Source organism: Pelmatolapia mariae, linkage group LG3_W, assembly GCF_036321145.2.
Source record: "Pelmatolapia mariae isolate MD_Pm_ZW linkage group LG3_W, Pm_UMD_F_2, whole genome shotgun sequence".
Lineage (NCBI taxonomy): Eukaryota > Metazoa > Chordata > Actinopteri > Cichliformes > Cichlidae > Pelmatolapia > Pelmatolapia mariae.
In genome coordinates this window covers 11,616,510-11,688,598 of record NC_086229.1, presented here as the reverse complement: position 1 = coordinate 11,688,598, position 72,089 = coordinate 11,616,510, and the positions used below count along the sequence as shown (strand labels likewise).

Genomic DNA, 72,089 nt, shown 5'->3' with positions numbered 1-72,089 from the left:
ATCTTTCCCTCTCTGTCTGTCAATCAATCAATCAATCAATACTTCTCAGAATTATAATCCAACACATCAATTATGATGATGATAATCATGATGATGATGAGGAGGAATAGAGTCACATCCAAGTCCAACATGGATGATTTCCCCTTGGTACTGCTGCTGAAATTTCCAGCAGTGAACTTCTGGAATCCTTTGAACTGCTTATCTCGCAGGGCGCCGGAGACTGACCCAGAATGCCTGTAGACATCCCGATTTATGCTTTCAACTCACCCCACCTCTCTCTCTTATATCTAGTCAAGCAATCAAGTGTTTCCATAAGATTTACTGACCTTCAGCCCCACCTCATTATCCTCTGCATCTCTGGCCTTTAAGCCACTTTAACTAAGGCAAAGATTATTTCATTGAATGTCTTCTTTCAGGTCACAATTCATTAGCACGTTAACTTTAACATAACGCCTTTTAATCAAAATACTTTTCTCTTTAAAACTTAATGTATTCAATACAATCCCGCTTTTCACAAAATCATGCACTTTAACTGTTGCACTTTCAGAGATTAGTGTGTTCTACTCTGATTGCTGCCATTCCCCAACTCTCTGTGAATGAGACTCATGGACATTAATCAATGGTCTCCAAAAGTTGAGTCTGTTCATCTGGACGTAATGTTTTCAGTGGGAGAAACGTTTCATCACTCATCTAAGTGACTTCTTCAGTCTCAGCAGACTGCAGGTTTCCCCAATCTTATAAACGTACATTTGAATAATGACTGAAACCAGCACCACCGAACCCATTAGTAGGCAGTTCTGACCACCATGTCCAGAACACCTTGGATTTTGTTGAGAAGGTGAGAGATGTCATTATGGTATCAGATGAAACCATGGTCTTGTGCGATGCTACATCTCTCTTCACTTGCATCCCAGTCACTGAAGCGTTGGAGGTAGTTAGTAAGAGATTACAGGATGACCCCAACCTCAGCAAAAGACCACTGTCAGCATCAAGTGTGTCTGCTATTGGAACTGTGTCTTCACATACACATACGAGGGTCAGTTCCACAGACAGAAACATGGGTGTGTCTTGGGCTCCCCAGTTTTACCCATCATGGCCAATTTGTATATGGAAAAAGTGGAAAAGAGGGCTTTGCTATCCTACCCTGGAACACCACCAAGTCATTGGTTCAGATATGTGGATGATACCTTGGTGAAAATCAAATCTCAGGACGTACCACAATTCACGGATCACATGTGAATAATGATCCAATGAATAAAACCAATGTGAAGAATCATCTACTTCAGAAGAACAATGTGATCTGAACATTCTACATTGATGGGGAGGAGATAGAAAGGGTAGAAAGCTTTAAGTTCCTCTGAGCCCACATCTCAGCCAACCGTAACTGGTCCACAAACATTTCCCACCAGGAAGGGAAAGGACAACAATGGCTGTACTTTCTCAGAGAAATGCGTTAGGCCGAATTACCCCAGAGAATGCTAGTAAACTTCTACCACTCCACCATCGAGAACCCTCTGACCTACTGCTGCACACTCTGGTTCAACTGCTGCACCACGGAGGACAAGAGGAAACTGCAGCGGGTGGTGAGGGCAGCAGAGCGGACAATTGGCACCTCACTACCCCCCCTCAGAGACATTTATACAGGAAGACTTCAGCAGAAAGACAGTACCATCATCAAAGATCCCTTGCTCCCTGGACACTCACCTACCTTGGCACTTGTGCAGGTGAAGCCAAAGGGAAGATATGCTTCACTATATTTTCTAGTATTTGGGCTTGGAAGGAGGATGGTATGGAAACATATTTGGCGATGCTTCATGTCCTGCTTTGCGTTTGTGTAGGAGAACCTGTTCAAGAACCTGTCCATTATGCTAGCAGTGTACAAGCATTCTTTCTTTTTTCCTTTTTTTTTTCTTTTCATACTGCGCCCCCCTGTAATGGCTCTGCGGGCCATGACAAGTTATCTGCAGTAATGTTTTTTACTGTTGTTGTTTTTTTGTTTTTTTTGCTTTTTGCTTTATTCTATTCATGCCTTATGCAAAGAACAAAGCTTAAATGTAAGATTTTCTGCTGAGCAATCAAAGAATTGTAAACAAACATGGAATAGGTCGTTAATAGCATGCTGACACAGCGCTCCAGCCCACAGTGCTTACCACACTTCAAGAATGTTTCTGGTTTGAGTCCCAGCTGGGTCTGTCTGTGTGAAGTTTGCATGTTCTCCCTGTTCCTGTTTGGGTTCTCGCCCAGTTCTCCATCTTGTTGCATGTTAGGTTAACTGGGGATTCAAATGGCTACAGTGGTGAGGTAGATAAAGTGTATAGAGTGCAGCACTATATGAACGTACAAATACATAAGAACAAATCACCGGTGTTCTAGTACCACTTGAAATGATACTACTAGTTTCTCCATACAGAGGTCTTGAAGCTGAATCACCAACAAAGACTTTTGTATGAAGCACTGAATACATTTAAGTTTAACAATTTTTCCCTGCGTCATTTCTCATTATCACACATAATGTTACGGCCGAGAGGGCCAGGCTGTGGGTGTGGACTCAAATGCAGAGACAGAGGGAGACAAAATGGGCGTGAACACAGTGCTTTATTTACAGTGCCTAGTTAACTTACAAAGCTGGAAACTATGAATGCTATGAACAGAGAATGCTATGAACTGTGGAAGCTATGAACTGAGAACTATGAGGTCAAACTATGAACATGAAACTCTGACAGAGTGCTATGACTAGGTGCAAGATTTCATAGACGGATCCTGGGAATGGAAAAAGGGGCAGCGGCTCAGATGGAGGTACGCAGTCACTATAATGAGAGGAGACAAGCAGTCAGTGGCAGTCTAGTGAATCATAGCCGAAGGATTAGACTGTGGTGGTTAGGGCTTACGTGTTGCAGGTTAAAGTGTCATGCGAGGAGGGAGTGTCCAAGGGGTTCCGGGTGAGGAGTGTCCTGAGAGGGTCCAGAATATACTTGGAGCAAGGGACTTGGCAGGGAGGCAGGCAGGTGGAGTCTTATGATGAAAAGGAACCAGCGTCCAGGCGGAGAGGTGAGTAGTTTAGCTTGGGAAGCGTGACTGGCAGGTGGGTTCTATGACAAACGGTGAGGAGAAATGCAATTGTTAAGGGCTCCAACAAGGGCTTGGCGGCCTAGCACTAACGTGAGTTAGCAGTAGATCTGGCAGAGCTCTGTTGTGAGTTGAATTTGTTTTTCAATAAATTGGACACTACAGTGTCTGCTCACACCCCCATAACCTCACCTGTAGTCAGCCTGGAATCCAGAGCCACACCACTGTGCCAGCGTCTCTCTTCACATAGCACTGTTGCCTCCTGTGAGAGTCCTGACACCCCTCCCCCACCCCTCCCCTTCACTCAATACCAGGTTCAGATGCAAATGAGGAGACTCCACTCAGGCAAGTCTGCTAGACCAGACGGAGTGAGTCCCCACATCCTCAAGGTCTGATATATTGAGACACAGCTGGACTGGCCATCGGAGTTATATATTGAGGTGAAAAGGAAGCGATTTGTCCCGTACTTCATTCAGAATGAAAAAATAGACACAAAGCTGGAGTTATTCTGTCTTTGGTGCGCAGTTGCAACTACTTCTCTCATTCACTCCCCCTTCCTCTCCTGTTATTACTTCAAACATGAAACTGATCAATGATCAGCTGCTCAGCTTTTCTGCCACAAGTCCCGTCTTTCTTGTTTGTTTATGGCCCACTTTGCGCTAGAAAGAGGAGACCAGCGGATAAACAACAGCAGTACATTTAAGCGTGATCAGCTGCTGTTAGAATGTATTTAATATTACTTTCTAGTATCAGCTGAGTTTTCCTGGAGCCACAGCTGTAAAAGATGCTGGTCATAATATCCGTTTGGATATGTGGTGAGAGGGAAACATGAAGATGAAACCAGGAGATGTCCTTACTAAATCATCAGAGCTGAGCAGGTGATGGAGAAACAGTTTTACCTTTTAGGTGGCATGAATGAGTTGAAGGGAAGTTATGAACTGTTTCTGAGAGACAAATAACCCCAGGATCCTTTTCTACATAGCTGACAGCTGGTAACTGTGTAGGGGCGGGTCTAGCAAAGTTTTGTCGGGGGCCAGATTGGGCATTAACAGGGAAAGGGGGGCACAAAAAATATTTTTCTTTGTTATGTCATTTAAACACTTTCAATAAATAACTGTCTGAATCTCACAACAAAAGTGGTGATCTGATTAAATGTACAGGGAGTGCAGAATTATTATTGTATAATATAAGTTGTATTTTTGAGGAATAATTTTATTATTGAACAACAACAATGTTCTCAATGAACCCAAAAAACTCATTAATATCAAAGCTGAATGTTTCTGGAAGTAGTTTTTAGTTTGTTTTTAGTTGTAGCTATTTTAGGGGGATATCTGTGTGTGCAGGTGACTATTACTGTGCATAATTATTAGGCAACTTACCAAAAAACAAATATATACCCATTCCAATTATTTATTTTCACCAGTGAAATCAATATAACATCTCCACATTCACAAATATACATTTCTGATATTCAAAAACAAAACAAAAACAAATCAGCGACCAATATAGCCACCTTTCTTTGCAAGGACACTCAAAAGCCTGCCATCCATGGATTCTGTCAGTGTTTTGATCTGTTCACCATCAACATTGCGTGCAGCAGCAACCACAGCCTCCCAGACACTGTTCAGAGAGGTGTACTGTTTTCCCTCCTTGTAAATCTCACATTTGATGATGGACCACAGGTTCTCAATGGGGTTCAGATCAGGTGAACAAGGAGGCCACGTCATTAGTTTTTCTTCTTTTATACCCTTTCTTGCCAGCCACGCTGTGGAGTACTGTAGAATTAAAGAAATTATTTTACTGCTATTGTTCATATTACCATGGCATTAATCACATAATCTCCAAGTAGGGATAGTGCATTTAGATGTTTAAACATATTGGCACCCAATTAAGCATTTATTGCAGGTCCAGTAAGAACCAATTTAAGCTGTTGAGGTGAATCTATAATTTTAAAAGGCTTTTGAATGTTTTTATATTCTTACACTGAAGACTTCAGTGGGTGAGAGACTGAGTTGCAGGCTGACAGGAAACGCCAGGCTTTGCAAAAGTGAAACCGAAAGCAGAGTCTGAGTGCAAGTATTTTGAGCAGGTTATTTTATTATACATTTATATCTTTGATTAAGCTTTGATTAAGTTTTAAGCAGTTGTATTAGATTAAAATATTTGTTTTATATATTTTACATATAAGTCAAGATCAGTACACACAGGATGGCCTTAGCCTGGTTGCCTAAGCTGAGGTCAATTAAAGTGCAGTGTGAGGATCACACATGCACAGACATACACTCACATACAGACACATATAGTTAGAGAGGTCAAATAAGGTGCAGAGTGAGGGCAACACAGCACACACACACACGGTAGTAGACTCATTTAGTAGGGGAAAGTTTAAGCATGTTTTGCCAGGGCTGCAGCTTTCAGGTTGTACGTGACTGTTTGAGAAGCAGCTGCAGGATGTTGCAGAGACAAGCGACAGCGAAAGCGAGGATGAGGGGAGCTCTGAAAGGAATCGCAATACCCCTGCTTACATGACATATTTCTCAAGTTATGTTATTATCCTTTATTACTTAGATTCTTTAGAGTCAAGTTTTAAGTTTTAAGAGTTAAGTAGTCTAGTTCATATTTGAGTAGCATCATTTGAGTGTGACATTTAGTCTAGAACTTACACATACCACAAGTGTGCCGAGGCTGTCAGTTGAAACAGGAAGACGCTAGATATGTCATCGAGATAAGAGCGAGTTTGTGGGACGACACCTGGATGGAGACGAGACGTGATGTTCTTTTAAACTGTGTCAAAAGTTAACTGAACAGTTGTGGTTTTGGATTGACGTAGGAGATCTTGAGTCTGCCTGGCAACAGAAGGGGGCTGTACTATTTTACCCCTATAAAGTCTTTGTTCTGACTACTGTAAGTTAGTTCAATGCTGAATCTGCACAGTGTTGGACTCCATGCATGTAACCAATAAATCTCCGTTTTGATCATACCTCGTGGACCAGAGTTGTTATTTGCTTGAGAACCCTCCGTACTCCTTTCTCCAATTTTTGAACCTTAACATTTGGGGGCTTCGTCCGGTGGTTGGAGAAGGGAGAGAAGACCAGTTGGAGGGGCTGGACAGGGTCCGAGGTGGTCAAGCGGACAGACGCTAATCAGTGGTGAAAGTGAGGAGGCATTCGCCGGCGTATCTAAAGGTACGACACTGCCTGTTGAAATATATTTCCGAAAGGTGTCGCATTGGGCATGTCAAAATTAAAGCCTACTCACTGAAATTACTGGTGAATGTCTGTTTCGATTTTGGTTTTGATTGTAAGTTCATGGACATGTTGGTTGAAATAAGGATAAGTTACAAATAAAGGTACCGGGTTAAAGGCCCAAAGGAAAAGGAAAAAGAGTTTAAGTGAGTTAGAGGCTCACGTAGAAAGTAGGGAATTTGGTCATTGTGTGGGTTAGAGTCCCGCTGGTCAATTTGGTTCTTTCAACCCTTAAGAAGTTTTCTCGGAGGTAACGCTCCCTGCTAGATAAAGAAATTTATCCTTCACCTACCCTGAAGTGTAGGGATAGTACGGCCGACAGCCGGGGAGAACTTGGGAACCTCCAAAATTGCTAAGGGTTGGCCTCAATCTTAATCCTGTTTTGGGGGTAGATTGTTGTTTCAAATTACTCTAAATCACTTTAGGAGGAGGAGTCTGGGACCCTTAAGAAGCGCATTTTTCTCCTTGGTAACGCTGACCCTTGACCTACCCTGAAGAGTAGGGATAGTACGGTCGACAGCCGGTGAGAACTTGGGAACCTCAAAAACTGCTAGGGGATAAAGTCCCCTATTTGTGCTTGTTTGGCTACTGGTAAATTGATGTAGGACTAGAAATCTGGACGGGACAGTTAGAGTCTGTTCTGGTGAAGTGGACGCAAAAAAGTCTGGGACTTTATCGGTTGGACCGTTACTTTAAATTTGTCGAAATTCGGTAGGTGTTTTAAAAGGCCTAAAATCTGTGCAGTTGTAATTAAAAGACGTCTGTGTAATATAAAATAAGAAATCTTTGTGTGAAGGGAGTCTCTGTGTCAGCAGTGCACTGCCTGTTGACTTCTATTTTTAGATGGTGTGTTCAGGTAAATGAAGCTGGTTTTGCTCATTAGAATTGTATAAATAGAGGGTGAATTTATTACTGTGGATATATAGGAGTTGACTGACTTATGACATATATATATATATATATATATATATATCGCGTAGTGGTTAGACTACACGCCTTTGGAGCAGAAGATCGCAAGTTCGATTCCTGCCTGGGGCGTCTGTATCCAGTAAGGGTCCTAAGGCTAGACCCCCTATGCTAAAGTGAGCCTACCGCAGACATGAGCGAGACAGATAAATATGAAGGCATGCCGGCTCGGACGTCGCCCGGATCAACAAGGTCCGCGTCAGGTGTTGAGGAACCAGGGCACCCTGACGACAAGTGGGCTACTGGAACAAGAAGACATCGGTGGGCAAGAGATGAAAACAGGGCGTTGTTGGAATGCTACTACGCAAGTAACCCTGGCGGAAGGGGTTACATGAATAGGATGAGGGACCTATGGATTCTTCGATACCCAACATCCACAATGACGGCGAAACAACTAGTAGCTCAGTGTTCCAACATTCAAAAGAAGGGACTGCTCTCACAGCTAGAGATTGACGAGGTACAACATAAATGCTACGGCAAGGAGGAGTCAGGACGCCAGGTCAGGGGGGAGATATCATCACCATCACCACCCGAGATTGGGTACATAGCCCCAAGTGCGATAGGAGAAGGATCGTTGAGTGCGAGAGGAACTGACCTGAAAGATAGGATCATGGCCAAGCTTGAAACCTGGACCCCCCCTAGCCGGTTACCAAGATTACGTGAAGTACCCTCAGAAGGTCTGCTAGATGATGTTAATGCAGCACTACGGATGATACCTACAACCACGATTACCGACACTAACAAGCTGATCTACACTACGGCAGCAGTCATCAGTGAGATGCTTGGCTACAAGTTGAACAGCCACAAGGGGCAGTACCCTCCATGGAGAAGGAGGCTAGAGGGCAAGATCAAAGTAGCACGAAGGGAGGTTAGCCAACTAACGGAGTTGCAGAAAGGCGCGACAAAGAAGGTGCATAAGAAATACAGCAAGCTGTCCATACCTGAGGCCTTGGAAACTGCCAAGCAAAGACTCACAGCCTTGGCCAGCCGCTTGAGGAGGTACACCAGAGAGATAGAAGGCAGGAGAATAAACCAGCTGTTCTCCACAGAACCAGCAAAGGTGTACTCTCAGTGGCAAGTGAACAATAACAGAACAGCAACACCAAGGCTGGAGACGGAGCAATACTGGAAGAGCATATGGGAGAAGGACGCAACCCATAACGGCAATGCTCAGTGGCTAGTGGATCTGAGGGCAGACCATAGCGACCTCCCTGAACAGGGTCCAGTAACCATCACAGTGGCAGACATCCAAGAAAGGGTCTCCAGTATGAAGAGTTGGACAGCACCAGGGCCCGACATGGTTCACACCTACTGGCTGAAGAAGCTGACTGCACTCCACGAGCGTCTGGCAGCACAAATGAACCAGCTGCTAGTTAACGAGAGACACCCGGAATGGCTAACCGAAGGTCGGACGGTCCTGATCCCCAAGGACCCCAAGAAGGGGCCGGTCCCATCCAACTACCGACCAATAACCTGCCTCAGTACTACATGGAAGCTCCTGTCAGGCATCATATCGGCTAAGATGAACAGGCACATGGGTCAATACATGAGCGGGGCACAGAAAGGGATTGGCAAGAATACCAGAGGCGCAAAACACCAGCTACTGGTAGACAGAACAGTCAGCCGAGACTGCAAGACCAGACTGACCAACCTGTGCACAGCCTGGATTGATTACAAGAAGGCCTATGACTCAATGCCCCACAGCTGGATACTGGAATGCCTAGAATTGTACAAGATCAACAGGACCCTAAGAGCATTCATCAGGAACTCAATGGGAATGTGGCACACAACACTAGAGGCCAACTCCAAGCCCATAGCACAAGTCACCATCAAGTGCGGGATCTACCAAGGAGATGCTCTGTCCCCACTGCTGTTCTGCATAGGCCTGAACCCCCTCAGTGAGATCATTAACAAGACTGGCTACGGATACCGACTACGGAACGGAGCGGTTGTCAGCCACCTCCTGTACATGGATGACATCAAGCTGTATGCCAAGAGTGAACGAGACATCGATTCACTGATACACACTACCAGGATATACAGCAATGACATTGGAATGTCATTCGGGCTGGAGAAGTGTAGTCGGATGGTAACAAAGAGAGGGAAGGTAGTCAGAACTGAGGGGATTGAACTACCAGAAGGCAACATTGCAGATATAGAGGACAGTTACAAGTACCTGGGGATCCCACAGGCAAATGGGAACGATGAAGAGGCCGCTAGGAAAGCTGCAACCACCAAGTACCTGCAGAGGGTCAGGCAAGTCCTGAGGAGTCAGCTGAATGGTAAGAACAAGATCCGGGCCATCAACACCTACGCCCTGCCCGTGATCAGGTACCCTGCTGGGGTAATAGGCTGGCCAAAGGAGGAGATAGAAGCCACTGACATCAAGACAAGAAAGCTCCTTACCATGCATGGAGGGTTTCACCCCAAGTCTAGCACCCTGAGGTTGTACGCTAAGCGGAAGGAAGGGGGCCGGGGACTGGTGAGTGTCAGCACCACAGTCCAGGATGAGACAAGAAACATCCACGAATACATCACGAAGATGGCCCCAACTGACAGTGTGCTCAGTGAATACCTCAGGCAGCAGAAACCCAAGAAAGAGGAGGAAGGCGAGGAACCATCATGGAAGGACAGGCCCCTGCACGGTATGTACCACCGGCAGATAGAGGAGGTGGCTGATATACAGAAATCCTACCAGTGGCTGGACAAAGCTGGACTGAAAGACAGCACAGAGGCACTAATCATGGCAGCACAAGAACAAGCTCTGAGTACAAGATCCATAGAGGCTGGGGTCTATCACACCAGGCAAGATCCCAGGTGCAGGCTGTGTAAAGATGCCCCAGAGACAATCCAGCACATAACAGCAGGGTGCAAGATGCTAGCAGGCAAGGCATACATGGAACGCCATAACCAAGTGGCCGGCATAGTGTACAGGAACATCTGTGCCGAGTATAACCTGGAAGTCCCAAGGTCAAAATGGGAGATGCCCCCAAGGGTGATGGAGAATGACCGAGCTAAGATCCTGTGGGACTTCCAAAATGGTGGTGGCTAACCAACCGGACATAGTGGTGGTAGACAAACAGAAGAAGACGGCTGTAGTGATCGATGTAGCGGTTCCGAATGACAGCAATATCAGGAAGAAGGAACACGAGAAGCTGGAGAAATACCAAGGGCTCAGAGAAGAGCTCGAGAGGATGTGGAGGGTGAAGGTAACGGTGGTCCCCGTGGTAATCGGAGCACTAGGTGCGGTGACTCCCAAGCTAGGCGAGTGGCTCCAGCAGATCCCGGGAACAACATCGGAGATCTCTGTCCAGAAGAGCGCAGTCCTGGGAACAGCTAAGATACTGCGCAGGACCCTCAAGCTCCCAGGCCTCTGGTAGAGGACCCGAGCTTGAAGGATAAACCGCCCGCAGGGGCGTGCTGGGTGTTCTTATATATATATATATATATATATATATATATATATATATATATATATATATATATATATATATATATATATATATATATATGTTGAGTGCATTGTACAGTACCTAAGACTTATGTATATCTTTCAGCAGTCACCTATGTTGGGCCATAAATGCTGGTGTGTTTCATTTTTTCTCGAGTTTGTGTGTGTGCTGTGAGAATGATTGGAGGTTTCTGTCACGGTACGGCATGGCAGACCGTGGGGGGTGTAGGGAATGAGGACCCAGGCGCGGTGCTCTATGAGTAGACAGTGTGTTTATTTACAGTGTATGGTGCAAAACAACAATAAATCCCCGTGTTTTCCCCAGACTCCCGTGTCGTATCCTCCTTGTGCTCTCTGCTCCCGTGTGTCGGCACTCCCGGTGCCCGCTGCTCTTCATGCCTCCCACGCACCTCCTGCAGGGAACAATAGCGGCAGCCGTCAGCACACTTATCAATGGCAGGCATACACTAAACGACAAAACCTAAACTGGTGACTAATGTGGAGTCTCAAGCAATGATCCCGCGTCGGTGGGAGCTCCAAGACTCTCCTAAGTAGCTCCCCCGACGAGCCCTGATCAGCGGCAGGTGTGTAGCTTCGGGTGTGGCCAGTCCCCTAGCAGGGCCACACCCACCAGGCCTGAAGGCGCCTGTAAACCAGTGTACAGACACACCTGCACCCATACACACACACTCACATCTACAAGCATGGAAAAGAGCAGCAGCAACACCAAAAATACATACACCATCACCAGTCCATGACTGCCCAGGGATCCTGGGTCGCTCAGACCCAGGACCCTGACAGTTTCAGTTGTTTTGTTTTTTTTTCTTTTTTGACTTGCTCTTTCTGATCATGAAAAGCATGTCTAAAATACTCGTATGAAAGCGTATTCTGAGTGAGTTTAACTGTGTGAATGCTGTCAGTATTTGATTTGAGTGACTCTGTGTGATTTGTACCAAATAAGTAAATAGGTAATAATAACATTAAGGAGGTTTTTTAGTAGAGTGAGTGAAAAGATGAGGTTTGGAAGAAAAGGCAGTATGTGAGACGATTACTGAATGACAAAAGAGCTCTGTTTAAAAGTGTGCATCAAATAAAGGTGTATTGTTTTCGGATAAAGAGTTAGTAGAATTACAGAGGGTTTGTAGACCTTAAAAACAAAAACAGTTTGATTAGACTGGAGAAACAGGAAATATGGCTCTGTGTGCCTGTGTGTGTGTGTAACCGGAGCTGCATGCCCATAAAAGGAACGGAGTGTGTGAAGGGAGAACGAGACGAGTTAAACTCTAGGTGGAGAAAGCAAAGAAAAGAAAAGAAATGAAAAGGATATTAATTCCACGCTTTAGTGTGTTAATACAGGTGGACTTCTCTCAACCTGGAACCCTGAGTACAGCGGCAAAAGCATAGATCAACACAATTGGGAAAACAAGCCAGTTTTTGGCTAAAAGTTATAGCTTCACCTGTTACTTTGTCCGGACTCTGAACAGAAGTTCAAAGGCCAGTTAATCTCCGGATGAAGACCGACAGAACATCGTGGATCAACAGCAGACAAAAGACACCGAACCATTAACACTGACGACACCAGCAGCAGCATGTAAGAAATTCACCTGATGACAACATGTACTGTGAATTACAGGCTGGGCAGTTGAACAGTGGGATAAAGAACTGTGGAAAAGCATTGGGCATTGAGTTTCATATTTGCCATGCTTGAAGTAATCTTGAAAGAGAAGACTGAAAAGATGACTGGAGAAGAACGAGAGAGCAAATGAAAATAAGACTGACTGACGACTCGAGAAGCAGAATGAAGGAAACCCCGTGATAAAACATGCAGGGGGAACTGGACGCTGGTCAAGAACAGTGTCACATGACTGGGGGGCACTGAGCTGAAGGCACTGAATGTGATATTTTGCCAGGCTGGAACTTAACGTAAAAGAAGAATACTGAAACATCAAAACAGAGAAGAAACAGACTGTGTTTGCTGGAGATTTGAAGGCCACACAAGGACACTGTGGGAAAAAAAAGGGACAAGGTGTCAGGTGAAGCCGGACGAGTTTGACTGCAAGAATATAGGGTATAATTGGATTGAAAATTGAAGCCGGAACTAATGATTGTTTAGGGGTGTCCACCACATCACAACAAAGAGGTAAACAATACAAAAGGTAAAAAGAATGAAAGAAAATGACTGACAACTATATTAATGAAGAGAAAACACACATGCACAAATTGTTACATGTGAAATTATTTTGAAATGAATCAGAAGTGCGATAGTTTGAATCTAAAGCTCAGTGAAAAGATGCATAAATTAAACATGAATACATAAAAATGCAATGAAGAACACAATATAGAATGCAATGAAGATGCAGCTTACACTTCATTAACATGATCACATGACATGCAACGAAGAAAGCAGCTTACATTCAATTAACATAGATTGTAAGAAAGAAGACGCTTATATTCATATTCATGACATAAACATGACATAATTGGTATTTTTGACCAGAGAAAGAGAAATGGGTCGTTTAGGCACCCGTGATAATAATGAAAATGTCTTAGTTTTGTTATTTTCAGGGGCAAGCAGACCTGGATCAATTTTCCACTCCCGCGGTCGGAAGAAAATTATAGGTTAACATCAATGGATATGGTAAGGCAAGTTTCTGGGTGAACTGTTCACAGAATGATGTGTCCAGGAACCTGAAAAGCAAGCCCTAACTCCTGGCTGAAGACCAGGAGGGCTGTTATTTAAGGTGGGAAATCGAAAAGTTTGTGCTAGTAATTCGGGGAAGGAGAAAACTGACTGTTTAACTGGAGAATTGTGAAGGAGTCTGAAATACTACGAAGCCACATATGCAAAAATAACACACACAAAGGGAGAATGCATTAACCTTACAAAGACAAGCTCATGAGGATTAATGCATAGACATTGATGAAACTTGGCTAAGAACACAAACACATGCAATTAAATCAGCTTGTTAATTGGATGAGTGATAGAATGGTGTGAATGTTTAAAAAAAATAGACTTAAATGCTTGAAGTTGACTCAAAAAAGTTATATGACAGGGGAGTGGGTTACGGAAAAAACAAAAGAGAAGTGATTAAAGTAGTTTTTAAAAGAGTGACTTAGGAGTGCTCTCGTATTGAGTGATCAAAACCAGTGATTATTATAGAAAGAAAATGAAAATAATGTGTTAAGGGTTAAACAGGCATTTCTCTTGTCACGGCAACCTGTTGAGATATGACTCAGTATGCAAATTAGCTGGAGTGAGATTTTGAGGTCGTTGTGTTTTATTTTTAATAGAGGGAGCTTTAATAAACATGGAGATGTGTAAGGGGGGCCCTTAGTTTTGTAACAGTGCACTTAGAAAAACCTGTCAGGTGATTTTGTTTTGTGTTTTGATGAGCTAATAATCAGCTCTCTTTTTCTCATTTTTTGTTCTGAAGCAGGCCTGGAAGAGGGTGAACAGCGCTGACAAAATTCTTGGGAGAACAAAATAAGGTGGGCTTTACAGATTGCAATTGGCGGAGGAGGAGACCTGATTGGCTGTGAGTCCCTGTCTAAAAGGATTGTAGCGATTCAATCCAGTCAAAAGCCTAAAGGACTATTTTCCTAAAAAGGAAAACGAAATAAAACAAATGATTGAGCTCATTTTGCTGATGTGGAGTATCTTATTATTTGCGTGGAAGGCCCCATATCAGCAAATATCTCGTGTGAATGCGTGTGAATGAATGTGAGGGACTGGACCAAGGTGGGGGTGAATAAATGTGGACAAACAATTTACCATGCCAGGAAGAGAAATGGGATGCTCTGGGACTCTCGGCCATTTGACCTTAGAACTGAAGAAGCTTCTCGGATGAGAGGTGAAACATCTTCAAGCAACTCAAAGAAGTCCAGACGCTTTTCTTTCCAAGCTCCTTAGACTACAATGACCTGGATGACTGAGAACCTTCACAGACATATTGCCGTACATTTTGGGAGGAACACCCTTCAACTGGTGCGGGAGTATGAAAGGGAATCTAGAAAACTAGCGGATTATAGGAACCATCTCCGTTTCAACCTGAGATGCAGACAAAGCAGTGTTGTTCCTAAGAGCCTGCGCCTTGGATCCACTGTCAGAGGACACAGAGCGGACTTGATTCTACGGAGAGCACAAAATCAGCTTCTAAGTGAAAGGATAAGACAGGTCCATTTCACTATAGATGCCCTCCAAAGCAAGATTAGCCAGACTCTGCAGGAACTGGAAACCCTTCTACCCTCTCCAATTTTAGAAGAGGTTTACAAGTTTGTGGAGAAGGCTCAGCGGGCCCAACACTCTAAAGGAAAAGAAAGACAACGCAGGAAATTCCACACCTTACTTTCAAAAACACTCACTCACTCAGTCTGAATCTACACAACTCAGAGAAGAACATACACCTAAGGACAGTCAGGAAAAATGGGTGAAGAACTTTTCAGACCGGAATCTCACTGAACCTGAAAAGAACGTTTTAGCCAAAGGACTAAATTTTGCCATTGCTCCGCAACAGTTGCCCATAGTGGACCTCATCACAGCCACAGAAACTGCCATACGGATCAACAAATTATCACAGACAGAAGCAGAACAGATCAGGATGAAAGTCTCAGCCACCCTCTTGTTATGGTTCAAAAATATTGAGGGGGAATCTAAAAATAACCACAGATCCAGCCGGGTGCAATTAGACGACATTTTAATGAATACACATGTGTGAGTCCGACCGCTGTGCAGATTTCAGCGTCGAACTGCTTTACAATAGTCAGACAAAGGCTTTATAGGGTTTCTGTTGTCAGGCAGACTCAAACAAAGCATACGTTACTCCAAAACCACAAACGTTAAGTTAACTTTGAACACAGTTTTAAACAGAACATCATCTTCGCGTCGAAGCCAGGTGCTTCCTGTCTCCATCCTCGAACGCTCGCCTCCGCTGTCGCTTATCTCTGGGACATCTGGTGTACTTCCTGGAACAGACTAACACGTACGCTACACCTTGTAACCTTTCCACTAGACAGAAGGCCAGCACAACTGAAACTCTGTGTGTGTATGTCTCGTCTGTCTGTGCGTGCACGCTGCATGTGCTCTCTGAACCTTAGTTGACCTCAACTTAGGCAACCAGGCTAAGGCCATCCTGTGTGTAATGATCTTGACTTATATGTAAAATATATAAAACAAATGTTTCAATCTAACACAACTACTCAAAGCTTAATCCGCGATAAATGCATAAAAACACCCTACTCTTAACTTGCACTCACTCTGCTTTCGGTTTCACTTCTGCAGAAGCCTGCAACTTCAAAAGCATGTAACTTCAAAAACATGTACTTCCTGTCTTACTTTGGCACAGAGTTACTCTACGTGGGGCCTTTTCTTTCACCATGCCGTCTGCATACAAACAATTAAGATTATAAATTCAACTCAACAGTTTAAAGTGGTTATAACTGCCCCTGTAATAAAGACTAATATAATACCAATATGTTTGAACATCTGAATGCATCTGAATGCAACATCACTATTAATAATGAAATGGTAATGATGATTATAAAAATAGCAGCAAATAATAGCACTAAAATATTTCTCCTCTCGACACTCTCCAGTGCCAAAGTCCCTCCGTCTAACCTCACATTACAAGAAAAGAAGGCCGTCGCATCACTGAGCAAAGACCACAACATCACTATATTGCCAGCGGATAAGGGAAGGTGCACCGTGGTCCTAAACACAACGGATTACCACGCAAAGATCACTACTCTCCTCAGTGACAACAATACCTACGAAGCCTTAAAGCGAGACCCCACAAGCAGCTACAAAAAGAAAGTTATAGCTTGCCTTCAAGACCTTGAAAGGGACAAAATCATCGACCGCCTTACATATCACCGCCTTTATCCAGGAGATGCCATACCCTGCATCTACGGACTTCCCAAGATCCACAAGGAAGGTATCCCTCTCAGACCCATTTTCAGTAGCATAAATTCAGCCACCTACAACATCTCGAAACACCTTGCTACCATCCTTGCACCTCTGGTGGGGAACACCCCACACCACATCAAGAACTCCACCGACTTCACTGACAAGGTCCAGAAACTTACCCTGGATCCAGATGAAACCATGGTGTCCTTTGATGTAGTCTCTCTCTTCACTTGCATACCCACCACGGAGGCAGTGGAGACTGTCAGAAAACGACTACAAGAGGACAGCACCTTGGAGGACAGGACCAACTTCACACCCGATCAGATTTGCACACTGTTAGACCTCTGCCTCACCACTACATATTTCAAATACAACGAAGGCTTCTACAGACAAAAACATGGCTGTGCCATGGGCTCCCCTGTGTCACCTATTGTAGCCAACCTTTACATGGAGGAAGTGGAAAGGAAGGCTCTTGGCTCTTTTACAGGGAGAGTACCCAGCCACTGGTACAGATATGTAGACGACACCTGGGTCAAAATCAAGACACGAGAAGTGGAACCCTTCACTGCGCACATCAACGCCGTGGACAAAAACATCAAGTTCACCAGGGAAGACACAAAGGACAACTGCTTGCCTTTCCTGGACTGCGCTGTGCACATTGAAGAAAATGGCAACCTCAACATTGAAGTGTACCGGAAGCCCACACACACGGACCAGTACCTCCTCTTTGACTCACATCACCCTCTGGAACACAAACTTGGAGTAATTAGGACCCTACACCACCGAGCAGAACATGTTCCCTCTAAGCCAGAAGGGAAAAAGAAGGAACACACACATGTAAAGGAAGCACTTAAAACATGTGGCTATCCTAATTGGGCGTTTATAAAGTCAGCAAAGATGCACAGAAAAGAAGATCAGACACCAGCGAGGGAGGATAAGAAAGACAGACGCAACAACATTGTCATCCCCTATGTAGCCGGTGTATCAGAGAAACTCAGGAGAGTTTTCTCCAAACACGACATACCAGTGTACTTCAGACCCAGCAACACACTCAGACAGAAACTGGTTCACCCGAAAGACAAAACTCCAAAACACAAACTGAACAATGTGGTGTATGCTGTACAGTGCAGCGAGGAATGCCCAGACCTCTACATCGGAGAGACCAAACAGCCACTTCACAAGTGCATGGCACAACATAGAAGAGCCACCTCCACAGGACAAGACTCAGCAGTCCATCTGCAGCTTAAGGATGAAGGTCACTCTTTCGAGGATGCCAATGTTCACAATTTGGACAGAGAGGACAGATGGTTTGAAAGAGGAGTGAAAGAGGCCATCTATGTCCACTGTGAGCGACCATCTTTGAACAGAGGCGGTGGTTTACGACATCAACTGTCTGCCGTTTATAACCCAGTTTGGAGTTCCCTCCCCAGACGCCTTAATGCCCACTCACATCCTGGGCCATCTGACCTCAGGAATTCACATGACAAGGTGGGGCCAGGTTTCACAATGAGCACACCCGAAACCCTGGCTGATTAGGTCCCACACCCACTTTCACACCTTGGCTCATGTGATTAGAGGATCACCAGGGGGTCCTTTGTCCCTCTTTGGGGGGACACTCCCACTGGGTTTAAATCTGGGACTCTCGGCCATTTGACCTTAGAACTGAAGAAGCTTCTCGGATGAGAGGTGAAACGTCTTCAAGCAACTCAAAGAAGTCCAGACGCTTTTCTTTCCAAGCTCCTTAGACTACAATGACCTGGATGACTGAGAACCTTCACAGACAAATGGGATGCTTTGTTTTGCTTTTGTCATAAACAGGAGGAGTGGAAGACTTAATTCTGGGGATGCTGATTTTGAGTTGCTTTGAGGGAATTTCTGTTCAACTGACTGGGGTTAGATTTTGGTATTACATTATATTGTTGGGTGAAGGCTTGATGCTATAGGGGAAACATTTTTTGATATAGCTCATGTTACCATTAACGGAAGAAACACATGTTTCATATTTTGCTGCTATTTCTGCTGCTATTTTTTATAATCTATTCGTTTGATAATTGTGCTGTTTTAAGGTTTCTTTCTTATAACACAGATGGGATCATAAAGGGGAAGTTGGTTATGAAATGTAAAGTACAGTTCTGTTTCCAGGAATTTCCAAGGATCCAGATTTCGAAGGAGCAAGGAGTTTGAGGAGATGTGTCATGATGATTAAATTGATTTTATTCCTTGAACACAGGTTTTAGGGCCGGAGGAAAATACCTGAGAGGAGGATGGCTGAAGTGTTTGGAGAGATGATAAGCCTAACCTTTTTTCCCTTTTAATTTGTTAAGCCCGGGTGATGCATTTTGAGTTTTTATTTGGACACACATGTGATGTGTTCAAATAAAAAAGGGCGGATTGAAATGGGTTTTACTATGATTTTCTATAATTATTGGGGTTGGTTGATAATTTAGACATGGTGGTACTGAGGCAGAAATGGTTAATTCTAAAGAAAGGATTAAAATGAACTGAATTCGGTTTAGAAGATAAATTGCTGATGTTCATAAGAAGTTGTACACCAAACTTAAAGGGAAACTGTGGGAATAATAATAATAATGGGGAAGATTAGTGAAGATTTTACGAGCAAAAAATGTGTGATTTCTTTTGATTTTTAGAATAAGCTGTTATAATGTAGGCTTTAGAAACAGATAGTAAATAGATTTATTTCTAGGGTAGAGGAGAGCTTTTTATGAGGTGCCGCTGTCCCAAATGAATAGATTACACACATAGAAATGATTTCATACACATTGCATTCTGTGCCTTTAAAGGAGTTGTGGCTCAGAAAGTCGTCTCTTGAGGGGTATGAACTTTTGGTTAGCGTTAAGCCAATCTACTGTGAGAATGACCTGAGTTATTGAAGGATTGCACACGCTTACAGACATATGGAGTTCTTAACACACATGACAGTATTGATTTGAGGCCAAGGGCCTGAAATTCCTTTAGCTTCTATCTGAATTTGAGTTGGCCCACTAACAAGTGACAGAAAAGAGGAACTGAATAGGAGTTTGCTTGTAACTAAACTGTGTGACATGTAAAAGATTGAGGTAACACATGCAGCCCCACATGAGTCTTATTATATGAATGCAGTTACAGAATAACAAATGCTTGCTTAAGTGACAAAGTTTTTTGCTTTAAAACAGAAGTAAAGAGGAGAAAGCTTAGATATTGTGGTTAAGTCTGATAGTATGAGTATGAGTATAAATTAGAATGTACCATTACATTAAGAGCAGCAAAATGAAATAAAATGTTATACCAAGAACCGAAATAACACAGGAAATGTGAGTTTTTAAAAATGAAGTTAGGGTTAACACATAGAACTTGTTTTTAGGGAGCTTTTAGCTAGGATGAGTAATTAAGTATATGCTTACACTCACTTGAGTAAAGTGGTTGTTTTTTCTTGTGAAAGGTGACTTTAGGTGAGAGCTCTGTGCAAGCAGTGACAGTACAGGATGTTGATGATCAGATAAGGCGAGCAACAGGAAATATATGTGAAAGCAGTGCTGTAAGACTGTTAAAGTGCTGTAGATTGAGATGAGTGATGTTTAAGATTATATAGGAACAAAAGTCAGAAAGTTAGAAGATAATTACGTTCATGCTCATTCATTAAAGAATCCCAAACATAATAGGGTGAACCAAGGTTGAATAAAGAGAAAAGTGACGAACATAAGTTAGGGAAGTGCATAGTAGGGAGAAGGTGTTTTTATACATAGCAGGAGGAGATTTTCACAAGAGAGGAGGACCAACCACTTAAGCATGAGTGTTCTCAAGTGGGGGTTGGCGTTGTATTAGTGGACCACTTAGGTGACCTGAGGTTGTCTGATTTGCTGAGCCAGAGGATGCCTAGAGAGGGTCAGAGCGAAGGCAGTGGACCTGGGACTGGTGATTTCGGTGCCCATGATGCCATTAATGGATCTAGAGGTGACAGAGTGGGCCGAGGAGTGACCCAACACAATGTATGGCGACCTCTGGTGCGCCAGAGGTCGAGGGAGGGAATTGTAGAATTAAAGAAATTATTTTACTGCTATTGTTCATATTACCATGGCATTTAATCACATAATCTCCAAGTAGGGATAGTGCATTTAGATGTTTAAACATATTGGCACCCAATTAAGCATTTATTGCAGGTCCAGTAAGAACCAATTTAAGCTGTTGAGGTGAATCTATAATTTTAAAAGGCTTTTGAATGTTTTTATATTCTTACACTGAAGACTTCAGTGGGTGAGAGACTGAGTTGCAGGCTGACAGGAAACGCCAGGCTTTGCAAAAGTGAAACCGAAAGCAGAGTCTGAGTGCAAGTATTTTGAGCAGGTTATTTTATTATACATTTATATCTTTGATTAAGCTTTGATTAAGTTTTAAGCAGTTGTATTAGATTGAAATATTTGTTTTATATATTTTACATATAAGTCAAGATCAGTACACACAGGATGGCCTTAGCCTGGTTGCCTAAGCTGAGGTCAATTAAAGTGCAGTGTGAGGATCACACATGCACAGACATACACTCACATACAGACACATATAGTTAGAGAGGTCAAATAAGGTGCAGAGTGAGGGCAACACAGCACACACACACACACGGTAGTAGACTCATTTAGTAGGGGAAAGTTTAAGCATGTTTTGCCAGGGCTGCAGCTTTCAGGTTGTACGTGACTGTTTGAGAAGCAGCTGCTGGATGTTGCAGAGACAAGCGACAGCGAAGGCGAGGATGAGGGGAGCTCTGAAAGGAATCGCAATACCCCTGCTTACATGACATATTTCTCAAGTTATGTTATTATCCTTTATTACTTAGATTCTTTAGAGTCAAGTTTTAAGTTTTAAGAGTTAAGTAGTCTAGTTCATATTTGAGTAGCATCATTTGAGTGTGACATTTAGTCTAGAACTTACACATATGGTTTCAGCTGTGTACGTGCAGGCCTTCTGTCTCAGGATGTCTGTAGGTGTGAGGTGCAGAAGAGGTCACGACACGCATACAGCACTCACACACATACCCACACACACTTACACAGTAGTAGAATTATTTTAGTAGGTTAGAAGTTTAGATGTGTTTTTGCTGTAACCACAAGTGTGCCGAGGCTGTCAGTTGAAACAGGAAGACGCTAGATATGTCATCGAGATAAGAGCGAGTTTGTGGGACGACACCTGGATGGAGACGAGACGTGATGTTCTTTTAAACTGTGTCAAAAGTTAACTGAACAGTTGTGGTTTTGGATTGACGTAGGAGATCTTGAGTCTGCCTGGCAACAGAAGGGGGCTGTACTATTTTACCCCTATAAAGTCTTTGTTCTGACTACTGTAAGTTAGTTCAATGCTGAATCTGCACAGTGTTGGACTCCATTCATGTAACCAATAAATCTCCGTTTTGATCATACCTCGTGGACCAGAATTGTTATTTGCTTGAGAGCCCTCCGTACTCTTTTCTCCAATTTTTGAACCTTAACAGTACTTGGACGCGTGTGATGGAGTATTTTCCTGCATGAAAATCATGTTTTTCTTGAAGGATGCATACTTCTTCCTGTACCACTGCTTGAAGAAGGTGTCTTCCAGAAACTGGCAGTAGGACTGGGAGTTGAGCCTGACTCCATCCTCAACCCGAAAAGGCCCCACAAGCTCATCTTTGATGACACCAGCCCAAACCAGTACTCCACCTCCACCTTGCTGGCGTCTAAGTCGGACTGGAGCTCTCTGCCCTTTACCAATCCAGCCAGGGGCCCACCCATCTGGCCCATCAAGACTCACTCTCATTTCATCAGTCCATAAAACCTAAGAAAAATCAGTCTTGAGATATTTCTTGGCCCAGTCTTGACGTTTCAGCTTGTGTGTCTTGTTCAGTGGTGGTTGTCTTTCAGCCTTTCTTACCTTGGCCATGTCTCTGAGTATTGCACACCTTGTGCTTTTGGGCACTCCAGTGATGTTGCAGCTCTGAAATATGGCCAAACTGGTGGCAAGTGGCATCTTGGCAGCTGCACGCTTGACTTTTCTCAGTTCATGGGCAGTTATTTTGCGCCTTGGTTTTTCCACATGCTTCTTGCGACCCTGTTGACTATTTCGAATGAAACGCTTGATTGTTCAATGATCACGCTTCAGAAGCTTTGCAATTTTAAGACTGCTGCATCCCTCTGCAAGATATCTCACTATTTTTGACTTTTCTGAGCCTGTCAAGTCCTTCTTTTGACCCATTTTGCCAAAGGAAAGGAAGTTGCCTAATATTTATGCACACCTGATATAGGGTGTTGATGTCATTAGACCACACCCCTTCTCATTACAGAGATGCACATCACCTAATATGCTTAATTGGTAGTAGGCTTTCGAGCCTATACAGCTTGGAGTGAGACAACATGCATGAAGAGGATGATGTGGACAAAATACTCATTTGCCTAATAATTCTGCACTCCCTGTATAGAAATCCATTATTGTATATAGTAATTAATAAGTCTAATATATACCCTAGTAAGCTACAGTACAACTTCCTTTGGGAAGGTACCATCTGTGCAGTCTGCAATTCTGTTGAAGAAAGATGTTGAATTTATTTAATTATTGTAGAAAAATAGTTGATTTCTGTGCATTTGTTTTACTTTTGCATCAAATTAAAGTTGATTACATCGATTAAGCATCATGAGGTGGACGGTGGGGGGTGGTTCCCCAATATTTTTGCTGGGAGTTGGCAACCCGATTAGTTAGATAGGTAAGTACTCTTTAAAATACCAGAATAGGGAGGATGGTGTAGGTTTAAATTCATTAGATTGATCAGTGTTGCTGTACTATAAAATGTTTTGGGTGGAGTGTATTTTTTGCATACAGGTATAACAGAATAGCTTCAGTCTCTTGTTTTTTAAAACTTGAGAATGAACTTATACAAAATGCAGCAAGATATTTTTAAAGAAAAAAAAAGTTTTATTGATTACAAAAAACTCTATATTGGATTTATTTCGGTATCGGCAGATATCCAAATTTATGATATCGGAATCAGGACATTAAACAGTGGTGTCGTGCCATCTCTTCTTTCAACACCATCAGGCTGACCCTCCTGGATATTAAGTTAACAGCGATGCAGGTGGATGCTTCTCTGGTGTCCTGGATAGTTGATTACCTGACAGGAAGACCACAATAATCAATTCAATTCAATTTTATTTATATAGCGCCAAATCACAAAAATATATATTGTACGCTTTATATTGTACAGTATATCCTATAATAATAGATACAGAGAAAAACCCAACAATCATATGACCCGCTATGAGCAAGCACTTTGGCAGTGGGACAGTGGGAAGGGAAAGTTCCCTTTTAACAGGAAGAAACCTCCGGCAGAACCAGGCTCAGGGAGGGGCGGGGCCATCTGCTGCAACCGGTTGTGGTGAAAGAAGGAAAACAGGATAAAGACATGCTGTGGAAGAGAGACAGAGATTAACAATAGATATGATTCGATGCAGAGGTCTATTAACACATAGTGATTGAAAAATGTGACTGGAAAGGAAAAACTCAATGCATCATGGGAATCCCCCGGCAGCCTACGTCTATTGCAGCAAAACTAAGGGAGGATTCAGGATCACCTGGTCCAGCCCTAACTATATGCTTTAGCAAAAAAGGAAAGTTTTAAGCCTTATCTTTAAAGTAGAAATAGTGTCTGTCTCCCAAATCCAAGCTGGAAGCTGGTTCCACAGAAGAGGGGCCTGAAAACTGAAGGCTCTGCCTCCCATTCTACTTTTAAATACTCTAGGAAAAACAAATAGGTCTGCGGTGCGAGGGCGAAGTGCTCTAATCGAGTGTTATGGTACTACAAGGTCATTAATATAAGATGGGGCCTGATTATGTCATGGTCCCCGTGTCTGCCCGGCCAGCTCCACAAGGCCACATGTGTTTTGTGTACATTCTCCTCTCTCCTCCCTGCCAGGGCGGAGCTCACTGCAGGCTCCCGCCCTTGGCACACACCTGCATCTCGTCAGGCTCTGATTACGGGTTGGACTCTTAAGGCCGGGATGCAGACAGCTTCACTGGTGGATGATTATGCTAGACACGTTAGTGAACCTCTGCCTTTAATCCTTAAGCTCTGTAGACTTGCTGCGATCTCTGTGTAACCTATTTTCTCCTGTGCACAGTTTTCCCTGGACCCGTGCCTAACCTGTTATTTCAACTGCTGTAAAGAAGAAGAGCTAGCGTGTGTGTGACTCCAATCCCGGACCTCCCTTTCGGACCTAGGACCCCCGTTCCCCTCACTGTATATATCTGAACCTGGTGATTGTGTAAATAAACGTTGTTTTTCCCTGAACTCTGCTCTGCGCCTGAGTCCTACTACACCGCATGACAAATTATTTAAGACCTTGTATGTGAGGAGCAGGATTTTGAATTCAATTCTGGATTTAACTTGAAGCCGATGAAGGGAAGCCAAAACAGGAGAAATCTGCTCTCTCTTTCTAGTCCCTGTCAGTACTCTTGCTGCAGCATTTTGGATTAACTGAAGGCTTTTTAGGGAGTTTTTAGGACATCCTGATAATAATGAATTACAGTCGTCCAGCCTGGAAGTAATAAATGCGTGAACTATTTTTTCAGTGTCACGCTGAGACAGGATATTTCTAATTTTAGAGATGTTGCGCAAATGGAAGAAAGCAGTCTTACATATTTGCTTAATATGTGCGTTGAAGGACATGTCCTGGTCAAAAATGACTCCAAGGTTCCACACAGCATTACTGGAGGCCAAGGTAATGCCATCCAGAGTAAGAATCTGGTTAGATACCATATTTCTAAGATTTTCAGGGCCGAGTACAATAACCTCAGTTTGATCTGAATGAAGAAGCAGAAAGTTAGCGGCCATCCAGGTCTTTATGTCTTTAAGAAATTCCTGCAGTTTAACTAAATGGTGTGTGTTTTCTGGCTTCATGGATAGATAACGCTGGGTGTCATCTGCATAGCAGTGAAAATGTATACTATGTCTTCTGATGATACTGCCTAGGGGAAGCATGTATAATGTAAATAGAATTGGTCCTAGCACTGAACCCTGTGGAACACCATAATTGACCTCAGTGTATGAAGAAGACTCTCCATTTACATGAACGAATTGGAGTCTAATAGAAAGATATGGTACAAACCACTGCAGTGCAGTACCTGTAATACCTACAGTGTGCTCTAATCACTCTAATAGAATATTATAATCAATAGTATCAAACGCTGCACTGAGGTCTAGCAGGACAAGCACAGAGATGAGTCCACTGCCATAAGAAGATCATTTGTTACCTTCACTAAAGCTGTTTCTGTGCTGTGATGAGCTCTGAAACCTGACTGAAACTCTTCACATAAGCCATTCCTCTGCAGATGATCAGTTAGCTGTTTAACAACTACTCTTTCAAGGATGTTTGATATGAAAGGAAGGTTGGAGATTGGCTTATAATTAGCTAAGACAGCTGGGTCTAGAGATGGCTTTTTAAGTAAAGGTTTAACTAGAGCCAGCTTGAAGATAGGTTGATCATATTTAAGATTGAAGCATTAATTAATGGCAGGACTTCTTTGAGCAGTTTTGTAGGAATGGGGTCTAAAAGACACGTTGATGGTTTGGAGGAATTAATTATTGAAGTTAACTCAGAAAGATCAATTGGAGAAAAACACTCTAAATGAATATGAATGGTACTGAAAGTAGCTGTAGATATTATTACATCTGTGGGATGATTATTGGTAATTCTTTCTGTAATGATAAAAATTTTGTTTGTGAAGAAGTTCATGAAGTCATTACTACAGGGAGTGCAGAATTATTAGGCAAGTTGTATTTTTGAGGAATAATCTTATTATTGAACAACAACCATGTTCTCAATGAACCCAAAAACTCATTAATATCAAAGCTGAATGTTTTTTGAAGTAGTTTTTAGTTTGTTTTTAGTTTTAGCTATTTTAGGGGGATATCTGTGTGTGCAGGTGACTATTACTGTGCATAATTATTAGGCAACTTAACAAAAACCAAATATATACCCATTTCAATTATTTATTTTTACCAGTGAAACCAATATAACATCTCCACATTCACAAATATACATTTCTGACATTCAAAAACAAAACAAAAACAAATCAGCGACCAATATAGCCACCTTTCTTTGCAAGGACACTCAAAAGCCTGTCATCCATGGATTCTGTCAGTGTTTTGATCTGTTCACCATCAACATTGCGTGCAGCAGCAACCACAGCCTCCCAGACACTGTTCAGAGAGGTGTACTGTTTTCCCTCCTTGTAAATCTCACATTTGATGATGGACCACAGGTTCTCAATGGGGTTCAGATCAGGTGAACAAGGAGGCCATGTCATTAGTTTTTCTTCTTTTATACCCTTTCTTGCCAGCCATGCTGTGGAGTACTTGGACGCGTGTGATGGAGCATTTTCCTGCATGAAAATCATGTTTTTCTTGAAGGATGCAGACTTCTTCCTGTACCACTGCTTGAAGAAGGTGTCTTCCAGAAACTGGCAGTAGGACTGGGAGTTGAGCTTGTCTCCATCCTCAACCCGAAAAGGCCCCACAAGCTCATCTTTGATGACACCAGCCCAAACCAGTACTCCACCTCCACCTGGCTGGCGTATGAGTCGGACTGGAGCTCTCTGCCCTTTACCAATCCAGCCACGGGCCCATCCATCTGGCAAATCAAGACTCACTCTCATTTCATCAGTCCATAAAACCTTAGAAAAATCAGTCTTGAGATATTTCTTGGCCCAGTCTTGACGTTTCAGCTTGTGTGTCTTGTTCAGTGGTGGTCGTCTTTCAGCCTTTCTTACCTTGGCCATGTCTCTGAGTATTGCACACCTTGTGCTTTTGGGCACTCCAGTGATGTTGCAGCTCTGAAATATGGCCAAACTGTTGGCAAGTGGCATCTTGGCAGCTGCACGCTTGACTTTTCTCAGTTCATGGGCAGTTATTTTGCCCCTTGGATTTTCCACATGCTTCTTGCGACCCTGTTGACTGTTTTGAATGAAACGCTTGATTGTTCGATGATCACGCTTCAGAAGCTTTGCAATTTTAAGACTGCTGCATCCCTCTGCAAGATATCTCACTATTTTTGACTTTTCTGAGCCTGTCAAGTCCTTCTTTTGACCCATTTTGCCAAAGGAAAGGAAGTTGCCTAATAATTATGCACACCTGATATAGGGTGTTGATGTCATTAGACCACACCCCTTCTCATTACAGAGATGCACATCACCTAATATGCTTAATTGGTAGTGGGCTTTCGAGCCTATACAGCTTGGAGTGAGACAACATGCATGAAGAGGATGATGTGGACAAAATACTCATTTGCCTAATAATTCTGCACTCCCTGTAGTTAATGTTAAAGGGATGGTTTGGCTCAATAGAGCTCTGACTTTTTTTCAGCGTGTCTACAGTGCTGAAGAGAAACCTGGGGTTGTTTTTATTTTCTTCAATCAGTGACGAATAGTAAGATGTTCTGGCTTTGCGGAGGGCTTTCTTATAAAGCAGCAAACTATTTGTCCAGGCTAAATGATGATCCTCTAAATTTGTGACACGCCATTTCCACTCCAGCTTATGAGTTATCTGATTTAGGCTATGTGTTTCAGAATTATAGCATGGAGTCAGGTACTTCTGATTTGAGGCCTTAGTTTTCACAGAAGCTACAGTACCCGGAGTCACACGTAGTGAGGAGGTAAAATTATTAACAAGATGATCGACCTCTGTTGGAGTAGTGTTCAGATAGCTGCTCTGCTCTATGTTGGTACAGGGCATTGAGGTGATAACAGTGGGTGGATTATAATGTTAAACTTAGTTACAGTGCTTTCAGAAAGACGTCTACTGTGATAAAGTCTACTCTCCACTGCTGTGTAATCAATTATTGTAAATGTAAATGTTATCAGGAAATGATCAGACAGCAGAGGGTTTTCAGGAGTCACTTTTAAATGTTCCGTTTCTATGCCATATGTTAAAACAAGATCTAGAGTGTGATTAAAGTGGTGGGTGGGTTCTTTTACATTTTGAGAGAAGCCAATTGAGTCTAATAACAGATTAAATGCTTTGTTGAGGCTGTCACTTTTAGCATCTACATGGATGTTAAAATCACCCACAATAATTATTTTATCTGAGCTGAGCACTAAATCAGATAAAAAGTCTGAGAAATCAGAGAGAAACTCTGTGTAAGGCCCAGGTGGAGGATAGATGACAATGAATAAGACTTTTTTTGTGAGTTTAACAGCTAGGGTGGACAATGAATGAAAAGTATGTCTGGGTCTTTGGTTTATTGATAGGCTGCGGTGAAAAATTGCTGCCACACCGCCCCCTCGGTCTGTGCTTCGAGGTTTCTGGTAGTTAGAATGACTCGGGGGTGTTGATTCATTTAACCTAACATAATCATCCTGCTGCAACCAGGTTTCTGTAAGGCAGAGTAAATCAATTTGTTGATAAATTATTAAGTCATGTACTAACAGAAACCTGGAGGAGAGAGACATAATATTTAATAATCCACATTTCACTGTTTTACTCTTTGGTTCAGATGTGGATACTGTATTGTTCTTTCTTTGTGATTTGTTATGTTTAAGTTGTTTGTTTCCTTTTTTAGTTTGCTTTTTGTCTGTTTGGGAGCTGACACAGTCTCTGTGGAGATGGGATTCAGAATCACCCCACCAACTACACATGTTTGGACTGTGGGTGAAGCATGGGGAGAGAACCTCCACACTCAACAAACACATGTACACTCACACATACTCTCACTCACACACACACACACACTGAAAGTGAAAGTAAACAGTGCTGCTGAGAAGTACAGGATTTACTGTAAATCACGTGGTAGACGTGTGTGGGGGTGGAGTCGGGTTTTCTTATATAAGGAGACACTTTGAGTGACTTTGAACAGAAGAAGATCAGTGTTCAGGAAACGTCAAAAGTAGAAGAGCATAGCTTCTGAAGGCTGCAGGTAAATCTTTCTGTCCTCACCATAAACTGCTGTACTGGCTGTATAGGAACATGCATGCTGTCAGATCATTTCTATCTGCAGAGATCTGTTGATTTAAAGCTATTATGTTACTGATTAGCTCTTTAGAGGGCCGCAAAATGTCCTCACCAAAAGGTGTCATGTCATGATTTTTTTAAGAGAGAAGACAAAAAAAAACCTGACAGTATCTATTTTCTTCAATTTATTAAACAGTTAAAGAGAACGAGAGCGATAGTGATCTCTCATGCTCTGTTTGTGTCTAGGTTTTTTGTTATATGTCTACTTTCAACACTCTATTCTATAAATATAGATTTGTGCAGTTAAAGGCATAAATGTCTAATAAAATATTATAAGGTTATTGGGAAACATAAAATAATGAGCTATACATATCAAAGATAAAAAAGTAAATTCTAACAGGCCCCACAACACCCATTAGTATAACTGTATGGCAGTTTTAATACTAAATGTTGACACTTTTCATCTCATACCACCAATAAGCTAGATGGGGAATTTGAGTGTACCTGCACAAACCTGTTCATTCTGTTTTACCGGTTTAACACCTGCTTCTGATTTAGGAAATGCATACACACACATTAATTGGTGGCAGTCGGAGTTCAAAAGCTGTCAGAAGGATATTACCCCCCATATCATTTATATTTTTGACTTTTCCATATCATTTATATTTATAAATGTATATATATATGTGTCATGAAAAGTATATATTGTAAAAATTTTGCTTTTGTAACAGTGAGGATCGCGAGAGTTATAGGACGGAAAACTTTATTACATTTTATTTACGTTTGTTCAATCCGAACTAGGAAATTCAGAATCAAAGTCCGAGTCACAAACTCACATGATCCCGAAAAAAAACCCTAGGATAAGCTCACACCTTCTCCCCGCTAAGCCTTAGGCAAGTTAACAGGCATCTCCCTGCAAAAATCCTCCGTCTTCGTCCAAACTCACAATGCTCCTAACCCCCTAGGATAGCTTCCTATGCTCTCCCCTCTATCCCCAAAACCTTATGCAAGTTAACAGGGTCCCCTCCTACAAAAACCGTAGTCTTTCTTCACAGGATCTTTCTTCTCACATCCAGCGCTCAGGCCAAAACAAGCAATAAACAGAGTTTTCATTTATATAAGATTTATTGCCAGGGAGAATAGGTAGGGCCATAATCCACCAAACAGACATTTCTGGACCTTTTCTTCTACAAGTACATCGTGTTTCACTGTCATATCTCTATAGAACCTCATAATGTGTGTTCTTTTCTTCCATGTGAACCCTTTGTAAAGATGAGGAGCAGATAAGATGGAGCTGGATATCACCACAACAGCAGAAGGTGGAGGACAGCCTGAAATCAAACCTCAGACGCCACCTATCATTGATCCACAAATGAAATGTTGCTATTAAACATTGATTATTAACCAAACATTGATTGTTAACCAGACATTGATCCTGTGTTTTCTTTTTCTTTCTTCAAGAACTTGCAGTAAATTGGAAGAAGGAAAACTCCAACCAAGGTAAGACAGTCTTGCCTGATTAGCTGTAAAATATATTTACATGATTGTGTGGAAGTAATCTGATTTATAGTTGTACATATTGTGTCTGCTGGAAAATCTGAATTGTTGTTGCTGTTGTTGTTTTTTTAATTTGAGTGCTGATGCAAATGTTTGGACACATTGGTTGATAAACTTTAATGCGTTTTATTGACTTCTAAAAAAACATATGATTCGAAGTATGTTGTTTGACACTATGAATCATATAAGAAGAAAAATGCATATATATTATTGTTTAAAGTTATTAATCTCAAATCAGAACAACAGTCACCTCAAGGTATTTCCTATTGGAAGGTTAAGACCCTTCGGTGATATTATAAAAATCTTGAATCATAAAACCTTGTGGGTGACAGCGCTTGGTCATAGTGGATAGGAACCTCTAGCAGAAACAGAAACATTTTGATTTTGATGTCTTTAAAACTGTGTTGCAGCCATCTTTTTCAGAACTGAGGGTTGAAGAAAGCATAAAAGTGTGTTGTGTGTGCTGAGGCCTTTTATCTGGCTACAGTTGTATTTTTTAGTTGTGATTCCCAAACTGCAGGATTGAGATCACAGGGCCAAAATAAGAATTAAGCTGAATGAGTTTTGCATTAAACACTTTGGACCAGATTCTCTAATGCAAAACCTGCTTTGGCATTACAAAGCAAGTTAAGATTTATGGAAGAAGTGCAAGGAAATTTACACAGGGGAAATGTGTGAACAAGAACATTTTCTCAGTGTTATTGTAGGAGCTTTACCTTAAAATTTAAAGATCCTTGAGGCAACTGTGATTGGCACCATACAAATAGAACTGAAACGAATTTATAATTCTTTTGGTAGTATTCATCATAATTAAATCTCTTCATCTGTTAAAATGTAAAAACTGTAACTTTTTTCTTAGCTTTAAGTTAAGACTTAAAGTTAAGAAGAAAATGTAAAATAAATGAACCTACTTCAGACAGTTTGAGCTGTCAAGGTGACTCATGCATGAAAAAAAAGAATTACCATCTTCAATTCGGCCAGCTTCTACCTACCATATGTCAGAAAAAAACAGTCAAAGTTACACATTCCTTCTAATTGTGAAATCTCAAAACAACTAAAGTGCATCAACTAGTGATGGGATTTCCGTCTCTTAATAGAGAACCGGCTCTTTCGGCTCGGCTCACTAAAAAGAGCCGGCTCTTTCGGCTCCCAACCGGCTCTTCAGGTTGTTTTGTTGCTTTAATTAATTAATTATTAACAACAATATAAAATTATGCACAAAAGGAATTACTGATGTAAAAAAAAGTGGTTTTATTTATATATGTTTATATATAAATATATACGGTGGCCCCTAGAGACAAAGGACATACAAACTCCAAAAAGCACGTACAAACTCCAAAGCACGTACAAACCTCCACACACATTTCTAGCGTTAACTGAATTTCCAAAATAGAGCTACCTAGATAATTTAAATTACACAATTGAAAGCATACAGTGGCTTGCAAAAGTATTCGTCCCCCTTGAACTTTTTCACATTTTGTAGTGATGGCCCGCTTGAAGCTGACGCTCCGGTGCGTGTGTCAAAAAAATCAACATGCTGCTTCAGAAGCACTGTGTCGAAGCTTGTTTCGTTTGGCCAGAGTCACATGATCAGTGACGTCCGAAGCTTCCTTTAGAACCTAACTGCTTCGGTATCTTATTCAATGGTTTACAGGGAGTGCAGAATTATTAGGCAAATGAGTATTTTGTCCACATCATCCTCTTCATGCATGTTGTCTCACTCCAAGCTGTATAGGCTCGAAAGCCCACTACCAATTAAGCATATTAGGTGATGTGCATCTCTGTAATGAGAAGGGGTGTGGTCTAATGACATCAACACCCTATATCAGGTGTGCATAATTATTAGGCAACTTCCTTTCCTTTGGCAAAATGGGTCAAAAGAAGGACTTGACAGGCTCAGAAAAGTCAAAAATAGTGAGATATCTTGCAGAGGGATGCAGCAGTCTTAAAAATGCAAATCTTCTGAAGCGTGATCATTGAACAATCAAGCGTTTCATTCGAAATAGTCAACAGGGTGGCAAGAAGCGTGTGGAAAAACCAAGGCGCAAAATAACTGCCCATGAACTGAGAAAAGTCAAGCGTGCAGCTGCCAAGATGCCACTTGCCACCAGTTTGGCCATATTTCAGAGCTGCAACATCACTGGAGTGCCCAAAAGCACAAGGTGTGCAATACTCAGAGACATGGCCAAGGTAAGAAAGGCTGAAAGACGACCACCACTGAACAAGACACACAAGCTGAAACGTAAAGACTGGGCCAAGAAATATCTCAAGACTGATTTTTCTAAGGTTTTATGGACTGATGAAATGAGAGTGAGTCTTGATTTGCCAGATGGATGGGCCCGTGGCCGGATTGGTAAAGGGCAGAGAGCTCCAGTCCCACTCAGACGCCAGCAAGGTGGAGGTGGAGTACTGGTTTGGGCTGGTATCATCAAAGATGAGCTTGTGGGGCCTTTTCGGGTTGAGGATGGAGTCAAGCTCAACTCCCAGTCCTACTGCCAGTTTCTGGAAGACACCTTCTTCAAGCAGTGGTACAGGAAGAAGTCTGCATCCTTCAAGAAAAACATGATTTTCATGCAGGAAAATGCTCCATCACACGCGTCGAAGTACTCCACAGCGTGGCTGGCAAGAAAGGGTATAAAAGAAGAAAAACTAATGACATGGCCTCCTTGTTCACCTGATCTGAACCCCATTGAGAACCTGTGGTCCATCAACAAATGTGAGATTTACAAGGAGGGAAAACAGTACACCTCTCTGAACAGTGTCTGGGAGGCTGTGGTTGCTGCTGCACACATGTTAGGTGCAGGCTGTGTGCAGACAGGAATAGGACCCAAGGTGCAGACTCCGGAGACCAAAGGTGAACTCAAAACAGCTTTAATACTGAACTCAGAAAGGGGTAACATAACATGACTGGAAAAAATCAAAATAAACTTAAACCAGAGGATTAACAGAACACACAGCTAAGTAAACGGTAGATCGCGACAGAGAGCACAGGAAAACACAGGGCTTAAATACACAGAGGGAGCAATCAGGGAATGGGCAACAGGAGGGAAACACAGCTGGGGCAAATCAGGACTAACGAGACAAGGAGAGCAAAACCAGATACACTAACATGAGACATGGACTTTCAAAGTAAAACAGGAAACATAACACAGACTCACAGGCAGGCATAATAACAAAGGGAACAAAGACGTGGGACCAGGGCAGACACAGACACTGACTGGACGTGGGGATACAGCAATCAGGGGAGACAGCAACTCAGAATCACAGACAGAAAACCAGAACACTAAAACTCTAACAGAACCCACCCAGAGAACCTAAACTAAGAATAATCCAAAAACCCAAAAAGCAAAACAAGAATATAATGAAATAACAAACTCAAAGAACCAAAACATAACCCACTGGGTCGATGACCCAGGGATCCTAACAACGCAATGTTGATGGTGAACAGATCCAAACACTGACAGAATCCATGGATGGCAGGCTTTTGAGTGTCCTTGCAAAGAAAGGTGGCTATATTGGTCGCTGATTTGTTTTTGTTTTGTTTTTGAATGTCAGAAATGTATATTTGTGAATGTGGAGATGTTATATTGGTTTCACTGGTAAAAATAAATAATTGAAATGGGTATATATTTGGTTTTTGTTAAGTTGCCTAATAATTATGCACAGTGATAGTCACCTGCACACACAGATATCCCCCTAAAATAGCTAAAACTAAAAACAAACTAAAAACTACTTCCAAAAACATTCAGCTTTGATATTAATGAGTTTTTTGGGTTCATTGAGCACATGGTTGTTGTTCAATAATAAGATTGTTCCTCAAAAATACAACTTGCCTAATAATTCTGCACTCCCTGTATAAGAAAGCAAATCATTCGTGGGATTTGTGGAGTGTCTTAAGATAAGATAAGATAAGATAAGATAAGATAAGATGGCCTTTATTAGTCCCACAGGTGGGAAATTTGTTTTGTTGCAGCAAAAGTGCAAAGTTATGTAGCAGAAATTTGAAAACACTGGAATGCAATAAAATACAATAAAATACAATAAAATACTATATACAATAGAATAAAATAGAATAGAATAATATATACAATAGAATAAAAAAGAATAGAATAATATATACAATAGACTAAAATAGAAATACAATACTATATACAACTGAGTAGGAAAATACAAAAATACAACTTCGTCAGAAGAAGAATTGCACATAGAGCAGTCTTATTGCACATGTGTGGGTTTGTGGGTTTGATCAGCTGCAAAAGTCTTTGTTGTGGAGTCTGACAGCAGTGGGGAAGAAAGACCTGCGAAATCTCTCCGTCCCACACAGTGGGTGAATTGATGGTGACAGATAGCAAACCACTGATATTTATATTGAGAGATTTGGAGTCAGCGAGGAATAGAGGAATTTCTATTGTGTGGGAGTGTATTTTGGTCAATCTGGTGGGTTTTCCAGCTTTGTGTTCTTGTTGTTTGCTTTTGTTTTGTGTGTGTTTATTTTATCTGAAAAAGGGAAAAACTTAAAATGTCAAAAATCTGCTTTTCATAATATAAATATAATTAAATAACTTTAGAAAGACTTCAATTTGACACTTTACATTTAATGTTATAAAACGATATATTTAATTTGTTAAATAATCTTAAACTGTTAGTCTGCAAAATGTGCAGCAATTTAAATTATTTATTCTCTTTAGCTGAAAGTTTGTGGGGCCCAGGTAGACTGTATAACTGCATCTCTACCAGTTTCTCTGCACTCCAGCCTCTTCTGTTCCATGTGAAGGTATTTTCCTTAAGGCAGGAGAAATTATCTCCACAAAAAGGAACAGGTTCGGCCATCACACGGTGGAACAAATTTTCTTCTTAAATTAAAATTAAAAAGGGTTACCTTAAATGCATCATGTTGTAATTTGCAAGTTCATAAGCATTTCCTCTTTCCAGTTCACAAACAATTCTACCCCCAGGTCAAAAATATGTATAGGAAAATTTCCCTAATATAATATTATATATAAATATACCCCTCGTCACTTGGTGTTCGCTCTCTCTGAGGTAGAGTATCACTTCCTCTTCTTGTTCCAACACACAGTGGTGTGTTTGAGTAGCTTATCTACGTAGCAATTCAATTAAAAACTTTTACATAACTTCTTTTTTCATAGTTTAATCTATGATGTGCTTCATCTGAAGCACACTCTCTGTGTACTCACTCCTTAATTTATGCCAAAGTATTCACTCACTGTGTCTCTACTGTTTCGCTTGCTTAGCTTAGCTTGTAGCCGACTTGCCAGTAGCATGGCCTCTTCACCTGGCCCTCTTGCACTTTCTTGTTCATTGTGTCAGCTCTTTAGTTACTCCCCGGCCTCCTTTATCAGTAGTGATACTTGTAACAAATGTAGCATATTTGCAGCACTGGAGGCCAGGATTACTGAATTGGAGACTTGGCTTCGCACCCTTATACACCCGTACCTACCCAGGCCCCTGTAGCCAGTGCAGCCGAAGATAGTGTAGACACCACTAGCTGTCCCCGGCAGGCCCCGAGCAGCAAGGGAAAGAGGATGGCTGGGTGACAGTGAGGAGAAAGCATAGTGTTAAACAGAAGCCCCAGGTACACCACCAACTTGTTCATGTGCCTAACCATTTTTCCCCACTTTACAAAATACCCGCTGGGGATCAAACCAGGGGCCAGATCAGGCAACACTGAAGGAATTTTAAAACTGCTGGCTTAGGGTAAACGTCAATTCAGTAAAATTATAATTCAAATCGGCAGTAATGAAACCCGGTTAGGTCAATTGGAGGTCACTAAAATCAAAATTGAATCGGTGTGAAAATTTTCCAAAACAATGTGGGAATCTGTAGTTTTCTCTGGTCCCAAAAGGTGATGTGGGCTTAGATAATTGGGAAACTTTCTGGAGGAAACCTGGTCTTGTTAAGAGAGACGGCATCCATTCCACTTTGGATTGAGCAGCTCACATTTCTAGAAATCTGGCTAATTTTATTATCTTCTGAATAACTTTGCCTCTTCACTATGATTGACACTGCTCCTGTGAAAAATAAGGCCTCAAATCAGAAGTGCCTGACTCCGTGGTATAATTCTCAAACACGTAGCCTAAAGCAGATAACCCGTAAGCTGGAGAGGAAATGGCGTGTCACAAATTTAGAAGATCATCATTTAGCCTGGACAAATAGTTTGCTGCTTTATAAGAAAGCCCTCAGCAAAGCCAGAACATCTTACTATTCGTCACTGATTGAAGAAAATAAGAACTACCCCAGGTTTCTCTTCAGCACTGTAGCCAGGCTGACAAAAAGTCAGAGCACTGTTGAGCCAACCATCCCTTTAACGTTAACTAGTAATGACTTCATGAACTTCTTCACAAATAAAAATTTTATCATTACAGAAAGAATTACCAATAATCATCCCACAGATGTAATATTATCTACAGCTACTTTCAGTACCATTCATATTCATTTAGAGTGTTTTTCTCCAATTGATCTTTCTGAGTTCACTTCAATAATTAATTCCTCCAAACCATCAACGTGTCTTTTAGACCCCATTCCTACAAAACTGCTCAAAGAAGTCCTGCCATTAATTAATTCTTCAATCTTAAATATGATCAACCTATCCTAATAATTGTCTATGTACCACAGGCCTTCAAGCTGGCAGTACTTAAACCTTTACTTAAAAAGCCATCTCTAGACCCAGCATTCTTAGCTGGGCACAATGACCCCAACACTATAATCTGTTCTATAATCACTGTACATCCTGCTTCATCGTCACTTATGTCTGTGTCTGTGCCGAATCCTCCACAAGGACTCTTAGAGAGAAACAAAAGATTAGCAGTGGAGTATCCTGGAGTTCATGCCTGGGTCAACAGATTCCAGAGGTGCTGCTGTAAATCATGTAGTCAACAAGCTGCCGTAAAAGGAGTGATACTGATTTTAATGCAGTATGTGTCTCACATTGTATACACATTCTCCCCACTGTAACATTTAACATTTTCCCAACAATACAGTGTGAAACCGTAAGCAACAAGCAGCCAGTAAAACAGCTTCCTTCCTGTCAAAATCAGTAACACAGAAAAGTAGCAGCTAAAGGGTTAAGTCTGCAGGGCCCACACACTCTCATGTCAACGTAAACTCTCCCCCTCCTCTGGTTTCTGTCATCCTCCTGCTCCTGGAAAAAAGAAAAACATACATGCATATACCTTTTTGTCAACTCTGCGTAGAGGTGCAATCTTGCATATTGGTGTCAAGTCAGTCAAGCCGGTCAAGCTTTTGTCGGTCCAGTCAGTTCCCCATTTTTTTATTATTATTGCTGATAGCAGAGCTTCTCGTGTCGCATTAAGTTTCTACTGCCAGCAATTTATACTGGATTACCTCGCTGAATCCTTTTTATACAGGGACTCACTATTTGATTGTGTCCCAAATAAGTGGCTTTCTCCAGGGCCCATTTTAAAGTGAAGAAAACCCCCCAAAAAGAAACAAAACCTCCTCATGGTGGGACAAACCACACCTCCTTATGGCGGATTACCCAGACCTTCTTCTGGCGGGAAAAACCAGACCTCCTTCTGGCGAGGAAACCAACCAAAAACTGCTTTCACTCGCACAGGTGTAGAGTCGCCCTCTCTTTACTTACTGTTTTGTTGCTTCTAGTTCACGGGGAGGGTCTCAGCATCCCGGCAATCGTCATCCACCGAGGGGAATAATTGCACTTTTTTTTTGCAATTTATGTAGTTACTATGGGTTTAATGCATAGATATTATTAAAATTTGGGCTATAACAGTTGCATTGATGTATAGCAACTTCAAATGCTCCCAAAAGTGGCACTACAGCATGTAAAAATATAAAGATAAGCTCTGGCGGACTTGGTTAGACAAACATTGATTATTAACCAGACATTGATCCCGTGTTTTCTCTTTCTTTCTTCAAGAAGTTGCAGTAATTGAGAAGAAGGAAAACTCCAACCAAGGTAAGACAGTCTTGCCTGATTCGCTGTAAAATATATTTCTATGAGTATGTGGAAACAATCTGATTTATAGTTTTACTGTTAGGCCTGCACTCACAGGCCTCGCTAACTCAGAGACTTCTCATCATAAACAAAGTAAGACAATCAGAGCTCAATCAGTTTTTACTTGCGTAAGGGAAGCCTGGTCGGGTCTCAGAGTTACAAGCTCTTCAGCCGAGCTCAGCCGACTTCAAAACTCCAGTCTCCCCTCACAGTCTTTTATTGAACGAAAACAGTTACCCAACCCCCCATTGTAAAACCCATATGGTGTGTTGTAAAAGCTAAGGCACTGTGTGAGTGTGTGTGTGTGTGTGTGTGTGTGTGTGAGTGTGTGTGACTGTGCGTGTGTGTGTGTGTGTGTGTGTGTGTGTAGATGACTTCCTGATTACAACCGTTTTAACAACCTCTCCAGTGATAAAAAGGGTCATCTCCCCTCACCCCTTATATGACTTAACCCCTTTAATGGTCCACCATATACAAAGCACAGGTAAGCCCATAAAGGGCAGGGAGTAAACATTCCTTAGCAAATGACGAAACCAGAATCTTACATGCAATTTAGGATAAGGTTTACAAATTTTAAGCACAACAATGACAACTTTTAACAAAATCACTCCAACATTTCCCTCCTGTTTTTCATTTTTGTTGGTCACTCCTATGTAATACATTTTCATCCATGCACCACTTGTGCTTGATATTTTCAGTGCAGGCATCACTTACACACAGGCATCTGCCGTGTCATTCACCTCATATTGCTGCAGAAGCATATAATTAATAAATGTGTTAGCAGTTATCCTACTTATCATTGATCTGAAACACACGGCAAATTGCACCCTTCAAAAAAGCAAAACAAAGTTAACAGTCCAAAAACAGGAGTTAACACTTTCAAATTCATATGCCACCATGGTCCAGACAACAACCAAGCGGTCCAGCCTTGTGGTGCGTTTCCTCCCCGTGTGTGGACACATATTTGTGCAGAGGGTTTAAGTTCTGCAGTGCTTCAGAAATGTCTCCTTCAGTCGTATATCCATAATTGTCCGTATGGCCAGAGTCCAAATGTGTGTAGACAGGGGCATGTGGACCCAGACATAGCAGTTGGACACTTCTATAAAGTCCATGTGTATAACCTGAAAGGTGTGACTGCAAACATTTTTTGAAAAGGGATTGAATCCTACTGTATGAAAATGTTGTTCTAGTGCTGTTATCATCTCTCCTGTTGAGACATGACATACAAGACTGCTGCAATTTTGAGCCATGGGCGATAAGTTCTTATGATGCAAGCTTGCTCCTTTTGTGAGCCACATCTGTTTTCCTGCTGTAGGTTGAAGGGCAGAACACGTTGTACACCCCTGTAGTCTTCCTCAACGTCACCGTAGGATCACTTTCCACCTTTGTTTTTGGATTTTGCTGTTGTTCAAAATCTCCTCATGACAATCTCTAGGAAGCCAAGTCGTACAGCCCTCTGCCTTAACTCCTCTCTGGGTTGTCAGCTGTGCTGGAAATGGTCCTTGCTTCTCACTGGTTCTCTTGAAGCCTTCTCACCTGGGCATCTGCACCTCAGTCTCTCCTTCCATACCACTCACGTCATGGTACCTGCAATTTAATAATGAAAACTACCCCGGAAAGCCCTCTTTTGCCACATGGTCCTTGCCATGCGTCACATCAACACAATTAAAGATGCACAATAAAGTTGCACATTCTCTCTTAAAAATTCCAGGCCTTCTCCCCCGTAGTAGCTCCGCTCCAGGCCTGTAAATCTGTGTTATGGAAAAAAACATTAGCCAGTGGTATTCATGTTAAGTCTGTGTAACTCCTAGCTCCGCCTGGAGCCTGCATCCACACCACTATTGCCTGGAAAACACTTGCACAGGTGTAGAGTCGCCCTCTCTTTACTTACTGTTTTGTTGCTTCTAGTTCACGGGGAGGGTCTCAGCATCCCTGCAATCGTCATCCACCGAGGGGAATAATTGCACTTTTTTTGCAATTTATGTAGTTACTATGGGTTTAATGCATATATATTATAAAAAATTTGGGCTATAACAGTTGCATTGATGTATAGCAACTTCAAATGCTCCCAAAAGTGGCACTACAGCATGTAAAAATATAAAGATAAGCTCTGGCGGACTTGGTTAGACAAACATTGATTATTAACCAGACATTGATCCCGTGTTTTCTCTTTCTTTCTTCAAGAAGTTGCAGTAATTGAGAAGAAGGACAACTCCACCCAAGGTAAGACAGTTTTGCCTGATTTGCTGCAAAATATATTTCTATGAGTATGTGGAGTCAAAGGAGTTTGCAAAGAAAAGCGTCTGGACCTCTTTGAGTTGCTTGAAGACGTTTCACCTCTCATCCGAGAAGCTTCTTCAGTTCTAAGGTCAAATGGCCGAGAGTCCCAGATTTAAACCCAGTGGGAGTATCCCCCCAAGGAGGGACAAAGGACCCCCTGGTGATCCTCTAATCACATGCGCCCAGGTGTGAAAGCGGGTGTGGGACCTAATCAGCCAGGGTTTCGGGTGAGCTCATTGTGAAACCTGGCCCCACCCTATCATGTGATTTCCTGAGGTCAGATGGCCCAGGATGTGAGTGGGCGTTAAGGCGTCTGGGGAGGGAACTCAAAACTGGATTATAGATGGCAGACAGTTGGTGTCGTAAACCACCGCCTCTGTTCAAAGATGGTCGCTCACAGTGGACATAGATGGCCTCTTTCACTCCTCTTTCAAACCATCTGTCCTCTCTGTCCAATATGTGAACATTGGCATCCTCGAAAGAGTGACCTTTATCCTTAAGATGCAGGTGGACTGCTGAGTCTTGTCCTGTGGAGGTGGCTCTTCTATGTTGTGCCATGCGCTTGTGAAGTGGCTGTTTGGTCTCTCCAATGTAGAGGTCTGGGCATTCCTCACTGCACTGTACAGCATACACCACGTTGTTCAGTCTGTGTTTTGGAGTTTTGTCTTTCGGGTCTCAGAGTACAGATATCTACATATCTGTACCAGTGGCTGGGTACTCTCTGGCTGGTACAGATATGTAGACGACACCTGGGTCAAAATCAAGACACAAGAAGTGGAATCCTTCACTGCGCACATTAACGGCGTGGATAAAAACATCAAGTTCACCAGGGAAGACACTAAGGATAACTGTTTGCCTTTCCTGGACTGCGCTGTGCACATTGAAGAGAATGGCAACCTCAACATTGAAGTTTACCGGAAGCCCACACACACGGACCAGTACCTCCTCTTTGACTCCCATCACCCTCTGGAACACAAACTTGGAGTAATTAGGACCCTACACCACCGGGCAGAACTTGTTCCCTCTAAGCCTGAAGGGAAAAAGAAGGAACACACACATGTAAAGGAAGCACTGAAAACATGTGGTTATCCTAACTGGGCGTTCATAAAGTCAGCAAAGAGGCACAGAAAAGAAGATCAGACACCAGCGAGGGAGGATAAGAAAGACAGACGCAACAACATTGTCATCCCCTATGTAGCCGGTGTATCAGAGAAACTCAGGAGAGTTTTCTCCAAGCACGACATCCCAGTGTACTTTAGACCCAGCAACACACTCAGACACAAACTGGTTCACCCGAAAGACAAAACTCCAAAACACAGACTGAACAACGTGGTGTATGCTGTACAGTGCAGTGAGGAATGCCCAGACCTCTACATCGGAGAGACCAAACAGCCACTTCACAAGCGCATGGCACAACATAGAAGAGCCACCTCCACAGGACAAGACTCAGCAGTCCACCTGCATCTTAAGGATAAAGGTCACTCTTTCGAGGATGCCAATGTTCACATATTGGACAGAAAGGACAGATGGTTTGAAAGAGGAGTGAAAGAGGCCATCTATGTCCACTGTGAGTGACCATCTTTGAACAGAGGCGGTGGTTTACGACACCAACTGTCTGCCATCTATAATCCAGTTTTGAGTTCCCTCCCCAGACGCATTAACGGCCACTCACATCCTGGGCCATCTGACCTCAGGAAATCACATGATAGGGTGGGGCCAGGTTTCACAATGAGCTCACCCGAAACCCTGGCTGATTAGGTCCCACACCCGCTTTCACACCTGGGCGCATGAGATTAGAGGATCACCGCGGGTCCTTTGTCCCTCCTTGGGGGGATACTCCCACTGGGTTTAAATCTGGGACTCTCGGCCATTTGACCTTAGAACTGAAGAAGCTTCTCGGATGAGAGGTGAAACGTCTTCAAGCAACTCAAAGAAGTCCAGACGCTTTTCTTTGCAAACTCCTTTGACTACGATGACCTGGATGACTGAGAACCTTCACAGACATGAGTATGTGGAAACAATCTGATTTATAGTTGTACTGTTAGGCCTGCACTCACAGGCCTTGCTAACTCAGAGACTTCTCATCATAAACAAAGTAAGACAATCAGAGCTCAATCAGTTTTTACTTGCGTAAGGGAAGCCTGGTCGGGTCTCAGAGTTACAAGCTCTTCAGCCGAGCTCAGCCGACTTCAAAACTCCAGTCTCCCCTCACAGTCTTTTATTGAACGAAAACAGTTACCCAACCCCCCATTGCAAAACCCATATGTTGTGTTGTAAAAGCTAAGGCACTGTGTGTGTGTGTGTGTGTGTCTGTGTGTGTGTGTGTGTGTCTGTGTGTGTGTGTGTGTGTCTGTGTGTGTGTCTGTGTGTGTATAGATGACTTCCTGGTTACAACCGTTTTAGCAACATCTCCAGTGATAAAAAGGGTCATCTCCCCTCACCCCGTGTATGGCTTAACCCCTTTAATGGTCCACCATTTAAAAATCACAGGTAAGCCCATAAAGGGCAGGGAGTAAACATTCCTTAGCAAATAAGAAAATCAGAATTTTACCTGCAATTTACTACAAGGTTTACAAATTTTAAGATTTGATCACATCGATCATCTTTATTACTTTTTTTTTTGTTGTCTTCTAAAAAATCTTATGATTCCAAATATGTTGTTTGACATTTTGAATCATATAAGAAGAAAATTCCAAATATAGGATTGTTTAAAGTTATGAAATTCTGTCAAATTTTATTTACATCTTTTCAAATAACATCAACAGTCTCCTCAAGGCATTTTATATTTTAAGGTAAGTATATGGAGACAATATAATATGGAGAAAACCCAAACAATCACAAAACGTTGTGTGTTACTGCATTTGGTCACAGTGGAAATGAACCTCCTGAAGAAACAGGCTCAGCGAGGGGCAGTCATCTGAGAGAGTGGTTGAGGTTGGCATGAACGCTCTATTTATATTCAAACCTGGTCAGTGATAGTGTGCCCTGGTGGTTTTCCTCCAGTACAATCTAAGCACTTGTTAGTTGTTTTTATGTGTCCTTTATGGTTAATCGAGAACCTCGGGATGTTTGTTTCTTATTGTGCTGCTGAATTACAAATGTTGGTACTACTGAGATGTGGGTAACTGTGGCACATTTTTCTTTTATTAGAATGTTAAGGTGAATCTGCTAGCTAAACACAAAACACTAGTAGTATCCTGAGCAGTCACATTATCTGTCTTTCTGCTTTTCATCTTGCAGGTCCCTCAGATGATGACGAGATTGGAATGAGGGTAGGAAAGTGCACATCTCACAAGATCTTAAAGACTACATTTTATCGTTTTTTAAAATGTTGTATTCTGTAATCTATATTCTTCCTTACATCTAAATTTGTAAGTTCAGGGTGCATTCACTGCCTGCATTCATGGCCTCTTGCCATCTTCCGGGCTGGGAAGGGTGGGTTTGGAGATAAGGCCTGTTTCACTTAGTGCAGACATAATGTTCTTCTGTCATTTAGGGCTGTTAAACAGTGCTGCAGTACAACATATCCGTTTTTTTTTTTTGTTTGTTTTTTGCCTGTCCCGTTTGGTTCTTTTGCCATTAGAATTATTGTCTAAAGGACAATGGTTTTATTTTACCAAATGCAGGACAACATATCCACTGATTCAGGTTCTTCTAGTATTCCTGACAATGTAGCAGATTTTGTAGGAGAACCTGATTAAAGTCCTGACTAAAACTACAAAAAGTGTGACTCACGAGGAACTGTTTAACTTGCCAAGTCCTTCTTTATTGATGGACAATTATTAAATGCTGGCCTATATTACTGATGCTTTAGTGATCCAGCTGTAATGTTCTCACCTTTTTCACACTTAAAATGAAAAAGAAAACAAAACTATGCTCTTACTGGTTCATTTTCAAAACACCAGTAATAGCAAGAACTTTCAGGGGATACACTCAGAGTTGCAGGGCTCTAGAGTGCGACTAATTTGTTCGCAAATGCGACCAATTTATCAATGGTGTGACTAAAATAAATCTTTGGTCGCACCAGAGCGACCAACTGTTTGGGTAACACGAAAATTAAAAAAAAAAAAAAATCTCTGCAACTCTCCGTGTGGTCAACAACAGACACATATTTTGCCCCTATCGTGGACTAAACCAATCAGAAATAGTCAGGGGCAGGACCTCTCGGATTGGCCGTGGTCCAGTTGAAAGTGCAGGTGGAAGAGAGAGGTGAGTAGCTTGAATAAAGCGATATCAATTAATTAAATCCTGAATTGACTTTTAAATATAACTGTGTTTTGCCAGAGACGCCAGATTCTTAGATTAAAGCTCACAAAACTATTTCAACAACCACCAAACAGCAAATGAGAGCAGTACACGGATACCACACAAAGACTTAAACACAGAGCTGACCTGACGCATCAGAATCAGCTTTCTCTTTTTCGGCTTTCTCACCCAATGGTCCATAGACGGACACGGTGTCGGAGCTCACCAATTCTGATGCGTCGGGTCTGCTCTGTGTTTACGTCTTTTTGCTCTAGATTCTGAGCTGCAGGTTTTGTCTCTCTCCAACTAAATTTCACCGAGCCAGCAGCAAAAGAGCAGCAAACTACGCTTCACATTTGATAGATGTCGTCATGAATTCCCTCTCACTATTGCTGTTTTGCTTTCACCACGAAAAAAATCACACTTCATGCACAGCTCTCTCTCTGTGTACTTCAAGAACAGTTTCCCGTCTTACATCTCTGTTTTCTGCATTATTCATTCGCTTATTACCCACCAGTCTACCACTTTTTACAGCGCTGTTGGCCACTGTCTTTTTCTTTTCTTTTTTTCACTTAAATGACCTCGGAGAAGAAAGCCTAATTTCTGCTGTTCAATACTGAAGAAATTTAAACTTTTTAAAATCATGCTAGATTGCAGAATATCAGTACCAATATGTATCGGTACTGATACATGATCAGAATTATAATATTTCTGACTGTCTGAGGCAAAATTGAATCGAATTAGGACTTTGAGAACTGGAATTGAATGGATTATAGAAATCAGTGATGATACCCAACCCTAGTGAGTAGCTTAGGCCCAACAGAAGAGGCTGTAGCTGTAGATAATAAGAAAAGCTGAAAAGAACTATTGATAACTTTTTTGTTAAGTTAAGGCCTGATCAGTCTGAAATTCATAGGCAGTGCTTTGACATGGAGCCATCAATCTTTCAACGCTGAAAAAACACAGTGTATCCAGAAAACACATTATATGCTGCAATAAATGCACTTCCCAAGTGCCCCCTCTCCCCACTGCTTTTCAGCAGCAGGCAGCAGCAAACAGGTTGTCAGAAGAGGCCGATGTGATGATTAAGTTTAACATTGTCTACAATATTGCCAAAGAGTGCCAAAGCACTTTAAGCACAAGATTGTTAGTTAATCATTCACAAATGAATATTGTCTGTATGGACCTCAATTTCCCCCCCCCAAAAAGTGCACATGTAAAACTGCAGCATTAAGGGATGCAGTTGAAAAATTTGAGTTTGCCTAACTTTTTGCCACGGTGCACCGCGCACCGTGGCAAAAAGTTAGTCTAGAGCCCTGTGGTGGGTCGAGTATCCAAAACTTGTACTCAAGTAAGAGTAGCATTACTTTAAAATATTATTACTCAAGTTAAAATGAAAATTAGTCATCAGAAAAGTTACTCAAGTAAGAGTAAGAAAGTAGTTGGTGAAAAGACTACTTAAGTAGTAACTGGTTGTAATGTACAATTTATTATTTAAATAAACGCCATCAGACAAACAAAAATAAATAAATATACACATTTTAGTATTTTCAAATAGAATATATTCTAATTCTAATTTCCAGATTTCAGTTTTTCACAACATAAAGCCTTTTTAACCAATATCTACAGTAAGTAATAAAAATATAGAAACAGTGCAAACCATTTCAAGTGACAAGATACGGTGTAAACCTCATATTTATTTTTGCTCCAAATGGCACAGCAGCCTCAGAGAAAACATTAGAACAAGGCAACTTCAACATATGTACATACAAGGCAGCTCAGTTTACCATAAATCTTATGGGTGTGCATCTGTTTCTGCATATTTAGCAAAAGTGTGCCATTTCTTCACTCAGTGATGGTTAAGCTTCAGCAGCAGTTTGCTCTCAAGGTTATTTCTGTGAAGCTGTGACTGCTTAGCAGTGAACAGGAGTCCTGCATGACTGAGAAGTCCTTCATAGGCTTCAGATGCAGGACGAGCTGTATTGACTTTGATCAACAGCTTCTTGATGTGGGAAAAGTAATACAATACATCCACACCTCCAATGAACGGACATGAAAGATACCTCTCCAGCTACCCTGCTTCTGGCTTTCCTGATCCAGTGGATCCATTATCTCTGTTGGTTAGGCTGCTGTTTGTGCTGGCCTCATCCAGCTCTGTGTCTAGGTCATGTCTGATGAAGTTGAGACCTGTGGAAAGATCTATGGTTTTCAAAAGAATTAGGTCTAGGCATTATAGTGTTGTATACACTGCCAAGCTACAGATGTTTGGCATGAAAATTTGATCACACTGGAGATGTTTTTTTTACTAACTCTCATTGAAAAACAAAATCTTGTCAATCACATCCCGCAGAAATAATTTGCAATGAATTCCAGATTAGGTTCAAAATAAGAATGTGTGCAAGGCTAAGCAGTGCTAGCCAATAGATCCTCCTTGCACCGTTTGGCTGTTACTCTGGGGAAAGACGAGAAAGACAGTGATGGAAGCGTGACTGGAGCTGCGATGTAGCCTCTAATCTCTCCATGGCTGTCCTGAGCAGGCAAACACCTCAGTCTGCGTGGCTGCAAAAAGATGAAACATGCCCCTTCCAACCACAGGGGAGGGAGACGGATGAAGCTAGCCTAGACTGTTTAAAGTAAACAAGCTGTTGTTTCACATAATAAACCCTGTCAACCGCAGTTTTGCTTATGTTTTAACAGTTAAAGCAGTAGAGACCAGCTGTGTTTACATGTTCGTGGAACTCTAGCTTCATTAACCAGGCTAGCTGTTAGCTTATTGCTCACGCTAGCTGATGGGTCTGTCTAGCACATCCCCTCGCTGGAACGAGACAATTCAACTACAACAGCAAAAAGCAAGACGCAAGTCACCAGAGCTCTTTGTGTTACTCGTGCATGAGGGAGAGAACTATGACAAGCGCTGTTCCTTCGCTTGAGACCCAGAGGGTCTGTTCCCTCGTAACACTGCTCTTTATTGAGCTTACATGAATATGCATAAGTTCATTAACATATGACGTCTTACATAGGCGTACACGTGAACAAAAGGTACCAGTCTGTGCATAGTGTGTGTGTGTGTGTGTGTGTGTGTGTGTGTGTGTGTGTGTGTGTGTGTGTGTGTGTTTGTGTGTGTTTGTGTGAACGACTTTCCTAAACCTGCTGGCCTGGAAGTCCAGCAGTTCATCTAAACAAAAGGCACTTATACTAAAACACACCTATGTGTGTTTACCATACCACATATCAGCAAGAGAAGATACAACCTCTCTCATGACCCTAGGAGGTGTGTGATCTATGCCAGAATACTCTGAAGAGGAGTGAACACACTCCCCTCTTCAAGCTACACAGACTTGTTCCAGACTCCATAGGATGAGACATTCTTTCAATCTACAAATGATTTTACTTCTAAGCATATGTAAATATATATTTCTAAGCATAAATGACAATCCAACAATATAAACATAACACTAGCTAGCCAGCGAGCAGTTAAAAGCCACGGAAACAACACCCACAAACTTATCTCACTATAACGTAGCGCCGAAAATATGACGTGATTCTAGTTTAATCAAACTCGGGGCTCGAGCTCGACACAGCTGCTGTAACATAAGACTGATATCCAACTGACCACAGCTAAAAAGATATTTAGAGTAAACTTACCGCAACACATTTCCTCAAGTTACATGAGTTGAGTTTTTTTCACGCTGAAAAGTCAGGTTATTTTGGCTCACACTGAAGAAACCGACACTGAAGAGATGGCTGTTCTTTTGTACTGCTTTTAAGCAAAGCATTCTTTGTATATGAGGCCAAGGGTGCTCATCCTCTTCAGTTCTAGCGTAGACAATTGACTCTGCCATGTTTTCATATATGTCTTCTTTCCGTATGTCTGCTACTTTAAAACATTTGGGCCGCTCTGCCCGCCACAGTTTCAAACTGGTCATGTAACTGCATGGCCAGATCTGATTGGTAAAAGAGTTACAGGAAACTTCACTTGCAGCATGATCCATTATTAGCAGTATTATCTAATGTGTTAAACTAATTATTTTTAAAAAAGTAACCAGTCGAATTTTGCCAAATGTAGCGGCTTAAAAGTACGGTTTCTTCTTCACAAATGTACTGAAGTAAAAGTAAAAAGTATCGTACAAAAAAGGTACTTTGAAAGTACAATTTTTTCATAACCTTACTCAACTAAATGTAACGGAGTAAATGTAACTCGTTACTACCCACCTCTGGATACACTAAAAAATTACCCATATGTTTCCAAAGTTAGTCACCTACAGGTGGCAGGACACAACTGCAATATAGTGGTATCGTGGGGGTTACGTTCCAAAAATAACCCGCGATAGATGAAATCCACGAAGTAGCAAACTTTATATTTTACAATTATTATAGATGTTTTAAGGCTTTAAAACACCTTACTACACGCTTTATACATTTTTCTCAGACAGGCATGAACATTTGCACACTTTTCTCTCTTGTTTAAACACTCTGAAAGTTCAAGCCTTCATAGAAAAAACAGTCTAGTATTACAGAATGAAACCAAACACACTCACGGTTGCCTTTGACATTGCGAAACATTTTGTCAACATTGTTGTATTCATTGTGTATAAAACAAACATACATGTGGCACGGCTGCAGTACAAGCCAACACACCAGAGCTGCATTGGCTCAGCACGTTGCTCTGCATAAGTTGTACTGGGTCCTGAGTGGGAGTGTTGTTGTTGTGGTTGATGTGTGCGGCTGACAGCGGGTAGAATAAGTCAATAAAGAGAATTGCAATTGAAATGAAGTTGCTTTATAACTAAGGCTGTCATCATTAACGCGTCGTTAACAGTTAAAGCAATTAAAATTATTAATGCATTTAACCGATCTGGAGTGCAGAATGGACCAACTTTGTTCAAAGTGCTCAAAATGCATTCACAGAGACATTTCAGGGATTTTGAGTCATTCTGTGCACCAGATGGGTTAATTGCGTTAAAATTTTTAATTGCCTTAATTGTGATCACAGATTAATCCACATTAATGCTTTAACGTTGACAGTAGGGGTGGAGCTGAACCCGAGTACGGTATTCGGAAAGGCACAAATAACATGTTTTTTTTACGAATATTTATTTCAAACAAATACTTTTAAAAATATCTGTATTCGGGAAAAAGGGAAAACTTTATATCAAACAGCTGAGTTTCCTTATGATACCGCAGTGCATGACCAGATGAGTGAGTGACGTGTAAAAGAGGTGACTGACACAGGCTGCTCCACACAGCAGCAGAGAGGGCTCGGCTGAGCGAAACAAGACTGAACTGCATCACTATTTTTGTTGAATACATTTTTTTTCTATCATAACTGGGTTCCAGAGGCTGTTTATAACTTTCGCAAAGATCGGGAGATTGTTTCATTGTGCTGCATTATTGACAGCTGCAATCGGGTGCTCTCATGTTCGCTCTTTTTACGTAGCTCTTTTAGCTTGGTAATTTAGACAATAGGCTGTTGACAGAGTAACGCTAACGTTTAGTTAAAAAGGTTAAAACAATGCTTGTGTAGGTGTATGCACTTGTGCGAGTTATATGGTATATTTAAGTTACTTTTTGTTTTGCAGACAGCAAGATGTAGGCTATAGGCCAGTTAACCTTAGCATAGCTTCCCGTCACTCATTGACTTAGCTGAAGGTCCCCACCAGGATTTGGGAAGCCAAATAGAAAGGAGTGTTGCTGCAGCTGAGCCATCTCTTGGTCCTCCAGCAGCCAAAAAACGTGCTCAATTTCTGTGTGGAAGCATTTTACAGTCAGTGCTGCAGATGAAACCAAAGTTATATGTAATGTGTGCAAAAGTCAAATGAGCAGAGGCAGACATAATGTTCACAATGGTATTATATTAACAATGGATGAGGCAATGTCTGTTATGTTATTTTCTTTTCAATAACGTCACATGTTCATTGCTGGATTTATGGAAAAACATCAACTAATACTGCTTATCCATAATTATTATAATGGATGTAATGAAAGAATACTTATACTATAACGTTAATTAGAAGTGCAATGCAAAAAAATAAAAAGGATTTTTTAGCCTATTTTGAATTTTACTAAAGTACAAATACAAATACTTTCCCCCCCTCAACAGATACAGATACAAATATCGGCTGTTTTGCACATCTCTAGTTGACAGCCCTAGTTAGAACCAATGTTTTTATTGTCTTCCATGTATTTATTGTGCTTTAAACTTTACACCAACACCATCATTAAACAAAACAAAATCAACAGAACAGAACAAAACAAAATAAATAGAACAAAATAAACAACCCAACTGAAGAATACAAATAAATAAATAGAAAATCCACGAACTTCGGTTATGAGATAATAGGACACATATTCCAGTACCGTCCAGTTCCATGAAGGCCTAGATGGGGCCGTGAACATGATCCAGTTCAAAAGGATACATTTCCTTGCACAGAACGTTAACAGTGCGTAGAGCTGATTTCCAAACGTCCCCCTAATCTTGTCATTCGCCAATCCAAATGCATAATGGATTGCATTCAGTGTCAGTGGTAAAGATATTATCCAGTTCAAACTTGATGACCAACCAAAATTGTTGTATTTTCCAGCAGGACTATGGACAGTGTGTGAGGTTGCCCACCTCTATTTTACATTTAGGGCACCATGGAGAAAGGCCTGAATTGTATTTATGGCGTTGAGAAGGTGATATGTCGGCTCTGTGTAGAATTTTAATTTGGATAGCCTTTACTTTAATACATTAAGAGATTTAGCATTCTCCCAGACTTTGTCCCAGGCCTCGTCACTAATCCCTATAAGTAATTCCTTTTCCCAAGTCCTCTTCAAAGAAGTTGTGTCCATGACACCAAATTCTCTAAACAGGTCATAACAATTTTTTATAGAAGTTATATTAAAAGTGATATTTGGCTGAAGTATCTGCTTTTCACAGTTAGAGATGGTTTGATTATTATGTATTGTTATAGCCCTTTGGATATGGTCCCACACTTGTAAATATCTAAAGAAGTCACATCTAAAAGCCACCTTTCTAACACTTCAGTGACTGGAACACAAGTGAAGAGAGATGTAACGTCGTACGAGACCGTGGTTTCATCTGCCTCCATAATGACATCTCTCACCTTCTCAACAAAATCCAAGGTGTTCTGGATGTGGTGTTCAGTGCTGTCTACCAACGGGTTGAGGATCAAAGTCAGAAATGTACAGGTTTTATAGATGACCGAGTTGATTATACAATTTACCTAAAATTTACACCCTGTTTATGTACAGTACTGGTAAAAAAATATGCAGTCAGGTGAGACTGAGAAAGTAACTTGGATGATGATGAAACCTTTCTCAAAACAGATGAACCGAATCAATTTCATGGAATTTCCTGGATGGTAAATGGCCAGTAAATGGCCTGTATTTGTATACCGCTTTACTAGTCCCTAAGGACCCCAAAGCGCTTTACACAACCAGTCATCCACCTATTCACACGCACATTCACACACTGGATGATCAACTATGCATCAAAATGGTATAATTGAAACATTCTCCTTTAGTATAAGTTTTTTTGTGCATGACCCACAGCACCCTGCACCACACTGTGGTGCCACATACCTACAATTACACACACCATTATGTTCAACTTCACAGTTTACTTTTGTCATTATCCATATTCTCGTAGGAGTAATGCAGTGGCAATTTTCATCAAAACCTTACATCCATGCTTATTGTTTAGTGTGTCGAGTCACAGTGTACAGTGCTTACCAGCTGGGCTCATTTCCTTATTTTAGGTTTGATAGCATTTTTTTAGTAGATAAAAGCAAATGGCTTAAACATAAATTGAGCTGTAGTTTGGGGAAGGACTTGGAGGAGACTGGCGTCAACTTCTGAGCCAGACAGATCCCCAAAGAAGGCATCTCCTAAAAACAGCAATAACTGTGTGTTATTAAGGTCAACGACCTCTGCAGTAATATAATTAGTAGGTGCAGTACTTTGTGATTCTGTCTAGAAAGGTGCTATGTAAATAAAATTGTATTTATTATTTATTATTTAAGTTTTAAATAGAAACACGGCTGCATTTTAACATATCTGTCTGCTTAACAACATAAATAATGATTAATAGTTCTGTGTAGGACGTAAAACCCCAGTTCCCTCAATCTGGGGACACAGAAAAAAATATTTTTAAATCTCTTAAAACCATATCTTTCTCACAACAGAAAACAGAAAACGCATGAAATGTTCAATATGAGAAAAGGAATCACTTTAAGATATATGAGTACATTTCAAAGTTGATGGTAGTGTGTATGCAATATGTCACCAGCAAGAAAACTATCTGATGATGCTTTAATGTCTTTTTAGTTTGGCTTATACAATTCCTTCTTATGTTAGGTTAGTTTTAATTGCAGGCCAGTGCAGGCAGCTTGAGTTACCTATCAGAGCTCAGCAGGTTATGTACAACAATGTCGTTAAAACTTTCAGTCAGCTGAGACTGAAGAAGTCACTTGGATGAGTGATGAAAGCTTTCTCACACAAAAACTGCTACGTCCAGATGAACAGAATCAACCTTTTGGGATTTTCTTACCTAGATGATTGAGCATGCATCAAGACATTGTTAAAAATCATTACCATATTTTCATTAGCAAACAAACCTTTAAAACCACATTCAATAAAGTGCACACAGCAGATCCTCCAGAGAGAAAAAAAGGAAAAAACAATTACATTTATACTATTGAAAGATAGAAGAGATTTATGTACATGTAAATACAAATTTTAAATTGAAGGTTTACTGGTACTGTTTATATAACAGTCAGTTTCTTTATATCTTTGAACTAATTAGTTCATGTCCAAATGCCTTAAATAACATTTAAACCCTTTATCACAAACTTTGATCTTAATGTAACCACTTTTAAATCCAAAGTTTTGTTATCAGAAATCTTTGAGAGTAAAACTGACCTACAATTTGGACTGATGAGTGAGAAGGAGCAGCAAGGATTAAGCACCACGCCTCTAAAACACAATCAAACTTTACCCATAAAATGAAAACACTCCACTAAGCTATCAGCACTGTTACAAGTTGCTTCTGTTTGTTACTGAATTGATGTTCACATTTTCATGTTTTTTTTAAATGCAGATGACAGAAGCAGAGATTAAAGTCCTTGGAAAATTAAAGCCTATGGTAACACAAGACTTTTTTCAGTGTATGTATGGCTACACTCATTTGATGAGTTCAAAAACAAATATTTTTCCTCCATTTATGTTTTTTTTAATAAATAGTATTATTATGTGTATGTTATTTATCATTTGAAATGTTGTGATTGAGTGTCTTTTCTTTGTAGATGCTGAAAATTTAATGAAGAAGAAATCAGTTAACCATAATGAACTAATGATCCTCTGCAATTATTTTGTGGAACAACTACAACAAGCACGCAAAGGTGAGTTTGAAACTAACATAACACTGCAAAAAGGTTCCACTCCAACATCTGGCTAGGGCATTTCAGTGTGGAGTTTCTATGGTCTCCCACCAATTTGCATTGCAATAATAAATACCAAACATATTTGAAAGTGGTTGTGACATGCTCAAAGACATTAAAGTAAGAATCAACCTCACTTTCTCTGAAAGGTGGCACTAAGGCAGTTGTTTTTTTCAATTCAATTCCATTCAGTTTCATTTAAATAGCACCAAATCACAACAACAGTCACCCCAATGCACTTTATATTGTAAGGTAGACCCAAAGATAATACATTCAGAGAAAAACCCAACAATCATATGATCCCCTATGAGCAAGGACTTTGGCGACAGTGGGAAGGAAAAACTCCCTTTTAACAGGAAGAAACCTCCGGCAGAACCAGGCTCAGGGAGGGGCGGGGCCATCTGCTGCAACCGGTTGGGGTGAGAGAAGGAAAACAGGATAAAGACATGCTGTGGAAGAGAGACAGAGATTAATAACAAGTACGATTCAATGCAGAGAGGTCTATTAACACATAGTGAGTGAGAAAGGTGACTGGAAACAAAAAACTCAGTGCATCATGGGAATCTCCCGGCAGCCTAAGTCTATTGCAGCAAAACTAAGGGAGGATTCAGGGTTACCTGGTCCAAAAGTAGAGATAGTGTCTGTCTCCCGAATCCAAACTGGAAACAGGTTCCTTAGAAGAGGGGCCTGAAAACTATAGACTCTCACTCGCATTCTACTTTTAAATACTCTAGGAACGACAACTATGCATGCAGTGCAAGAGCGAAGTGCTCTAATGGGGTTATATAGTACTACAAGGTCATTAAGATAAGATGGGACCTGATTATTTAATACGCTGTATGTGAGGAGCAGGATTTTAGCCAAGACAGGAGAAATATCCTCTCTCTTTCTAATCCCTGTCACTACTCTTGCTGCAGCATTTTGGATTAATTGAAGGCTTTTCATGGCGTTTTAGGACATCCTGATAATAATGAATTACAGTAGTCCAGCCTAGAAGTAATAAATGCATGAACTAGTTTTTCAGCATCACTCTGAGACAGGATATTTCTAATTTTAGAGATGTTGTGCAAATGGAAAAAAAGCAGTCCTGCATATTTGTGTGCATTGAAGGACATATCCTTGTCAAAAATGACTCCAAGGTTCATCACAATGTTTGTGGAGGCCAAGGTAATGCCATCCAGAGTAAGGATCTGGTTAGATACCATATTTCTAAGATTTTCAGGGCCGAGTAAAATAACCTCCTTTGTATCTTAATTAAGAAGCAGAAAGTTAGAGGCCATACAGGTCTTTATGTCTTTAGGACATTCCTGCAGGACAACTAATTGGTGTGTGTTATCTATGAGCAAGCACTTTGGCGACAGTTGGAAGGAAAAACTCCCTTTTAACAGGAAGAAACCTCTGGCAGAACCAGGTGTTGGGTTTATTAAAGCATAAAAACCCCATTGGAACACAAGACCAACAACTGCATGGCAAAACAAGACACAAGACAGAGCTGTTTTATATTTAGTCCTGCGAGGGAGGCCGGCCAAGGTCAAGAACTGTTCCCTTCATTTGAACCCAGCCAACCTCGGAATGGACTCCTAGTACCGCTTCTTTTATTGAGCACAGGCAATTCATGAATACATGAATATGCAATTACAAATACACGTGACAGTCTTAAGAAGGCATGTGTGTGTGTGTGTGTGTGTGTAAAGTATATGCCTGTGTGTGTAGGTGTGTGTGTGTGTGTGTGTGTGTGTGTGTCACTTCCTGTCACCATTTATGGTGTGACCCTTTAACGAGTGTGATCGTCTTGCTGAACTATAAAAACAGGAATTTGTATCTGGCTATACTCGCAGTGGAAATGAGCAAATCTGAAAATAAATCTTCTAATCGGCTAGAAGATTTATGGTGCACAATGACAACCGTATTAGGACATATAGAAGCAATGGTCATGTGACTTCCTATATTCTGTCCTTCCAGAACATGTCTTTCTTGTGAGATGACAGGAACTGGCAGGCGCAGTTTCAGTTCCTCTATCTTGCAGGACTGTGAGTTTTTAAAAGGTTACAACATGAAACAGTCTGGCAGGTTCAATAGGTTATGTCTTAAAAGTTTTGGGGCATTTATTTTTGATCATGTGTTCTTTACACATAAATCATTTTCATTAATGACAATTAATTTGTCAAACACCAGGCTCAGGGAGGGGCGGTCCATCTGCGGTGACATGCTGTGGAAGAGAGCCAGAGATTAATAACAAGTAGGGCTGCAACGATTAGTGGACTAGTCACGATTACGTCGACTATCAAAATCGTTGACGATTGATTTAATAGTTGACACGTCGTTTGAAGCTTTGTAAGATCCCAAAAGATGTAGTAGGATTTAAGCGTGTAATAACGGACTGAAACAAAAGATGGCAGCACTGCATGTACAAAGATACCAGCTGCCGTTAAACCCCGAAGAAGAAGAAGCTGTGTCCCAGAATTTATAGTGCGGTTCAGCACTGCCCTGCTCAGTTTCTAACAATGGCAGTAGCTAATTAGTTTTAATATTACTCTTGTTATTCTTTCTGGGTCACAAAATAAACGTTTAACATATTTTCAGGCAAGAATGTAGTTGTGTAAACCTGGAAAATCTGCTCAGTTTATTAGGACACCACATATTTTCAAAGACGCTCCAATGTTTTCGGATATGTCTGTTACCCACCTGCTCAATAACTAGCCGGGTTTCAACACTCACTAGAGCCGGTGAGAACACCGAACTTTGGGCAAATCGTTATCAAACCCAATGCCGTCTTTCGCTAATCAGGTTAAACATGAAATATAAGTCACTTAGATAACTTACAATGATATGGTTTGCCTTTTTTTTTTAGTATTTTATTTGTTCCTGAGTAAATCCGTTTAGCTGAAATTAAAGTTTTTACACAGCTGAATAAACATCAAGCAGACAACTGATTATCAGAAGTGTGAGATGCTCGAGAATATACTCCAGTGTCCTGTTATATTTTAGATAGCAAGGAGCAGACGGCTGAGTTTATTAAACTGACCAAAACAATCTGCAAATTTCATTAAAATTTAATAAACTATAATGTTGTCTTTATTTTTAGTTAGCACATACCTTAAACACTTAAAGCTGTAAGCTAATGATAGTTATATAAGAGCAGATGCATGCTGGTGAAATAAGCTGTATGATTTACGTCCAATGGATGCATGATCTGATTAGTCGACTAATCACAAAAATAATCGGTGACTAGTCGACTATCAAAATAATCCTTTGTGGAAGCCCTAATAACAAGTATGATTCACTGCAGAGAGGCCTTACAGAAACCTGGTTGCAGCAGGATGATTATGTTACTTTAACTGAATCACCAAAGACCAGGACAGATGTTTAATTCATTTGAAAGCCTGATGCTTAGCTTTGTCCACCATGGCTGCAAAACACAAAAACCAGTCTTATTTGTCTTGATGCATACTCAATCATCCAGGTAATTAAATCTCCAAAAGTTGATTCTGTTCATCTGTATGTAACGTTTTCAATTGGGGAAATGTTTCCTCAGTCATCCAAGTGACTTCTTCAGTTTCAGCTGACTGCAGGTTTCCCCAATCTTATAAACAGTACATTTGCATAATGACTGAAAGTAGCACCAGTGAAGGAACAATGGGCTGGGAGGTCAGTTCCTTCATCATAATTATGCAAATTCTCATGACCATTGATCAACAACCGCTGATCAAAGAACACTGATCAATGGCCATTAGTACCATTCGCAGAGAGTTGCAGAATGGCTGCAATCACAGCATTGTAAGATAGCGAAAGATGTACCCTTAGGCCCCCTCATCAATTGAGAAATGGTCTTTCCCTTTTCATTTAAATGGCCTCCTTGACTCCACGCTCTAACCAGCGTTCCTCCCTGTCTAGGATGTGTACATCCTCATCATTGAACGAGGGTCCACTGGCCTGTAGGTGGAATGTAACTAGACTGCAGAGTCCTGGCCTGACGAGGTAGCTCTTCTGTGTTGCGCCATCCTCTTCGCCAGAGGTTGTTTGGTTTCCACTATGTATAAATCCTGCAAATCCTCCTGGCACTTAACAGCGTACACTAATTTACTCTGTTTGTGTCGGGGAGTGGACCAATTTTTGGCGCAGCATGTTTTGGGGTTTAAAAGCCACAGAGACACAGTGTTTAGGAAAAATGCGTCTCAACTGTTCCGATACACCTAACACGTATGGGATCAGTACAAGTTTTCACTTAGGTGCGTGGGTTTGCGATACACATCAGCTTTTAGATGTCCCCCATTACTGATGGAAATCTCACAGTCTAAGAAGGCTAACCTGCACTTTTTCATATTTTCCCTGGTGATTTTGATGTGTCGGTCCACCAAGTTAATGTGATCCATGAAATGTGATACGTCCTGAGATTTGATTTTCACCCAGGTGTCATCCACATACCTGAAACAATGACTTGGTGGTGTTCCAGGGTAGGATAGCAAAACCCTCATTTTCCGCTTCTTCCATGTACAAATTGGCCATGATGGGTGAAACTGGGGAACCATGTTTCTGCCTGTAGAACTGACCCTTGTATGTGCAATTGGTGGAATGAACACACAGTTCCAAAAGCAGACACACTTGATGCTGAGAGTGGTCCTGTTGCTGAGGTTGGGGTCATCCTGTAATCGCTTACAAAATACCTCCAACGCTTCCGTGATTGGGATGCAAGAGAAGAGAGATGTAACATTGTACGAGACCATGGTTTCATCTGCCTCCATAATGACATCTCTCACCTTGTCAACAAAATCCAAGGTGTTCTGGATGTGGTGTTCAGAGCTGCCCACCAGCGGGTTGAAGATCGAAGCCAGAAACTTGGAGATGTTATAGGTGACAGAGTTGATCATGCAGACAATCGGTCTTAAAGGTGCACCCTGCTTATGTATTTTTGGTAAACCATACAGACTTGGTGTAGATTCCCCTGGGTACAGCCTGTGGTATGAGGTACTGTCAATAGCATTGTCTTGTTCTAACTGCTTCAGAGAGTCTATCACCTCTTTCTGTAAACACTACCTTGGTCTTGTTTTCAGGGCACATAAGTATTTTAGTCACTGAGCAGTGATAAAATTTCTCATGAGAAAATTTCCTCACTGCCCACTCACAAAAATACTCAAATCAGAACCATTTGACTCCGTGGTATAATTCTCAAACATGTAGCCTAAAGAAGATAACTCAAAAGCTGGAGAGGAAATGGCATGACACAAATTTAGAAGAAGATCATTTAGCCTGGAGAAATAGTTTGTTGCTTTTTAAGAAAGCTCTCCGTAATAGTGATGGGTTGTTCGCGAACGAAATGGCTCTTAGAGCCGGATCTTTGACGTGAACGACGCGAGCCGGCTCCTTATCGCGAGCCGTCACGTGGGTTTTTTTTTTGTTTTTCCTTTCTCTTAGCCTCTCTCTCGCACTTTTTTTCTGCTTCACTCAGCACGCGAGCCTTGTGCTTTACGCTGGACAGAGGGGTGAGGGGCGGTAGTTACACTCAGTAGCACAGGAACAGAGCGGGAGGGAGAGAGAAAGAGAGCCAGGGACAACAATGTCACATTAGACAGGTATAGTAATCATCCACAACTATTTTCAGTTGCAGATGATAAAGGATTCAGAAAGTTTATTCATGCGGGCCCATATGACAGAGAATATGCGTGTTCTTTTTGTTTTCATATTTTAATTTATATTTAATTGTGTTGTGGTTTGCAGTGTTTTGTGTTGTTTCACTTTAAATTTGTAAAAGGAAAAAGCTGAAAATTTAAATAGTTAAAAGTTGAAATGTGAATAGTTGATTTTTGTATTATAGAGACAAAGCACATACAAACTTCAAATCACGTACAAACCCTGAAGCACGTACAAACCCTGAAGCACGTACAAACTCCAAAACACGAAAAAACACGTACAAACTCCGAAGCACATAAAAACTCAAAACACGTACAAAAGACAACAGAAGTGCTCCAGGATGCTCGGCGCAGTGTTGAGCTTTTGTTACCTAGTGGCTACACAAGCCAGCAAGTACCAACGACCGGATTTGGTGTGTGGTAGTAACAGCTAAATGAACATTGTTTTTAAATTATTTGAATATATATGAGTGCCTGTGTATAAATACACAAACAATACACATATGCTTTCAATTGTGTAATTTAAGTGATCTAGTAGCTCTGCTTTGGAAGTTCAGTTAACGCTAGAAATGTGTTTTGGAGTTTGTACGTGTTTTGACTCTAGGGGCCACCGCATATATTTATATATAAACATATATAAATAAAACCACTTTTGTTACGTTAGTAATTCCTTTTGTGCATAATTTTATATTATTGTTAATAATAAATTAATTAAAGCAACTAAACAACCTGAAGAGCCGGTTGGGAGCCGAAAGAGCCGGCTCTTTTTAGTGAGCCGAACCGAAAGAGCCGGATCAATAAAAAGAGCCAGAAATCCCATCACTACTCCGTAAAGCTAGAACATCTTACCATTCCTCACTGATTGAAGAAAACAAGAACAACCCTACGTTTCTCTTCAGCACTGTAGCCAGTCTGAAAAAAAGTCAAAGCACTGTTGAGCCAATTATTCCTTTAGCGCTAAATTGTAATGAATTCTTGAACTTCTTTACAAATAAAATTTTTAGAGAAAAAAAAATAATCACAAAAAATAATCACAATAATCACAATCATCTCACAGTTGTAACATTATCTCTAGCTACTTTTTATATAATCACATATATACAATCATAATCAATTTAACAATTAACAATTATACATTTATCCATTCATACTCTTTCTCTCCAATTGATCTTTCTGAGTTAACTTCAGTAATTACTTCCTCCAAACCATCAACGTGTCTTTAAGACCGCATTCCTACAAAACTGCTCAAAGAAGTCCTGCCATTAATTAATCCTAGAAATCTTAAATATGATCAACCTTCCTCTAATAATCGGCTATGTACCACAGGCCTTAAAGCTGGCAGTAGTTAAACGTTTACTTAAAAAGCCATCTCTAGGCCCAGCAGTCTTAGCTAAATACAACCTCCCTTTTATATCAAAAATTCTTGAAAGAGTAGTTGTCAAACACCTGAAGAGTTTCAGTCAGGTTTCAGAGCTCATCACAGCACAGAAACAGCTTTAGTGAATGATCTTCTTATGGCCTCTGACAGTGGACTCATCTCTGTGCTTGTGCTGGTGGAGCGTTCGATACTGTTGACCATAATATTCGATTAGAGTGATTAAAGCATGCTGTAGGTATTACAGGTACTGCACTGCAGTTCTTTGTATCATATCTGTCTAATAGACTCTGATTTGTTCGTGTAAATGGAGAGTCCTCTTTACACACTGAGGTTAACTATGACGTTCCACGGGGTTTAGTGCTAGGACCAATTCTGTATTCATTATACATGCTTCCCTTAGGCAGTATCATTAGAAGACATAGCAGCCTGGATTTCTGCGTCTTAACTCAGATACGTTATTGTATTCAGCTGTGAAAATCTTAGAAATATGTTATCTAACCAAATTCTTACTTCTTACTCATTACCGTGGCCTCCAGTATCACTGTGAGGAACCTTGGAGTCATTATTGACAAAGACATGTCATTAGATGTACGTATTAAACAAATATGTAGCACTGCTTTCTTCCATTTGTGCAATTTCTCTAAAATGAGAAATATCCTGTCTCAGAGTGGTGCTGAAAAACTAGTGCATGCATTTATTATTTCTAGGCTGGACTACTGTAATTCTTTATTGTCACGAAGTCCTAAAAACTCCCTGAAAAGTCTTCAATTAATCCAAAGTTCTCCAGCAGGAGTAGATTTCTCCCATATTGGCTTTCCTTCATTGGCTTCCGGTTAAACCACAATTGAATTCAAAATCCTGCTCCTCACATACAAGGTCTTAAATAATCAGGCCCATCTTATCTTGATGACTTTGTAGTACCATATTACCCCATTAGAGCACTTTGCTCTCGCACCGCAGGCTTACTTCTTGTTCCCAGAGTATTTAAATGTAAAATGGGAGGGACAGCCTTCAGTTTTCAGGCCCCTCTTCTGTGGAACCAACTTCCATTTTGGATTCGCGAGACAGACACTATCTCTACTTTAAAGATTAGGCTTAAAACTTTCCTTTTTGCTAAAGCATATAGTTAGGGCTGGATCAGGTGACCCTGAATCCTCCCTTAGTTATGCTGCACTAAGCGGAGGCTGCTGGGGGATTCCCGTGATGCATTGAGTTTTTCCTTTCCAGTCACCTTTCTCACTCAACATGTGTTAACAGACCTCTCTGTATTTAATCATACTTGTTATTAATCTCTGGCTCTCTTGCATGAGAAGTTGACAGAAGTTTTACTCACAGGGGTAGAAGTAGCATTGCATTGCCGGGAAGAATCCAGCTCCATAGCTCTTATGCGCAGATGCATAAGCGTAACTTCTTTGGTCTTATTCTCAAGCTCCACCTCTTTCAGGCGAAGCGCGAGATTGAGATCCCCTCCAACCATTCCTGCTTGTAACTGACTGGCTGGGTTGTTCTTTGGGACCTGAATAGCAAGCTTTCAGTGGTGTCTTCAGTCCCTTGAAAGGTTGTGGGATGGTTGTGGCAGCTTCTACTCCTACATCCATCACCAAGCCTCCAGAAACATCAACCATTTGCAGTTACCCCCATTTCCACCAGTTGCTCTGCCAGACATTTCTTAATCTATGTCTTTTGTTTCGTTTTTGTCTTTCACCCAGGGTTTGGATAGCACCTCCCTTTTTGGAATAAGCTTGTTTTGCTTGTTATTTTGGCATTTGTTCACCCCGAAGTAAAGCTTTCAGATTAGTCATAACAAAATCACCTTGATTTCTAAATAGGCTCCTGGATATGGCTTCATGGACTGGGGTGGGATCACTTTCCTTTTAACCCTTTTGTTCCACTCCTGTACCCCTAGATCAGGACGTAACAAAAAGTGGGGGCATGTCCGCTCTTTTTTTTGTCATTCTTTTTGCTCATTGCATTTGGTAGGTTGTCTATAGCCTTTGGTTGGCACTGCAGGTACACTGGCCACAATGACTTTTTGAATGCATGGAAGACACACGCTACCCCTAACTCCCTATTTACACGTGAAAAGTATCCGCAATGTATTTACACAACTCAGTGATCCTCAAGGAGCACACACACACAAAACCCGTAGAATGTTTCGAGGCCAAGGACGGGTCTGCTGCAGTCTGTTGCTGTCTCAGGACAACTGCTGGAGAGGGTTCTTCAAATCAGCCCCATGATCAGGAAACCAATCAGCAGCTGCCAGTTCTCCAAGAAAGGACCTGCAGGCTCTTAAATATGCAGAACACACAGAACAAAATCCAGCCACCAAGATCCAAATTTTGGCCAGGGTCGTAACACATGATAAAACTTGGCTAAACAGAAGGAATGATGATTCATCCACCCATCCATTTGCTTCCGCATAACCTTTTCAGGGTCACGGGGGGTGCTGGAGCTAATCCCTGTCCAGCTGTCATACTGCAAGAGGGGTACACCCTGGACAGGTCACCAGTCGATCACAGGGCTAACACAGGGACAGACAACAATTCGCGCTCACATTCACAACTATGGGCAATTTAGATTTTTCAATTAACCTATCCCCACAAAGTGCATGTCTTTGGACTGTGAGAGGAAGCCGGAATACCCGCAGAGAACCCACGCAAACATGGGGAGGAAATGCAAACTCCACACAGAAAGACCCTGGCCTGATGGTGGAATTGAACTCAGGACCTTATTGCTATGCAGCAACAGTGCTAACATCCGGGCCACCGTGCTGCCCCGGAGCAAAGTATCCGATAGAGAATATTTTATTTTAAAAGTCTCAAAGTCCCCGCAGAGTCCAGTGTCAGAGTTCAGGTTAAACAGTGATGAATTATCACAAAACACCATCTTTCATTCATTTATTTTTTTAGGAAAAAATCAGAATCCACCCTGGTTACGGATGCATCCCACAGTCAAGGTCTACACTGTTGTTACTGGTCGGACCTTTGGCATTGAGACATCCATAATGAACCAAGTGAAGAAACAGAAGTTCACAAGAAAGTCAGTGGAGGAGACCACGAGCTTGAAGGACTGTGACGTCATCATGGTCTTCTGTCCAATCACGTCCCGTATTGTGTCAGATGTGGCAGCAGCACTGAGAAGAGAGGAGGGTAATAATGAGATTTTTGTTTCTTGCAGGAACCATGTTCATAGTGAACAGTGAAAGATTTACTTATGTCTGCAAAATTGACTTATGCTGCTAGAGGTGTTCTTCTTTTTGTGCCTTAGTCTGTTTCAAGGTGGATGTCTTCCTCAATCTCGGAGTCTGCCTCCTTTTTATGATATTGTTATTGCTGCTTACTGAAGTTCTGATCATGAAAACTAGGCTGTAAAATGAACTCAACTTGCAATACATGCCTGTGTTAAGTGGAATGATGTTTTCAACTCCAAGTTCCAAGAAATAAAAACACAAACCTTATTTTTTAAATCTTTTTTGTCTTTTAGTGTCATTGAGTGATAAGCCCGTCATTCTGGTGCTGATGCATCACACCCGAGATGTCAAGTACTCAACTGGAGGAAGAAACAGGGCTGAACTGGGTCCAAAGGTCAAACTGCAGGTCGATGTTCTCTTTCATGACACTCAGCGTGGATTACTGGATTGTGACAAAAACAAACAGTCTGTTGAAATAATAAAACGAGCTATACAAACACTGTAAATAGTTTAATGGTTTTGAATGATTTTGAAAATATCCAATACTAAGAAAAAAAGCAGGAACATATAAAATCACATTATTAGCATTTATTAATCACAAAGAAAGACAAATTAAATTAAAAACTGATTGCTTACTGTATGTAGGGATGGGTATTGTTTAGGTGTTATCCCATACCAGTACCAAACCGGTACTTTTGAAACGGTGCTGGTGCTTAAAGGGTGCTCGAACCGGTGCTTAAAGAATGGAGAACACAAACTTTGTCTAAAAACCTCTCATGTTTAGCTGTTTTTTGTAAAAAGATAACAATGTTAGCCTTTTTTGCAGCTATAGGGCATATATGGTATCACTCTTGGCTGGAAGCAGTGCTTAAACAATGGAAAAAAAACACCAACTTTGTCCAAAAACCTCTCATGTTTAGCTGTTTCCCACTTTTTCTTTGGTCATTTTAGCCTTTTTGGCCAGGGTGAAGGGAGCATCTGCCATCAAACAAGAAGACAGCCGAATGTAACTACAACAGTGTTTGCTAGTTCACCTTTCATGCATTAATGTAATAACATGGTTAGGCTATTCAACGTAAATTGCACACGAACAACATTAAGCTACTGACCCAGAGAAGAACGGCTGCTGCTGCCATCATCATCCATCATCATTTCTGCTACGCTGACAGGGCTAGGGGCCAGGACTCTACTCTTCGGGGTCTTGGGGGATGTTGCTGACTCCGGGTCCGATAACAGGCACCAAACCCGCAGTAGATGTGCACGGTGTGAAGTCTCGCAGTAAGCTATCAAATACGGTGCATTTCTCGGCTTCTGTTTCTGTTTCTGTTTCATTAGATTCGAGGAGTTACCTCCTTTGCACAGTATCACCTTAAAGCACTTGTTGCAGGCTACTGAGTTTGCATCTTTTGCTGTGAAGTACAGCCAGACTTTTGACCGCTTCGCCTTGGGCATTTTTAATCTGTAGCTCCCCATATGGAAAAGATATAAATAAATCTTATAAAGTTTGTATCTGTCTTGTGTGAAACTTGTATGAAAAGCATACAAGAGTGAAAACAGATATAAGATCCCTTGAAAATTATATAAATGAAACTTGTATGTTTTGGATACTTACTAAAACAATATATGAAAGTAATGAGAAAGTGGCCACTTTCATGAGTAAATCATATATGTTTTTATGATTTCTTTTCCATATGGGTCTGCTCTAAAATAACGTACATACCTGGGCCCGCCTACTACGCTTGCAAAGGTAAAATGATTGGCTAGAATCCAAAGTGTATGACATCTCAAGAAAAAAAAAGCACCGAAATAAAGCACCGAAATGTGCGTTGCTTTTCGGTCTGGTTACTACTACCGTTTATGTCACAACCGGGGCCGTAATGGCACCGGATACCGGTACCCATCCCTAACTGTATGTTATAAATCATGCTGGTAAAAGTTGTTCATAAACATAAGTTTATCATGGAGGTTCATCCTGTAAACATGTGATGGTAAGTCTGCTTGTTTCACTGAGTAAAAATAATCCAGACTTGTTAAAATCATCATCATCTTAACTGTGTGGATACTGAAGACTTCTTATAAAAATAAAAATCTGTTTAAATAAAGTAAATATATATGTGATTAAAGAAAGGTGAAATATGACTGTTATTGATCATTTATTAGTGTTAGCCTCATTGTGTTTTCATGTTTTTAAAAACAGAAGTTCAAAGTTCAGTTTGTAAAATTTGCTTCGTCTTCTTCTTGATGTTTACTGGCAGTTGTCAAATGGGGAAATGTTGCATTACTGTCATCAATTAGAGGCAATAATATCCTTCCAGTGCCTGGAGAGAGCAAAGCTGCAGTACATCAAGGCTGCTTTCCCACCCAAACTGCACCCCACCAATATGTATAAAGAATAAAACAGCAGACAATCCTTCCTGCCCTAAAAGCTATTCTGGTCCAAAATGGATCAACCTTGGACATATGCAAGGTTGTTATTCATGGACTCCATCTCTGCCATCATACTTCTGAATAGACTGTTCCAGAAGACCAAGGTGTAAACCACATCTCCCTTTGGGCACACTACAGTCCGTTTAGATTGGCCTCCACATTTATCTTATTCATTTTTGTTTTCTTTCCCACCTGTCCCGTTTGGTTCTTTTGCCATCAGAATTATTGTCTAAAAGGCCAAGAAAGATGCCCAACGGATTTACTTTACCAAATGGACCATCGTGGCCTTGCCGTATTGGTCCCTTCGATTGACCTTTGCTACACACGGGACAGACATGACTGGGGGAAAGAAAAGGGAGAAAGAAAGAGAGGTAGGGAAAGAAAAACAGCGGGTAAGAGGAACTGTGATAAAGTGCAAAAAACAAACAAAACAAACAGACAAAAAATATATATCAATCACCTGGATCACCTGTTGAGAAAGAGAAAAGAGAAAACAAGCAAAAAAAGAGATCAATATAATAAACAATATCATCGCGATAATCTATGTGAATATAGCAGTAAATACTAAATATTGAACATTATTGTGCAGCACATAAGATCGACAGCGCACAGTGTGCTTTGAGGTAGGAGCCAAAAAGGGTTAGGTGTAGACCCCACACTCTCTAGCAGACTGTTACATATAAACCTTTTTACCCCAAGTGCGCTCACACACACAGGTGTACACACGGGTGCTCACATACACTAACTATATCTTCCTTGTAGAGATGTGCAAAGCAGCCGGTATTTGTATTTGTTTTAGTGGGAAAAGTATTTGTTATACTTTTATATAGTATTTAGTAACATCAAGATGGCGGCGCGAGCAGTCGCAGTGGCCCGGCGCTCTCCTCAACTTAGCGGTTTTCTTTTTAGTTTGTGTATTTTTTTTTTTTCACTTTTACTCTGATATGCAGGAGCACATATGCAGTACAGTAAAACTGAACTGCTTGCGGTTCTAAACCACAAAAACCTGCACACCTTTGCTGACAATGACTGGGACTCAATTCCCCCTGAGATCCAGACGGTCACCGACTCTAATTTCACCATACCACCGCTGAAGTGGCGTAGGCGACGGAGGCACAGGAAACAGAAGAGAGGGAAGAGAACGGGGCTGAAGGCTAGGCTACGTGCTACCCCACATGGACCGGCTATTCCGAGTCTCTTCCTCACCAACTCACGGTCACTAAATAACAAGATGGACGAGCTAAGACTGCAGATCACCTCACGCTGTCTGGATTGCTGTGTTATGATCATCACAGAGACTTTGCTGGACTCTTTTACCCCAGACACTGCGATTGAGCTAGAGGGCCACGCTACGTTCAGAGCGGACAGGAGAAATGCGGGGGAGGTCTGCTAGTGTTTGTAAACCAAATGATTCAATTCAATTCAGTTTTATTTATACAGCACAACAGTTGGCTCAAGGGACTTTATATAGCAAGGTAAAGACCCTACAATAATCAGGTCCAACATGAACTGTCCTGACTGCTGTTTATAAAGAAACAATCACTCCAATTACAACAAATATGTCCATAAATGTACAATGACATTAGTTTCACTTAATCATGCTGAAATGTCTGTGATAAACTGCAGATAGTATTTTCTCAGTCTCAATGTTATACATACACAGTTTCACTTTTATTTTGCAAACTGACAAAAACAAATAGAATTCAGATAATAAGACATTTTTATTTGTCTTTAGTTAGGCTGGTTAAAAGAAATGAAATCAGCTTTTTTGTACCTGAAAAGTGCAAATCTGTGCATTTTGAACCTCTGAGTTTGACTATATGTCATACACGGCTGTATGTTAAATACAGGAAGTACAGAGTTCAACTACCACTGCTGATGGTCTCAGCGATGCCACTGACAGCAGCAGAAGACTCAGTACTGGAAAAAATCCACAAATGTGGCCAAAAGCAAACTGATTTGACTCATCCATAGTCCTGTGGTAGCAGTTAAAACTTTAAACAGTTTCCTATGAAGGACAGCAAGAGAGTGAGGAGATAACTGTAAGTCCACACAAGTCACTCTCTATCTTACTCACACACACACACTTTCTCTGAAAGTGAAAGCAAGCAGTGCTGCTGAGACGTACAGGATTTACTGTAAATCACCTGGTAGACAGGCTCTGGGAAAATATTTCTGTCCTCTCGCTAAACTGCTTCACTGAATGTATATGAACTGTTTTAATACATGCTGCTGATTTGGAAAACACACATGTTAACCCAGTGACAGTTGCAGTTCAGGAGCAGTCTCCTCAAGATAACCAAACAGCATCACATTATTCTGTGTAAAATAAGCAAACATGCCCAATCTTGACCTCAGACACAGCCGTGATGCTGATGCTTGCGTTCTCCTCAGAATGTTCAAATTTCTTCAGGAGGAAGTACAGGAGAAATATCTGTCATTTAAAAAGATTTATTTTGCTTCAGCAGTTGATATTATAAGTTACAATGCTGGACATCAATGTGAACACAGCCATCTGTCATCACACCAAGGATAACCCTGAATTGAGCCTTAAACTTTTATACCGCAGACCTGAGTGATGTTGCAGGAGTGTACCAATTTAAAAGATCCGAGAGATATGAGGGCGCTAAGCCCCAATTAAGAGAAAAACTTTGGAGTAGTTCAAATCTTACCTGTGTTAAAATCTCACAGTTCTTTTAATCCTTGGGCTGAAGGAAGGACAATACTCGGTGTATCAATGCTCAATCAACAATACTTTATTTCCATATAATTCAACACTTAGGAGCATAAGAACGTCCGGACGGGAGAGATGCTTGCAGAAGGTCACAGCATGTCTCAAAATGGTGACGGGTTACTCAGCCTTTTATAGCCTCTAGTAGCCCCCACCTAGTCGTAAAAGCCTATACATTCACATTCTTTTCTCTCTTACGGCGCCTAAGTTATGACCTCGGCTCCCTGTCTTTCTGCTCTCTGTAAAGGTGGGGGTATGGAATGTGGTCGTCTCTTCTGCTATCAGAACAACAAGGCCTTCTGCACCCAACATTCTCTTCATGATTCAGCAGTATGAAATGTCAAGAAACAGTGTAACACGTTCAACAGTGTCGAATAATACAGGTCAATCCAATAGATCTAATGATTTTCACACTCTTTTAAGTCAGAAGTATAATGCAAACTAAAACTACATACTGATCACACACTCTATATTAAGGGGTATAATATGATCCACAGCAGTATCATAATTCAACCACTTTGATTACATATATATGGTAACATATGATAACAGAATAATCTCACACCTGTCCAACCAATGTAGTCCCTTTTCGACACAGTGTTCAAGCCGACAGATAAGAATCCTATGATCTATGGTATCAAAGACAGCAGTGAGGTCTAATAGTATTAAAATGGTAGAATCTCCCAAGTCAGTAAAAAACAAAAGGTCATTAAAAACTTTTAAAAGAGCAGATTCAATGCTGTGGTGCGCTTTAAGACCAGACTGAAATATTTCACTAATGCCATTTTTATGTAGAAAGGTCTCGAGCTGAAGAAGGTCAACTTTCTCAAGGACTTTAGAAAGAAAGGGCACTTTAGAAATTGGTCTGTAGTTGGATAAAACTGATGGATCCAGGTCTTGCTTTTAAAGAAGAGGTTCCACCACAGCATGTTTAAAGTCGGCTGGGACACACCCAGACTTAAGCCTGCTAATGACAATAGACAGAAAACTTATACCCACAGTGTCAAAAACATCTTTCAATAAACGAGATGGAACAATATCCAGAGTACATCTTGTGGGTATCAAGTTACTGACCACTTTACTCAGTAATGAAAAGGACAAGCTCAAAATGGTCAAATCCACCTGAAGTTGGTGTATGAACAGATGGGTCGGCAGTAGGAGGGATAAAATGAGACCTGGTATCCACAATCCTATTAATGAAGACGTCTTGATGCATGCTCAATCATCCAGATCTCCAAAGGTTGATTCTGCAAAGGACTATTAATGAAGAATTTCATTAAGTTATCACATGTTGCTTTCGATGCTACATTGGGAGCAGCAGTAGGTGGATTAAGAAGAGTTAAGAGTTAACAATGCTGAATGAGGTTTTGTATAATCATTAAATGGTAAAAATGGTAAATGGCCTGCATTTGTAAAGGGCTTTCCTAGTCCCTAAGGACCCCAAAGCGCTTTACACATTCAGTCATCCACATCCACCCATTCACACACACATTCACACACTGGTGATGGCAAGCTACATTGTAGCCACAGCCACCCTGGGGCACACTGACAGAGGCGAGGCTGCTGGACACTTGTCGCTGCTCTTATGGCTTTCTGATAATTTAACAAAGATTCTCTAAGTACATCATACAATACCTGA

At 41.2% G+C, this 72,089-nt stretch overlaps 2 protein-coding genes across 2 annotated transcripts; both read left to right on the top strand.

Moving 5' to 3' along the window:
• Positions 1 to 14,644: 14,644 nt before the first annotated feature.
• LOC135932618 (uncharacterized) lies at positions 14,645 to 24,629 on the top strand. Its single transcript, XM_065470110.1, has 4 exons — positions 14,645 to 15,097; positions 15,138 to 15,355; positions 16,321 to 18,118; positions 24,552 to 24,629. The coding sequence occupies exons 1-4, from the start codon at positions 14,645 to 14,647 to the stop codon at positions 24,627 to 24,629; spliced, it is 2,547 nt and encodes an 848-aa protein (XP_065326182.1).
• A 4,863-nt stretch (positions 24,630 to 29,492) lies between these two features.
• Positions 29,493 to 69,112, top strand: LOC134620572 (uncharacterized). Its single transcript, XM_063466783.2, has 12 exons — positions 29,493 to 29,547; positions 30,855 to 30,901; positions 31,044 to 31,082; positions 39,055 to 39,093; positions 41,317 to 41,355; positions 44,653 to 44,684; positions 54,758 to 54,824; positions 54,963 to 55,058; positions 65,012 to 65,251; positions 65,586 to 65,757; positions 66,244 to 66,257; positions 68,670 to 69,112. The coding sequence occupies exons 2-12, from the start codon at positions 30,871 to 30,873 to the stop codon at positions 69,110 to 69,112; spliced, it is 1,212 nt and encodes a 403-aa protein (XP_063322853.2). The 5' UTR covers positions 29,493 to 29,547; positions 30,855 to 30,870.
• Positions 69,113 to 72,089: the final 2,977 nt, after the last annotated feature.

Bases quoted from the DNA above. Each gene is read 5' to 3' on its own strand.
- LOC135932618 (XM_065470110.1), top strand. From the start codon at position 14,645: ATGACCTGGATGACTGAGAACCTTCACAGACATATTGCCGTACATTTT. The intron at 15,098-15,137 runs GTCTGAATCTAC...CATACACCTAAG, and splicing joins CAAAAACACTCACTCACTCA to GACAGTCAGGAAAAATGGGT. The intron at 15,356-16,320 runs GTTCAAAAATAT...GACACTCTCCAG, and splicing joins TCAGCCACCCTCTTGTTATG to TGCCAAAGTCCCTCCGTCTA.
- LOC134620572 (XM_063466783.2), top strand. From the start codon at position 30,871: ATGGAGCTGGATATCACCACAACAGCAGAAG. The intron at 44,685-54,757 runs GTAGGAAAGTGC...TTTTAAATGCAG, and splicing joins ATGACGAGATTGGAATGAGG to ATGACAGAAGCAGAGATTAA. The intron at 65,252-65,585 runs GTAATAATGAGA...TTTGTCTTTTAG, and splicing joins AGCACTGAGAAGAGAGGAGG to TGTCATTGAGTGATAAGCCC.